At 36.5% G+C, this 72,089-nt stretch overlaps 1 protein-coding gene across 1 annotated transcript; it reads left to right on the forward strand.

Moving 5' to 3' along the window:
* Window positions 1-44,100: 44,100 nt before the first annotated feature.
* On the forward strand, window positions 44,101-49,924 carry LOC149228289 (CASP-like protein 1U1). The gene is made up of 3 exons (XM_089375665.1): window positions 44,101-44,605; window positions 49,314-49,440; window positions 49,565-49,924. Exons 1-3 carry the CDS (start codon window positions 44,397-44,399, stop codon window positions 49,784-49,786), a joined length of 558 nt encoding a protein of 185 aa, XP_089231791.1. The 5' UTR covers window positions 44,101-44,396; the 3' UTR covers window positions 49,787-49,924.
* Window positions 49,925-72,089: the final 22,165 nt, after the last annotated feature.

Raw genomic sequence — 72,089 nt, forward strand, 5'->3', positions numbered from 1 at the left:
TGTAAGTGCTCCATTATATTTTATGTTTTATTATTCCACGCATATATAAACCTCCATATTGTTTCATAACATATGCGTACAAGTGAGGAAGTGACACTTAGCCATTTTTTGTGTATTCTTAACGTCGCTTTTATCGTCGCATATTGTCGCAGCTCGTCGCACCAACGTCGCAGACCCGTCGCACTTTTGCCCGCCTGCGCGCCCGTGCGCCCGCCCGTGCCCTCGTGCACGATCGCCCACCCGGCGCCCGTCGCACCGCAGCTCAGAGGCCTTACAATGGTGATGTGACCGGTGAATGAAACAACCCAACCCAACTTGGATGCGGAGTGAAAGTGTCATGTTCAAGAGCGACTTGCTACCAACAAAGTTTCTTCAAGTTTTCTTCCCAAATTTTCCCCAGTCATTGCTGACCAGTACCTCTTTATTTTTTTCAAGCTTGAGGAGGATAACATATGCTTGTTCTATAATTTTCCCTTCGGGCAAACCCATCGCTATGTTTTAACGAGCCTAGCGATAGTGAAACTCGTTCTTGTCTGCTATGGACAAGTTTGTCGCTATTAGGTTTTAATGAGTTTAACGACAAAGATAACTCGGTCCTTTTCAATTTTAGAGAGTCTGAAAAGGGATGTAAAGGAAACTCCAAAAAATCATTTTTCGTCATCTAATCCCTTAAGTCCGAAAAAGTATAAAACAATACAGAAGAGATGAATTTTCGATACTTTTAACGAGCCGAAAAAAACAAGCGCTCGATCTTTTTGTGTAATAATCCCTCAGGTCCAAAAAGATTAAAATCTAAAGGAGGGATAGCACTTCCGGTCCCTTTAACGAGCTGGAGAGGCCAATATCTCGGCAATCTTTTCATATTTTACGAGTCAGTTGAAAAGAGCTTAAAGGAGACTCGTTTTTTGAGGAAAGAGTGATAAATTTGGGTAGCAGCTGATTCCAGGTAAGGTTTGGAATTTCCTAATCACGGTAGCGTTACAAGGATGGCTAATAGAATCACTCTTCGCAGCTGTTCCTCAAAAGGGGTAAACAATCAAGTGGAGGTGAATGATCGGCCAATACAAAGTGGAGGTGATGATGAGAACACGACCAAGGCTTTAAACGCTGAAGTACTACATTCACGATGGTTATTTACCGGGAATTAGTTCATTTTTTAAAGCTTAAACGCGGGGAGAAACATTTGCTCATGACTTATGTTTATTTTTTAACGAGCTTGAACCCTGCGGTAACACTGCTCGTGATAAGTTTGCATACCCCTAGCATAATAACGCAAATCAAGGTGCATGCCCCCCAAGCTTCATTGCATTCAACTTGGTGGTTGGAATGAAGGTTTACCTTTGAGATTTGGAAAGGGATTTGTTTCATTTTTTAATGAGGTTGACACAGTAAAAGAACTATCCTCATGACTCCTTGTTTCATTTTTTAACGAGGTCGACACAAGATAAGAACCATCCTCGAAATCCACCGTATTTACAGTATTTGATTGAAAATAAAAAACTGAAGGATGATTAAGGTCATTGGAATACTCTTCGTTGTAATCCAGGAGATGGGAATGATGGTGGTAATCTTCCCATGGTGCCTCTCCTAATATCATTGACTGAATGATTCCTTTGTCTGTAGAATGTACATGCGACCAAGGATCTGAAGAGGTACCATATTCTTTAGACCTATCTATCCAAACACTTGATAAGCATTGATTTGGGTTTGCTCCCCAGGCCAAGAAAATTGATTGCTACAATATTTCTAAAATGGCGATGATCCATGCTGACAAAATGTTTAGGAATCTTCTGAATCCATTAGATATAGAAGATTTCATATTGCAGGTTTCCACTGTGGCCACTTTCGCTAGATTACTCGGAGGCGATAGGGAAAAAGTACCCATTAAGGCAGGGTCTTTTAGGATACCTACTCTGATATTTTGAAGCGAATGATTTCTTCCATGGATCATTGGAATGCTTCCTGTAACTTGTGAACTGTTGGGGAGAAATGTTTGTTGGTCGACGATTGTAATTCCTCCTTGGAAGGGAAATGCAATCTTCCTGAAGTAGGTCAACACAATTGCGGCCATGGCATATATCCAGGGCCTTCCCAGTAAGATGTTGTAATCGAGGTTTCTGTTGATTACTTCAACATCAATTTCTACTGTTTTTCCCCCTAGCTCAACTTGCAAGTTACTTAAAATCCCGTATGGAGTGTATGATCATCCATCAAATGCTTTTAACATTGTTGATGATCGCGACAAGGGTGGTGAGCCTAAATTTTTCCAGCAACTCATCGACATAATACATGTAGATGCCCCCTCATCAATAATTGTTCGATGAACAGTTTTGTTGAGGGCTTTCACTTGAATAAGGAAAGCTAGTTGAGCTGGTAACTGAGGGTCATATCCTTTGTGATTAAAGGATACAAGATTGGAATCCGTTGGGTCAATCCCACCTATTACTGATAATAGATCCTGCTTTTGGGAGAGGCAATTTTGCGGTACCTCAAGTGTCGACATAGCGGACGGCGATTGGGCCAGGTCCTCTACTATATTATAATTCTATGCTACTCTGGCACAAGGATTAAATGTCGATTTGTGTACTACTCCCTTTGGCGGCTTTATCGTTAGCTCAGGAATGATGGGCGACACAACTTCTGTCGAAGTTGTTGTCGAACTACTAGGTTGATCTTTATCCTTGTTGTTCGACAGCTGTGGATTCCCGTAATCTTTTTTCCTTGTCGATATCAAAGGATCATTTTGCTGCTTTGAGGTAGACAACATAAGCACTTGGGATCGGGAAGCATTTTGATTAGCAACCAGTTTGGTTCCCGGGTTTGGAAACAGATCAGTCAATACTACTGAGGTTTTTGAACTCTTAAAGAGTTTCCTAACTTCAGCTTTATGTGGACAATCTCTCGTCCGATGATCCTCATTGCATATCTGACACCCCGCAGGGGGTTTCCATTTCCCAGAAGGGTTTGCAGAAGGTTTTTCAGGAGATGACTCATCCTGCTTCCTTTTTCTCCCTTTCTTTTTCTTCTTGCCCCTTGGTTGCTTCAGTTGTTTGCCCTTGTCGGTCGACATGACATTCACCTCCAAGGCAAGAAATTCTTCATTTGCATTTTGATCAGAAATCTTACGGGCTTTCTTAGATGTAGCCTTTGTCAATTTCATGCTTTTCGTACCTATCACGCCATCGCCGGCATGAGAGTCTTTGTTTGATTTAGGAGGGGGAGGAACGGAAAATTCCGGTCTAGGAGCATCAGGTATTTTATCGTAGAGCGTGCCAGACTGAGTATAGATCAAGTCTAGATATTGTGCACGAGCAATAACTTGCTCTTCAGTGACGACTCCTCCCTTTGCCACATCTTCTGTAATGGAAGGTAATAATGACTTAATAAACCATTCAGCTAAAATCTGATCAGGAACATACGTTTTTACCATTCTACGACGACATCGCCACTCATGAATATGATCGGATATGTGAGTGGCCGTCGTTTGTTTGAAATTGGTAAGGAGTTCTGTTCTCGTTTCGTACCTTATGGGTAACTGAAAATGGGTTAAAAAGGTTGTGGCTAGGGTACTGAAGTTATCAAATGAAGCTCTAGGTAATTCGATATACCATTTTGCTGCCGAACCAGTTAACGTTCTCTGAAAAAGGCGAAGCCTAATCGAATCATCATTTAGGGTGTTTGATGAACACCATAGATGAAATGTCATCACATGATTCGACGGGTCTTCACCCGAATTTCCATTAAATTTAGGAATATCTGACGGAAGTTTATGTGGAATCACTGGCCACCAAGGGGCATAAGCAATTGGATCATTCGTCAGCCGGTTTAGATCTGGTAATTCTAGAGTTGCTACAAAGGGCAACTGTTGATTCAGGTTAGGCGAAGCATACCCAGGATAAGATGGAATTGCCTGAGCAGTGGATCTTTGCATACCAGCATAATGTATTTGATGCTGGTAACTTTGATAACCGCTTTGGAAATGCGGTTGCCCATTACTTACAAAGACTTGTTGCTCAGGTCCTTGATATGATTGCTGGAATGGTGGTTGTTGAGATTGAACCAGCCATGGTTGTTGGACCATTTGCTGTTGCCCAATATTGGATGATTGACCAAGATGAGAAGTCATAGTACTTGTTTGAGCCTGAGTCACTCCAGATAAGGAGGCACTAACCTGAGGTTGTGATTGAGTCATTGAGACAAGAGGCTGTTGTATTGCAACCTGAGAAACTTGGGGTTGACATACAACAGGTAGCGCTTGTACTTGCGACGCAGTCACCATAGCGGGTATAGTGGGAATATTCGACACAGGGGGGACTGGTTGCATTGAATATACAACCCTTGGTTGCTGAGGCAATATTGGTACCCAACTGCTGGATGTAATTCCAGTTTGACCTGAACTTTGTTGTAAACTCCCATATGGTTGTTCTCTGGGAGGGAACAATGAAAAGGCATACTGCCCTCCATATGGTGGCAATCCAGTACTTAAAGGGTAGATTGGCCTTTGAAGACACATTGGATCAATTTGTTGAGTTTAAACATAAGAAATACCAGATGATAATCCAGATGAAGAAATAGGAACTAACCATGTCATCGAAACAGTCCTTGATTGGACTCCAGCTTGTTGTTGATAACTTGCCGGGATAGATGGTATACCGGCGAACATCGTTGGAGTAGCAGCAGGAGGCTCTGCCGCTGCTACATCAGATGACACAGTCCTGGATGTCGACGGTTGTTCAGACATATCTAGTCTATCCAAAAGATTTCCTAGCAATTCTACAAGAACTTGCGATGAAGGGAGACTAACTTCTAAGACCAACGAGGGAACAGTGGCGTTATTCCGATTAAAATAAATTTTAGACGCTTTGACACAACTTGTTTTCTCAATTTTTAAGAGTAAAAAAAAAACAAAGATGACTCTAGTCGCCTTCGATTTTTAATGAGCCTGAAGTGACAAGTGCTCAGATGGACCTTTTCCGTTAAGGAGTCTGAAAAGGAACGAAAGGGACTGCTTTGGAAGTCTAGACAGAGGGATTACCAAACCAATCGCAAAACTGCAGAATACTTTTTACGGTACGGCAGTCAATCTTCCTGAATGATGTGTTCAGTGCATTGCGATCGATAGGGCGGCAGACACGGCTTCCTATGGATAAAGGATTAAGCCTATTGTGGTCTCCCAAAATATACTCGACGGTACGTGGGAGCACAAGTCCGTACTGGCACTTATCGTCTCAAAGTGGAGGAATCACCCAACCAACAGTGAAAGCAACAGTTACCAGGCTTTACGACGCCGAAATACGTCTCTAGCCTAGACCTCTAGATGTTGTGCGTTAGGTTCCAAAGCGTTTTTAGATTCATTAAATTTATTTTATAGTTGATCTTGCTTAAGAAATTTGCCTTTCAGGTTCACCGCGTGATGTAGATGTACAATTCCTAAAATGCAATCTAAGATGATAAACAATCGTTTTATCTTCTTTATGCAATGAAAATCCTAGCTACTAAGGAAAGAGAGATGGTGTTCTTTCAGCAAAGAGCATAGAGCACACACTATATGCACTGTCCTAAATCAAACCAATCAAACAGTCTAAATGCAAATGCACATGCATGTATTTGTTTTCAGCCTTCTTAATATGTGAATGATAAAAATAAAGCTAATGCGCAAATCTGAACTATTTTTCAAAGCGACAATTACTAACAAGTTTCTTTTCAAAATCAAAATGATGACAATGACAACACTTTGCGATTTGGAAATGAAAACTTGCTTTCGACACTAGAAAAACTACTAATTCAAACCAAATACAATAGTAACAGGGTAATCAACTATCAAGAGCAATCAGACTCTCTTCTATGACTGAAAACGACACTTGCGACACTTTCAAATCAAGAAACAATAGTACGATTATGGTACTTCTTTGTAATGGAGAACTGAAAATGACTCAACAAATACATAAAAACATTTACAGTTCTTTACACAATGGAGGCGGAATAATCAGCAAGGAAAGGGGTTTCAAACAGAGGTATACTGATTACAGGCAGCAAAATTCATGAATAGAACTGAAAAGAATGAACAAAGAAACCAAAATTCAGGAACAACGCCTAGTCTGATCAGCGCACCTGTAAAACAGTGAACTTGAAATGCAGCGCACCTACTACACTCGGGAAGTGCGTTGAATTTCAGATTCACAAAACAAAGAGTGCGTTGGGCTAGAGACGAGACTTTTCTTGGGTTCCGGGTCACAGTTTGCAGTTCAGTTCAGGGATTTTGGCCGAGCAAGTGGCAATCAGTAAATCAACAACAGGGGTAGATCTAAGGAGGTTACTAGAGCCACCACAAGGGCAATTAGGGAGTTTGTAAATCAGTTGTTTAATTCATAAACAAAACCTGGAGATTGACTGAAGCAATATTTATCTACTTTGCATTTGCATAGCAAATGCAGTTCGAAAGCTACCTGGCTCAACTTCAGGCTCTGTCTGTAAGTTTATAAAGTAAACAAAAAGGTAGATAAACAAACAACCTAGTCGCTCCCCAGCGGAGTCGCCATTTTGTTACAGGGAAAAGTGTCTATACAGAACTGCTAATCCCACTAAGGCTAGTGGCTACCTTAGAAACAAACAAAGTAAAGACTACTTTCGTTTTCCTTTATGAGAGATAGATGGGAGAAGAATAAAGGAGACCAACCTCTGTCTTGCGCTTGTCTCCTTGCTCGATTCCTCTCTCTTCTCATAGTCCTTTGCTACTTGCTTCCTTGTATACCCAGCTTCACAGAGTACCTGTAGAATCAAAGCAGCACAATACTATACGAGAACATGGATCTATTATCATAAACAATCTAGGGTCAGATGTAAATTGACCATACAAATGCATAAAATATAAATCACACAAGAGTATGGAGGAAAACTTGAATAGCTTTATTGATAATCAAGAAAGAGCCAAGAGAGTTACAACCAGTTGTTCTGACCCAGCATCATCCTCTTAGCAAGAAGAAGCCCTTCTTCACCTCATGACAAGCTTAGATCACCCAACACTATGATCTCACACCAATAAACCAACAACAATTCCTTACAAGATGCAAAATTCCAGCCTCCAACCTCTGGATCTCTGGGATGAGAGATCTATATATAGATATTTGCAGAGGTGTGAGTAAGCTCTGGGTTTTTGATTAGTGTCTTCTCTCTGATAGTTCTTGATTCCACTTGGAGATCTCATTGATCTCTTACTCATCCTTGGGCGCTTTTGAGAGGCAAGTGTCCCAGGAGAAGTTTCTGGAAGATTCCAAGATCATCCACTTAGAAAACTGCTTCCGCCATTTGTCTACTCTCGTCCATCACACCCCATAGAAGGGGTTTTTGAGATGCATCACACTTCCCGTGTGTACAAGGTGTGATGCATCGCACCCTGGCCATGGCGCAAGTGAGATGATCTAGTTTTGACCAGTTCTGAGTAGTTTTTCATGGAGAACTTATGGGAGATGATGTAATCAGTTGACCTTGTTCCTTTAGGGTATGAAACAACACTTTTAGGGGCTTAGGAGCCCTTGTTTTATGGACATTTATGATTGGGGTTGCAGTGCCCAAAAATGTCTATAACACCCCCTAAGCTAAAAATAGATGTAAAATTGCCTTGTAAAATGTTGTAATTTCGTAGTCAAACTGGTCCATGCATTAGGTAGAGATCTGATGGTAGAAGTTATGTTTAATTTAGGGTTTTTTTCCCTAGAAGGCAACTCCTCGCTATATATGAGGGAATTGTATTGCGTCTATGTTGACCTGTATTTTGAGTGAGAAAAAGAGAGGAGATTGAGCGAGAGAGAAGAGGGAATTACATCGGATCTATTGTAGGTAGTATCTCTTTAGTTTGCTGGATAATATAAAAGGAAGGACTGGCTATTTCTCCTTGGATGTAGCCAAATTGGGTGAACCACATATATCTGTGTCTCTCTTGTTTTATGTGTTTATATTTTTGCAATATATTTTATGTGTTCCATTGCTATGTAATATATAATTTTCTAACAATTACCATTGCATCAAATCATAAACTAGAATTCAAGAAACAATTCAAGAAATGCAAAAGGATGATTTTAGTTGTGATTCATAATTTGATAGAAAGAGAATTTAACTTAAATCCTTGGTTGTCCTTTCGTATGAAAATTATATTTTAAGCCAAAATCATCCAAAAACATACAAAAATCATAACACATCTAGGTAACTGAATCATAAAACTGAAACAAGAAATACTGAATCAAAACTATGCCAATTTATACAAAATTTAACCAAAGTGTACTTAGCTTGGTATGGGGCCCCTCCAACCTTGCCTTGTACACATGAAGAGCTCTTCAGCTACAACTAACTTAATAAAGCATCCACAACATGAACAACAAATAGAATAGTATAAATGATTCTTCAAATTATTCCAAAAGTCTCCAATAATCTTAATACAAAATTACACACCCCTTTTAAATGGTCCATAAACTCCGTTTAATTAAGAAAATCATAAACACACTTTGATATAATGGATCTAACATCCTTATCAATCCTAATCCATTCATACAGGTCGAACTCATCAAGTCTGGTTCACAAAATCAGGAAAAATCCCACAAAATAATAAATCTGCTCCTTTTTACTAGGAATTCCCGAATGACAGGTCAAGTTTGACCAGTGTTGACAGGGCCTATTTTTGCTCAGTTTGACTGAACCAATAGGTGTTTCTTCACTCATGGTTCCCAAGCTTTCCAAATTTGCACTAAGATATCTCTATGGTATGCTGCACATATAACTTTAATGAAGTTATTACGAGAATTTTTAATGTAGTCCAAATTTACTCTTAAAACCCAATTTTTACAAAAAATTCCAAAAATTGAAAAACTTAGTTTATTTACCTTAATATGAAAAATAGGACTAAAACGAGGCATATATAGGTGAAATAATATGGAATATGGTGGTAAATAAATGGATTTAGGATAGGCAAAAATGACCAAAATTGAGGGCCAATAAGGTGGAATCACTGTTTGATGGGTTGAGGTGGCTGACCTCTAGAGGCCCAAGATGGTTTTTGATTGATATGTTTTATTTTGGGTTTAACCCCGTACAGAAATTACCTGCATATGAATTCTAAAACACAGAAAATAAACAATAGCGAGAGCATAACACATAAAACAAATATACACAGAGATTTTCCCCTGGATCCCAAAACCAGGAATACCAAATTGATTTTTCATTATGTTCCTTTCAATGTTACAATACATATATATACATGTTGAAGAATCCAATACCATGGACCGAAAACAATCGCACCCAAAATCATGTGCAAAAACCATGCACAAAACCATAGGTAGGTTCACCCCACCTATAGATTCCCACATTCATGCTTGGAATATGGCATGGGGGTGACTGGCTGAAGAGAGTTTTGGCTCAGCCATGTCTACGGTCGGGTGGTTCATGGAAGTCCCACAACTGGTTGGCCTTTGCATCAATAATATGAGGTTATTTCTCCTTGTTATTTTATGAGTATTATACTGGTTATATGTGGATCATATGGTTGTGATTTCCTTGGTATTTCTGTTGCTATTATGTTGGTTATGTATGTGTTTTATGACAGTAGCTATGTATGGCTCTCATTATGTTTTTACTTGTAAATGAATGAACAATGTATCTATGACCTAATGGATGAAATGGAAGCTAATATGTTGAGGCATCAATGCTTCTTAGCGATTCTCATATGAGTATGAGACCCCTATGCTTAGATCTGTTAGTTACACACTTGTAGATTACATATGAGTGATATGTTTGATGAAGTGCCTGTCATGGGTCTAGTCAAAGTATCATTCAAGTAATTTCATTTGTATTTCCATTTCCTTGTTATCTCATTGTTCTGAGAGTTTCATTCAATTCTGGGCAGTGAACTGGGCTATGGGCCTAGAAAATTGGCTCAAATCCCAGGGTTGTTGGCCCAACACTATGTAATTTAGTCCCTGGATGTTGGAATGCGTATTCATGAGAGCATCCAAAGCCTCTTAGATGCTATCATGCCTATATCATGGGAGCGTCCGGGGGTCAAGTGGTCTAAAATCTCAATGGGACCCAGGGGATGATTGGAAGAAAGAATGGGATGGTTCTTGAGGGTCCTAACGCCGTTGTTGAAGGTCTGTATGGTGTGTTTCCATCAGTTTCACTTCCTTAAGGTGACTTAGGAGGTTGAATCATATCATAGCGGCCTCTCGTCACATGTTTACCTTGGTTGGCCGGTTACTTGGGTAGATGTGGGAGGAGGGTGTTACATTTAGGTTGGGGAACATGTGTACTTGTGCATCAAGCCCAAGAAGATCTCCTTGAGGATTGGTTCATGTGCGAAGCTAACACCTCAGTATTGTGGGCCTTTCAAGATCCTTGAGAGGATTGGACCAGTGGCCTATAGACTTGCACTACCTCCTATAGTGAAAGTCCATGATGTTTTCCATGTTTCATTTCTAAAATATATGTGAAATATTTTGATCATGTAATTGATGGGTCTGTATTGCAGGTGGAGCTAGAAGGAGAATTCCAGCTGAAATCTTAGTGCATTTTGCAGATAAAGGTGAACCGAGCAATCGAGCAGGTTAAAATGTAGTGGAATCACTTTGGGTGAGATGAAGCTATATGGGAGATGGATGATCAGATGCGGGCTATGTATCATTCCTTGTTTGCTAATTGAGGCAAAGCAATTTTGGTATATTTATATATGTATATGGATGTAAATACCGCCATGAGATGTGTTATAAATATCTAATAATCGGTATGGTTGTCATATTGGTTTGCTTTCAGCTGGTTGTTCATTGTAGATACAACATTGAGCTAAGTTATAAAGCTTTGTGGGCGTTTGGTTTTTAGCGGTCTTGCTAGTTGTAGGTGTCATTGAACACCGAAGATGTTGTTCCCTTAAGGTGGAGGGGTTTGTAACAACCCTATATTAAAAATCCATGTAATAAAGTTAATAATGGAAAAAAAGACCAAGGTTATGGAACACATATTCCAAGCTAAATGTTGGGAAAGACATCTTAGTGGGTGTTCATTTGGTTTATTAGGGAAAAGGGAAATTGGAAAAAGAAATGACAAAGGTAAAGTGGCATTAATTGGCATTTTATTTATGAAAATAAAGGAAAATAGGAGAAAATGAAGGTGAAAGGTCACATGTTTCATGTGAGGAGGAAACTGAAAGAAAATAATGGAAATTGAACAAAATAGAGGCCTCATTGATAAAAAGGCTTATGAGGATCACTTCACAACTTTTGTTAGTTTAGTTTTGGATCCCTCTTTATTCTCTCTACTCTCTCATACTCTTGTACACTTAGAGAATTCTTGGAGAACTCTAGCATTGGAGAAAGGAAAGCAAAGGAAGGACAATGAAGCAAAAGAGAATAAAATATCGAGCAAGGAAGAGTTGGATCAAGCAACTACAACAAGATTACTTACATGTATCGAGTTGCATGTATGATTTCCTTGCTAGTTTTGGCATGCATGTTATATGCATGTGTGTATTTGGTTCTCTTGCTGTTATTGGCATGGGTTTTTCCAGGTGTGACAGTAGTTTCAACATTATCTTTCCATTTTAGGATAGCCATGGTGTGATGGGGTTCTTTTACTTGGTTGAGTTGGATTGTCGAATGGTTTCTAAATTGGGTGGGGTGGTCTCAGGAAACTTCCCAAAGGCCTAGGAATCCCTTGACTGATAATGATGGGATACATAGTAAAGCTTGAGGGTGGAGACGAGAAAATTCCTCACGGTTTAGGTGGAGAGATATGGAGGCATCCATGCTTGTTTAGTGCCTAATGATCCCTTGACCGGTATATGGTGGGATTACGGTAAATCTTAGTAATGTATGTTTATTGTTTGGCCTAGGAATCCCTTGACGGTAATGGTGGGATACACGATAAATCCTGGTTGTATAGATGAGGGTTTTGGGCCTAGGAATCCCTTGACTGGTAAGCCTGAGGAAGCCTTGGATGGTTTTGTTGTGAGTCCCACATTCATGCTTAGAATATGGCACAAGGGTGATTGGCTGAAAGAAAGGTTTGGTTCAAACCAATCTATGCTCGGGTGGTATGTGGAAGCCCCCGTCTTGGTTGGCTTTTGTATATGTTAATGTAAGATCTTTTCCTCTTGAGTATTATGAGCAAATGTGCTTGGTTATTATGTGATTTTAATGATTGTTCTATCACTGTTAATCTATTGTTTATATGCTGGTTATAAGCATGGTTTTATGTAAGATCTTAGTCATGGCTCTCATCATGTATTGATTAGTAAATGAATGAATAATGAATGTATGACCTAATAGACGATGATACAGATATTATGAGATGGCATAAGTGATTCTTTACGATTCACAAATAAGTATGAAGGCCCTATGTTCAGATGTGTATTTATGACCTGTACATTACATATTCATGATGAGTTTGATGAAATGTATGTCATGGATAGGCCTTGTTAGGTAATGTTCTTGTCTAAGTTTTGTATGGAAGGCCTTTTCCCTGTGTCATTTATAATCTATGAGAGTTTCATTAAGCTTTGGGAAGAGGTCTAGATCCTAGCCCTGAAAAAGTTGCTTAGATCTCGTGGTCGTTGGCACAGAACTGGGAAAAAAAGACTGCAGTCTCTCCCTTGTAGGATTGTGCATGTGACTGGAGGCCTACAGTCTCTCTCTTGAAGGATTATGCATGCGGCTGGGGATTCAAATGAGTGATAAAGTAGGTTAACTAAGGGTTTAGACACCTAGAAGGGTGGGTTAGCCCTTGGGGATCCTGTAGTGCCCGAGGGAGGTCAATAAGGTTTGGTTATGTCGATTCCACTTCCTTAAGGTGATCTATGAGGTTGAGTCATATCATAGTAACTCTTCATCACATATTTACCCGATGGACCTGTAATATTGGGTAAGTGTGGGAGGAGGCTATTATAGATCTGCAAGGGGGATGGGTATTGTCCTCTTCACCACTGCCCCAATAAAATCTCATAATTTTATGAAATCTAGTTTCTCTCCCCTAGTTGTATCTCATAAATCAACTTTTAGGAAGTGGCTCCACTGACCTAGAACTGGTGGCTCGTTAACTTCAATCATAATGTGCAAAGCTAGTTTGTGGCCTTTTGAAGCAAGAAAGCAAGTTTCCTCATACATTGGGATCCATAAGGTTGTTCCCTCTTTCAATTGACAATCATGAAATTTAAATATTTTTTCATACACAATGTATCAGGCAGTGGTGGCTCCTCTTCCCAGACTGGCATTACGGTATTGTTTTTGTTTTTAATTGTAAAACATGGATAAATGGGGGAATATTACAAGTATTAAACCACTCTTTGAATAAAAACAACTAGAATGGAGCTACTCTCTATAAATCTATGAGCACCTCTAACTAACCATGGATTTGGATGGCTCTTATCATCCCCACCAAACTACCTACTACTTCCCTCAACCTGAAAACATGGATCTTAGGTTGCTAATATTTGTTATATTTTGTTATTAATAAGGGAATCATATCCATATTTTAGCCACTAAAGGAAAACCTATTGCTTTTCGTCACCTTAGTTCCAAATTATCTAAAATATGACCACCTTACCCCACTATGGTCTAGGTCATTTGAGAGATTGAAAATCCTAACCACTATCTACAATTAATCCTTCCCTAAGACCCTAACTAGGATTTGGCAGTTGCCTTGGAATTCCAACATCTCTACCATAAAAAACCTACACATCCACACAATTGGAAAAATCAAGAGGCTCTTCACTCACTCCATGGGCAATACATAAACATGTAATAATGTCCAAAATTGCTAATTTATGTTGAAAATAGCAACAAGAAATGCTAAATATAGAACTGCTAAATTTAGCATTGCTATAAATATCATTTCGGGATACCTTCCTATTTTAGTTAGTCCCTAAACTAAAATAGAGAAGTAAAAATTCGAATTTGATCTTAGTAGCTGTTTGTAAAATAATTAATTAATTCATCTTGAGTTAATTAGTTGAAGAAAATCAAACATGAAGTCTATGTGGGGACATGCAACAATTTCTCCATTGATTGAGGAATTTATCCATCAGTTAAAGAGATAAGGATGAGTTGTAATTAGTTGGCTTAGTTAACTGAGTCAAGTCCAGTTAGATTAGTTCAAATAGTTTGTTGAATTAATTGTGAGTTCAATTAGTTAATGCATGCATGCATGTAACTGCCGCACTTCAGATAACTGAATATTCTCTCATAAATAACTCATGCATGGTAGTTCAGACAGAGGCCCAGTTGAGATTAGATGGAGGGACAGTGTACTATCAGTTGCAGGAATATTCCATTGTGAATATCTCTTGCATGCAGAAGGAATTCATTCCTTGGAGATTGTGCAGTTACTTCTTCAGTTTAGTGAGTGTGTGATGAGGCCAATCACATAGGTGGCATCATTGGACCCCAAGAAAAATAGTGCAAGGAAATAGGAGGCTTGGAGGGCTGAGGAAAGGCATATCTTGTGTCTACTCAGTCTGTGAGCTATATTGTTTTGATTGCAGAGAGAGCAGGATAGCTTGTGAGCTGATTCTTTTTGTAATACTGAACATATTTCCACTTGTATGATAATACAAAAATTGTGGTTTTAGGCTGAGGTTTTCCCTGGGTTATTCTTCTGTGTTCATGTGTGATTGATTTCTCATTCTTAGTTATATGTGTTCTATTTGATATTGCTCATATTCGATTAAGCTTCCACAAAGTTTGTTGTAGAAGTAGATCTTGTATTTTGCTCTAGTATATTGCATAATTTGTTGATCTACAGTGGGAATTTCTACATGGTATCAGAGAAAAGGTGATCAAAGTGAAGAACAGTATACAATAAGGGAGAAGTTTGAAGTTTGAGGTTCCTGAATATAGAAATCAAGTTCTTATCACATCTCAAATTCACCAATGGCGTTCAACGGTTTAAGAATCGAATATGCCCTTGATGGCAGCTCGAATTAGATAGCCTGGAAGGATCGCATGGAAGCAGTATTAAAGGATAATGGTCTAAAGGACTTCATTGATCAAGAAGTCCCCAAGTCGACTAATGCTACAAAATTGGCGGAATGGAAGAAATGTGTGGCTAGAGCAAGGATAATCTTCCTGGAGGGAGTTCGAGACCACATTGTCTCGAGCCTCCATGGGAAGGAGACATCATTTTCGATGTGGAAAACATTGAAAGATCTCTATCAGAACAACAACGATCGGAAGAAGCTGGCGCTGAAAGACAAGCTTCAGAAAATAAAGTGTGAAAAGGGCGACACGATCTCTACATATCTGAACAAGCTCACCACCTACAGGGATGAGCTTGGAAGTGTAGGGATCACAACAGCCGATGATGACATGGTGAGTCTTGCACTCCTCAGTCGTCCTAAGAGCTGGAATAGCTACCAAGACTCAGTTAATGGAAGAGAAAAACTGCCAAATTGGGAATGACTTTGGTCGGATTTGATGCAGGAGGAGATAAGAAGAAGCACTAGAGATGGATCCTCATCAAAGCAAGATGATGAAGAAAATCTAGCCTTAGTGAGTAAGGTGAGGAAGGGGAAAGGGAAGGTGTCCCATTCCAAATCCAGTTCTTCCCATGGTGGGAAGAAGTTTGACAAATCGAAAGTGCGATGCTTTCATTGTCATGAAGTGGGCCATTATGCTACAAATTGTCCACAGAAGAAATCCAAGAAAGGTTCCTCGAAGGGATCTGATGGTGAGGCACTGGCCTCACAGTTTGAGTTGGATTTCTCTCTCATCGCATGCATGGTTTCATCCATGGTGGGATGTGTGTGGTACCTGGACAGTGGAGCTTCATTCCACATGTCAGGTGACAAGAATCTTTTCATTACTTTGGAGGAGAAGGATCTCCAGATGTGGATCGAGATGGGCGATAATGGAAAGTACCGTGTTTCAGGTGAAGGTATGGTTGTGTTTCAGAGGGAGCATGGAGCTCCCCTCACCCTAACTGATGTAAAGTATGTAACAGGTCTGAAGAAGAATCTTGTGTCTGTCACTATGCTAGAAGATAAAGGCTATGATGTAGTCTTTAGTAAAGGAAAGGTATTCCTGAGGCATATCAGTACTGGACAAACCAAGCAAATCGGGATTCGAGTAAAGAATATCTACAAGATAGAGGTATATGACTGTGATGCATTGAGTTCCAAAGATGAGATGCTGCAGAGCCAAGATGTTGGTGAGCTATGGTATAGAATACTAGGCCACTTGCGCCATGGAGCCCTGAAGATCATGTAGCAGATTTCTACCGGACTTCCCAAGGGAAAACTGGAGCAGACGAATACATGCAAAGGTTGTACCTTGGGTAAGTATGTGAAATATTCCTTTTCGGATAGAGACAGTAGAACTGGAGCAATCCTGGAGCGAGTTCACTCAAATGTTTGTGGACCTTTCTCTACAGCCTCCACCACTAAACAAAGGTACTATGTTGTTTTTATTAATGATTTTTCTCGTAGATGCTAGATCTACTTTATGCAAAAGAAGGGTCAGACATTTTTAAGGTTTTGTGAGTTTAAGCCTTGGTAGAGAAAGAATCTAGAAAGAAAATAAAAGCCTTGCGTAGCAACAATGGTGGAGTGTATGTCTCCCAACAGTTTAAGGACTTCTACGCTACGGAAGGAATTAAATGGGAGTTGATGACACCCCATAACCCATAGCAGAATGGGGTGGCAAAAAGGAAGAACAGATCGATTGTGGGAGTAGCTTGAGCGATGTTGCATGACCAAAGCCTACCACTGCATTTGTGGGATGAGGCATGCAATACAACATTATACTTGCAGAACAAAAGCCCACACCGTATACTAGGAATGAAGACACCTATGGAGGCCTTTTCCGAGAAGCGACCAAATGTGAGTCACTTTCGAATCTTTGGATCATTAGTTTATTGTCATGTGACCAAAGATGCCTGGAAGAATCTAGATCCAACAACTGAGTTGGGAATACTTGTGGGGTACACAGATACACCCCAAAACTATCGTGTGTACTTGCCTACCAGTAAGAGGATAGTGGTACGCAGGGATTTGAAGTTCGACGAGCAAAAATCCATGTGAGTATCACTTGAGAGGGAGCTAAAGTTGCATGCAGAGGAGGAACTTTCAGTTCCTAAGGAGCAGGAGCCTCAGATTGATGCGGAGCAGCCACATGTAGAGGATCCGGGAGTGGAGACATCCACTCATGCTTAGACTTCCAGAGATGGGCAGAAACACTCAAGGGAAGTTGACAGGTTGATGTTGGATGCACAGGAGAATGTGGGACAACCATCTTCTCAGCGCAGATAGAGGAGGTCGCTCGAGCGGTACACTGGGTACATGGCCCTCGTTGGAGAGTGTGTAGATACCAAACCTTCTTCATTCGAGGAGGTAGTGTAGCAACCAGTTTGGGTTGATGCAATGGTAGAGGAGTACAACTCTATCATTTGGAACAGTGTGTGGGATGTTGTCCCAAGACCTCAGGGCAAGTCAGTGGTGAGTTCCAGATGGCTTTACAAGGTAAAGCAAGTAGCTGATGGCAGTGTTGAGAAACATAAGGCAAGGTTTGTTGCCCAAGGTTTCTCACAGGTTGAGGGGATCGACTACGATGAGACCTTTGCTCCTGTAGCAAGGTACTCATCTACCAGAATGATGTTGGCACTATCAGCTCAGATGGGTTGGAAGATCCATCAGATGGACGTGAAGACAACATTCCTCAATGGGAAGATTGAGGAGGAGGTTTACATTGAGCATCCAGAGGGTTTCGAGACCTTCGATCATGAGTCGCATGTGTGCCAACTCAAGAGGGCTTTGTGTGGGCTGAAGCAAGCACCTCGTGCTTGGTACACTAGGATCGACAACTATTTCACCGGGTTGGGCTTCACCAAGAGTGAAGCAGATGAGAACCTTCACCACACCATGGTAGAAGGTAAGACATTGATCATTGTTCTTTATGTCAATGATCTGATTTTGATAGGTGATGATCAACTGATCCAGTATTGCAAGGAGGACCTTGCAAGAGAGTTCGAAATGAAAGACATGGGTCTTATGCACTACTTTGTAGGCATGGAGGTTTCACAGAAAGATGGTGAAGTATTTGTGTCTCAAACCAAGTATGCCAATGAGATACTCAGGCACTTTCACATCGAGAAGTGCAAGCCCATGCTGACTCCTCTAGCTGGGAACTAGAGGAAGGAGGATGCTACTTCAGGTGAGGTAGTAGCTGCTACTGTTTATCAGCAGCTGGTGGGTTCACTTATGTATCTGGTGAACACATGACTCGACTTATGCTTTGTGGTGAACCAGCCGAGTCAAGCTATGGTTCAACCGACCAAGTTGTTTTGGAAGGAAGCGAAGCATGTGCTAAGATACCTCGGAGGCACATCTCAGTTCAGATTGTGGTACAAACGGACAGAGGGAGTGAAGCTTCAGGGCTTCATAGATGTGGATTGGGCAAGGATTCCATTAGACTGAAAGAGAACTTCTGGAGGAATCTTCAACCTTGGTTCAGCTGCAGTTTCTTGGTACAACATGAAACAGAGATCAGTTGCACTTAGCTCAGCAGAGGCTAAATACATGGTTGCTAGTTAGGCTGCATGTGAGGCCATTTGGATGCGGAAGATTCTAGTGGGATTGTTTGGTTAGAGGATGGATCCAACCATTACCTACTGTGATAATCAGAGTTGTATGAAACTCTTTGAGAATCCAGTTTTTCATGACAGGTCCAAGCACATTGATATCTGGTATCACCAGCTTCGAGACTGTGTGGTCAAGAGGATCATGTTGTTGCTATATGTTTCGACCGAGGAACAGGATGCAGATATTTGATGAAGGCATTGTCAAAATGCAAGTTCGAGTTCCACAGAGACAGGATTGGGGTTATTGATAATCCCTTTCTTGTTGAGAGGGAATGCTGAAAATAGCAACAAGAAATGCTAAATATAGAAGTGCTAAGTTTGGCACTGCTATAAATAGCATTTTGGGATACCTTCCTATTTTAGTTAGTCCCTGAACTAAAATAGAGAAGTAAAAATTCGAATTTGATCTTAGTGGCTATTTGTAAAATAATTAATTAATTCATCTTGAGTTAATTAGTTGAAGAAAATCAAACATGAAGTCTATGTGGGGACATGCAACAATTTCTCCATTGATTGAGGAATTTATCCATCAGTTAAAGAGATAAGGATGAGTTGTAATTAATTGGATCAGTTAACTGAGTGATCCAAGTATCTCTAGAAAGACACATAAGACAAAGGGTTTATGAACACTTGAAAATCAAAGTGTTCAGAATGATGTCGACCTAGGGCCAGAGTGTAGATCTTGTTGTCCTGATCGCGGAGGTGTGAATGGTTCGTCAATCTGAGTCTAGATGATGAAGTTATCATGAAAAGAGTTGCCTTGGTTCCTTTGAAAAGATGAGGCTTTTTCTCATAAAAATGGCTCTAAAAGCCTTATAAGGAAAATCACATTAGAAGGAGCCCAAAGGGTAGACTTAAGGCCTGGATTTTAGAACGCCCGATTAGCGATCTCCGATTAATCGGAGTCGGGGGCATGCGATGTGCGATATCGGGCCTTTATAACCCCCAATCGACGATCTCTGATATATCAGGTTGGAGGAAGATAGGCGCGCGATATCGAGACCCGGGCAGCGCCGATTTGCGATTGCAATATTGGCGATTGGAGGAGCGATCGGATCGACATCGATGATCAGTGAAGAACCTCGGGCTGTAGTGATAGCAATATGCGATGCGATCTCAGCCGTCAGATCAGAAATCAATCAACAGCCAGGATTAAATTGGCGGTCGGGAGATCAACAATCCCAGATACCAAGGGGCGATGCGATAGCAACAATGATGCAATCTGGACCGTTTGATCAAGGAACAGATCAGTAGTCCAAATCTAATCGGTACATCGACGTATAGGTGATCCCTCGATATACAGGGCCATTGACATCAGCGATATGTGATTGCGATATAGCGTGGACCCGATGGGTTTATGGACTCGATTTGATGAAATTTGAAGTTCGGCTTTATAGCTTTTTTCGGGTTTTTCAATGTTTTTTGTGTATTGTCTGTTTTAACAGAAAAAGGCTATTCCGATGTTTTTGTTGCACCCTCCAAACCTTCCGTTCAAATGGCTTCTATTCCTAAACAACAGACCTTCTATTTTTAAGGGGCTTGTCCCAAACGTGTTATAAAACACGATGAGTGACAGAGAGCTGAAGAGAGGGCGAGAGAGCCATAATGCCAGAAAGCCAATGAGGAGGCGAGAGAGCCTGAACACCAGAGAGCCAATGAGGAGGCTGTGCCTAATGGAGAGCCGCAACATGAGAGGGTCAGAAAGCTAGAGATAGCTGGGTAGATCGCGAGTCACTCAGAGAAGCAGAAAGCGAGAGCGCCACAGGGCCGCAGAGCCATAGATCGTGATCAAGGTAGCGCAAGAAGACAGGCCAAAGAACCAGAGGGTCAGATAGAGCCACACAGTTGTAGCCAGATCGCTACTAAGCCAGATAGCTAGAGTGCTACAAAGCTAGAGTAGTCTTCTTCTTGATTATCCAGAGATGTCTGGTTAGCGAACTATAGTGACATAGTCCAGAGTAGTCTTCTTCTTGATTAGCCAGAGATGTCTGATTAGAGAACTGCATCGACATAGTCCAGAGCAGTCTTCTTCTTGCAATCGATGCTATGAGATTGATGTTTCAGTAAGCTTCAACGCTTTGACAATTCTATTTCAGATGCCCTGATGGTGATAAGCCAGGAAAACTATCGATGCTAGGGGAGCCAAATTCCAGATTGGTAATGGGTTGTGCCTGTGCATCGACAATGTGAACAACGTTAGTCACCGTGGATTATTTTTGTTAAAGATATGAACATCCACTTCTTCAGATGGTCCGTGGTGTGAGGTATATGATTTATTCATATATTTCTTCGTTATACATTATCCTACACGGTTCCTTGATTGATATTGATGCAGGATCTTGTTTATTATATGTTGTCATGATTCCTTGATTGATTTGATGCGGAATCTTTCTATGTGATGTACTTGCCATCATAAATCTTCATGTTATGTTTTGAGATCCCTCGTTGTATGTTGTTGGGATACTCTTGTTGTCATCATGCATGTTCTTTATTGAAATCCCTTTTATGCCATGTCGGCAGGATGTTCATCATGCATGTTTTTGTGTCATACTAATAGGAGTTTTTGATTGAGAATTCTGGTTGTAGAATATCTCTTAGAGCCACTCCTGCGTGAGGGCATTTTTCCTTGTATGATCACGACATCATCTCTTGTGTACATCACCATTATTGACAACACTTAATGCAACAGCCTACACCATCTTGACACCGTGGCCGAGAGATGTAGTCCCTCCTGGACGAACTCCGTTATCAACACTTATGTTTTCATATGCTAATGATTGTTATGTTCCTCTTCTTTTTCGCATGCAGATGAATTCATTAATGTTATTTTACAATGAAATTTAACACATCATGAAAGTAAAAGGTCTTGGGAAGGTCCTTCGTCACACCTGGACCTGGATCAAGTGGTATCAGAGTGGTCTTTGCGTTGATGTGAATTGCAGTGTGAGCAATGACAGAGGATGAAAGAGCGATGTACGAGACCATGCTTAACATTTCCAAGAAAGTGGAAATCGTGTATGAAACTCTACAGAAAGAGAATGGGGTATGAAGGAAAAGGCTTGGACGTTAATGGCCAAGGCATTGTCAACCCCATCAAAGTAGAGGAATTACCCCGTCAGGCAGGACTTGGGTATGTCAGGAAAGAAGTTGGGGAATGCACCGAGACAACGAGTGAACCACCAACAACGGATGATGAGAAACCCTCATCATTTCTTTCCAAATCGAAAGAGGAGGTAAAAGATGTTGATTTCCTTTCGATTTCATCTTCTCATAGTATGATGTCTGTTGGAGATTTGGAGATCCTGATTACAGGGACAAACATGAGGCTCCTTACAAGGATGAGGCACGAGGAGAAAGAAGAACTTGGTGTTAATAACCAAGGCATAACTCAACCTTTGGAGGTTGTGCACGAACATCCATTTGCAGGCTCGAGATACACTAAAGGAGAGTGCTTGAAGGTGTCAGAGTCATCCGAGACATCAATGAAATCGTCGAGGAAAGAGAATGATGGGAACACCTCCCCATCATCCCACGACAGTTTCCATTGCAGGGAGAGAGTTGCGGCAAGCTCTCATCGCCATACTAACATTAGAAACAACAAAGGAAGGTATAACCATTTTCGATCTTTGAATATTCGTTTTGATTATGATCATGTTGTTAATAATGAACAAAGATCAAGGCATCGAAAAACATGTACCTTTTGTGGTTTACCTAACCATACCTTTTCTAAGTGTTGGAAAAGAATGGCAGCACTCATGAGGCATGAAAGACCCTCTCAACAACATGAAAAGAAACAGGTTAAGCAGATATGGAGGAAGAAAACCTACTGTAATCATTGCGACAGAAATGGCCATGAAAGAGCCACTTGTTGGAGGCTCCATCCAGAGCAGCGCCTTAAAGACAAAGCGTAGGTGCGTGACCTAGGAGGAGCAGTTGTTCAACAAGAAAAACCACCTCAAGGAGGTGACCCATTCACCATGATAAGTGAAAAATGGTTTCTAGACATGTTGTCGTTTCATGGTCATTCTTTTGTAAATTGTTTGTTGCATTTTAAAGTGTAAAAGTGATGTTGTGTTTCCATCACTTGGTCAACAACAATGATGTCTGGTCATGTTTTGAGTCATATTTTGGGTTGCATGTTAAAAATCTGAAAGTGATGTTATGTTTCCATCACTTGTCGAAACAATAGGGTTTGGCCTTATGTATGTAAGTCATGTGTTGCAATGATGATGAGTTTTCCATCACTTTTTGAAGAAACAATGATAGGTTGGCCTTGTTGTCATAGCTGGGATATTATGTCCATCTTGTTGTAAACTTGACCACTGAGTATGTGTTATAAACTTGTGGCAAGTATGGGACGTTTGGGTCATTAGTTGGTCATGTCATTCAAAGCATGTAATTTGCAAAACAATGTAATACAGGTTGTATAGGTAGCAGGTGTCGGCTCGTCGCTTAAGGCTTCGACGAACAAAGGTGAAGGAGATGGAAGTGAGACCTTTTCAGGGTGCTTGTGATGCAGACAAGGTACAGAGAAAGTTACTGATTAATTTTCATGCTTTTGGAGGACCAAAAGATCCTTAGTGGGGAGGATTTATCCAGGTGGCTCCAGAAAGACACACAGGACAAAGGGTTTATGAACACTCTAAAATAAAAGTGTTCAGAATGATGTTGACCTAGGACCAAAGTGTAGATCTCGTTGTCCTGATCGCATAGGTGTGAACGGTTCATCAATCCAAGTCCAAATGATGAAGTTATTGTGAAAAGAGTTGCCTTGGTTCCTTTGAAAAAAGGAGGTTTTTTCTCATAAAAATGGCTCTAAAAGCCTTATAAGGCAAATCGCATCAGAAGGAGTCCAAAGGGCAGACTTAAGGCTGGGCTTTTAGAACCCCCAATCAACGATCTCTAATTAATCAGAGTCGAGGGCATGCGATGTGCGACATCGGGCCTTTAGAATCCTCGATTGGTGATCTCAGATATATCGGGTTGGAGGAAGATAGGTGCGCGATATCAGGACCCGGGCAGCGCCGTTTTGTGATTGTGATATTGGCAATCGATATCAGTGATCGGAGGAGAGATCAGATTGGCATCGGTGAAGAACACTGAGCCATAGCGATAGCGATATGTGATGCGATCTTAGCCGTCGGATCGGAAACTGATCAATGGCCAGGATTAAATCAACAGTTGGGAGATCGGCGATCCCAGATACCAAGGGGCAATGCGATAGTGACAACGATGCAATCTGGACCATCCGATCAAGGAACATATCAACGGTCCAGATCTAATTGGCACATCGACGATCAATGATCCCTCGATATAGAAGGCCATTGACATCAGCGATATGCGATTGCGATATAGAGCGGACCCGATGGGTTTATGGACCCAATTTGATGAAATTTGAAGTCCGGCTTTATATATATTTTTTTGAGGTTTTCAATGTTTTCTGTGTATTGTTTGTTTTAATAGAAAAAGGTTATTCCTAGGTTTTTGTTGCGCCTGCTGAACCTCCCGTTCAAATGGCTTCTATTCCTAAACAACAGACCTTCGATTTTTAAGCGGCCTTCTCCCAAACGTCTTATAAAACATGATGAGTGACAAAGAGCCGAAGAGAGGGTGAGAGAGCTAGAATGCTAGAAAGCTAATGAGGAGGTCAGAGATCCTGAATACCAGAGAGTGAGGAGGCTGCGCCCGATGGAGAGCCGCAACACGAGAGGGCTAGAAAGCCATAGATAGTTGGGTAGACCATGAGTCACTCAAAGAAGTAGAAAGCGAGAGCACCGTAGGGCCACAGAGCCACAGAGCGTGATCAAGGCAATGCGAGAAGACAAGCCAAAGAACCAGAGGGTTAGGCAGAGCCGCACAGTTGCAGCCAAAGCGCTACAAAGCCAGATAGCCAGAGCGCTACAAAGCTAGAGCAGCCTTCTTCTTGATTAGCCAGAGATGTCTGATTAGCGAACTACAACAACATAGTCCATAGCAGTCTTCTTCTTGATTAGCCAGAGATGTCTGATTAGCAAACTGCAACTACATAGTCCAGAGGAGTCTTCTTCTTGCAATCGATGTTGTGAGATCGATGTTTCAGCAAGATTCAACACTTTGATAGTTCTATTTCAAATGCCCTGATGGTGATAAACTAGGAAAACTATCGATGCAAGGGAAGGCGAAGCCCAGATTGGTAACGAGCTGTGACTGCACATCGACAATGTGAACAACGTTATTCATCGTGGATTGTTTTTGTTAAAGATATGAAAATCCACTTCTTCAGATGGCCCGTGGTGTGAGGTATATGATTTATTCATATATTTATTCATTATACATTATGCTACATGGATCTTTGATTGATATTGATGCAGGATCTTGTTTATTATATGTTGTCATGATTCCTTGCTTGATTTGATGCGAAATCTTTCTATGTGATGTACTTGCCGTCATAACTCTTCATGTTATGTTTTTAGATCCCTTGTTGTATTTTTTTGGGATACTCTTGTTTTCATCATGCATGTTTTGTTTTTGAAATCCCTTTTATGCCATGTTGGAGGGATGTTCATCATGCATGTTTTTCTGTCATACTGATAGGAGTTTTTGAATGAGAATTTCAGCTGTGGAATATCTCTTAGAGCCACTCCTGCGTGAGGGAATTTTTCCTTGTATGATCATGCCATCATCTCTTGTGTACACCACCATTATTGGTAGTACTTAATGCAGTGACCTACACCATCTTGACACCGGGGCCAGGAGACATAGTCCCTCATGGACGAACTCCGTTATCAACGCTTATGTTTTCATATGCTGATGATTGTTATGTTCGTCTTCTTTTTTGCATGAAGATGAATTCATTAATGTTCTTTTAAAATGAAATTTAACACATCACGGAAGTAAAAGGTCTTGGAAGGGTCCTTCGTCACACCCAGACCTGGATCACTGAGTCAAGTCTAGTTAGATTAGTTCAAACAATTTGTTGAATTAATTGTGAGTTTAGTTAGTTAATGCATGCATGCATGTAACTGTTGCACTTCAGATAACTGAATATTCTCTGATAAATAACTCATGCATGTCAATTCAGACAAAGACCCAGTTGAGATTAGATGGAGGGACAATGTACTATCAGTTGCAGGAATATTCCATTGTGAATATCTCTTGCATGCAGAAGGAATTCTTTCCTTGGAGATTGCGCAGTTGCTTCTTCAGTTTAGTGAGTGTGTGATGAGGCCAATCACACAGGTGGCATCATTGGACCCTAAGAAAAACTGCGCAAGGAAATAGGAGGCTTGGAGGGCTGAGGAAAGGCATATCTTGTGTCTACTCAGTCTGTGAGCTGTATTGTTTTGAATGCAGAGAGAGCAGGATAGATTGTGAGCTGATTATTTTTGTAATACTGAACATATTTCCCCTTGTATGATAATATAGAGATTGGGGTTTTAAGCTGAGGCTTTCCTCGGGTTATTCTTCTGTGTTCATGTGTGATTGATTTCTCGTTCTCAGTTATATGTGTTCTATTTGATCTTGCTCATATTCGATTAAGCTTCTGCAAAGTTTTTTGTAGAAGTAGATATTGTATTTTGCTTTAGTATATTGCATAATCTGTTAATCTATAGTGGGAATTTCTATAGTTTATCCCTTTGCACATGATGAAATCTTGAAAATACTCTAGTCACATCTTGCACCTAACCCCCATCCTTTCAAGCAATGTAACTCATCCAATCATAGGATGATTTAAATGCACATTAATAATAGACCTATCCTCAACTATATACTGAATCATAACACACAACAAAGCCATTTTTCCTCTCATTACTATAGTCATGCATAATGTTTTTTTGGGGATCTTGGTGGCTTGATAACCTTGTTAGCTAGGGATTACCCACCAATTTATTTTGCAACTTAATAGAGGCCTAGATCTATTTTCCTTATAATGGGTTTGTTGTCCACCAAGTTAAATATACATCACACCTTATTTCTCTTTGGGTTTCCAAACTCAAGTCCCACCAATTAATTATTGTCTTCTCGAATAAAGAGCTTTGAATGTACTTTGAATTCTATTTCTCATAATATTTTGTTTGAAATTAGCAATTTATTTTTCAAGTTAGGGACTAAGAAAAAATGGTGAAAGCTGAAATGTTAACTATTATTAAGGGAAAATGTCGGAAAAAGTGTTAAGTATTATTAAGGACGAAACTAGGATAAAGTGTTAAGTTCTAGGGGTCAAGGGTATATCATAAAGTGCTAGGGCTCAAGGAAAAAGCATGAAGGATTTGAGTTAAAGTAATAATGGCTAGGGGTTAAGGTTAAAATGTTGAGCATTGGGAGTCAATAACTATTAATGTTGGGGTTAAAAGTAAAGCATCAGGCATTGGGGGTCAATGGTTACAAGGTTAAGCACTGGAAATTAAAGGTAAAGTGTTAAGTGTTAAGGGTCAAGGGTAAATTGTTAAGAGATAGGGGTTAAGGGTATGAAATCACTAAGAAACATTAGTTCTCAAAGTGATAATTAATATTGAGGGTTATTGGTAAACTATTAATAATTTGGTATAAATGATAAAATATAAGCATTAAAGTGTAGCTGTTATAAGGGATAAGTAAATGGTAAGTGTCAGAAATCAAGGCTAATGTTATTAGGTTTGGATCACAAAGATAAAATTTTAAGTGTTAGGGTCAGTGTTAAACCATGAAGAATTGAGGATCAAAGGTAATGTACCAAGGGTTGTGGGTCAAGGCTATCATTATAAGTGTTATGAATCAATATTACTGGTAAAGTGTCAAATGTTAGGGCCAAATGGTGAAGTGTTGAGCATTAATAGGTATGGGTAGAACTCTTAAGAATTTGAGGGTAAGGCTAAAGTGTTATGGAGTCTATGTCATGGTTAATTAATAAGAATTAGGTGTCAAGGGGTTACTTTATTATATAAATAATCATAATAATTTGACAAAAAAAATTCTTATATAATTATAAATTAAATTAAAAGTATTGTTTTGTGAATTTAAATTGTATTGCCTCAATATTTCTTCATACACTAGTAAAAAATATCACTGTTCATGCTATGTCTAGTCTCAATCTGCATAAAGGGAAATCAAATCTTTTTACCAATGATAGGAGTTTAGATAATAAAAAACTATACCAACTAACGCTGAGAAATTTATAACAACTACCATAGACTAGACTATAGAAAGTAAAAAAGGAATTTCCAAGTGGCGAAGCATAATATCAAGAGTCAGATGAAGTAGTTGGGGCTGGGTCTTGAGTGCTTGTCCCAGATAGTGCAGAAGGCTTTAGTTCACACTGTAGATGGATTTCAAGGTGAGCAACACGAGCATCCAAACTAGTAATACAAGAGAGCTCATAATTTTGAACCTGCTTGATTTCATTCAAAGAAGAGATTATATCATTGTGATATTCATGTTTCTCCTTTAGGTGTTGGCTCCATCTTCCCCTGGTGTGTCTAGGGTCAGGAACCCAATTAGCCATTTCAACTTGAATTTATGAATCAGAGTAAGCTTGTCGGTCATATTGGAAATCAGGAGGCATGTATATTAATTTAGATTTCCTTTTTTTGATATCTTCTTGTGAAATCTGTTAACTTCTATTCATTTAATTATGCTCTTCCTCATCAAACAATTATCAAAACGTAAACATGAATTTCACAAGAAAACATAAAACACAAGATATAGGTGTAATACCCTAACTGGAATTATATTTCTCAGTATATGTATGTTATTATAAATTCATCTCTAACAGAATATAATTATAAATTAATTTCTAGTAGAGTATACCTCTTCAAATTAATAACTAAACATTCCAATTTAAACATATGTACATACCTGGTTTTTCCAGAAAACCTGGTTTTTTCCCCAGGTGGTGTTGATCCCTGGACGATGTTGTTCCGGGATGAATCCAAGTCCCACTCTTCCGATATAAAACCTATCAAATTCCTCCATTCCTGTTTGGGATCAGTCTCTCAAGATCCCAGACCCAAAATACTTCAAAAGCGAAGCCTTTTGGCCCCCGTTCCCAAAGCTCCAAGAATAATTAAGGCTTAATCTTCAATCTTCCTCTTTGTCTTCCTCTTTATCCGTGTTTTTCTCCATATTTCTCGTATGTCCTTGAAAGACAAAAAATACTTCCCCTGAAAAAGAATTCCCATTTTTCTGCTCCCCTTGCCACTGTCTTGCAATGGATTTTTAAGGTGCTCTCAAGAGGTCACTGATTCCCCCGCCTTTGATATTCATAGACCTGGCATTAGCAATGACAACCATGTTTGTAGAGGTAATTACATGTATTCAAGGGATTAGCTTGAACTATTATAATCCATTATTTGTTAATATTTTTGTGATTTGTTTACATCAATGCCTTTTTATTGTATATCATATGTTATAAATCCTTTTAGTTTGTATATTATATGTATATTATCATTTCCCACTTTGTTTGTTTAATAATTATTATATATTATAATTCTTTTATTTTTAATTTGTATAATAATTAATATATATTATAATTGTTTGTACTTCCCTTGCTATTTGTATAACACATTTCCTTTATCCTTTATGTTGTATAGTTATATATATTATGATAGTGGTACATGCATTAAGTACCTTACTGAATGTATTCAACATATATATTTTGAGTTAGGTATTCACTTAGAATTTTAAATAATTAATTCGATCGTCCTTTCCTTGACATTTTTTTTATAATAGGTTAGTATATATACTATTCCAGTGCATGCGATGCATGCATATGTAGTTATCATATGCATGGTAATATTCCTATGCTCCCTATAACTTGAGATGGGTCATTACAATAGGCTCCAAGCCAAGACACAACCTATGCAAGGGGAAAATCCATAAACTTATATTCTTATAGAATCAGATCAAATGAGATATCCAGGACCCATAACCACAAAAAATTCCACCTCTAGATGAAAATTCAAACCTTCCTTCTTTCCAACAGATTCATCAACAAGAGATCAACAACAAGAGATGTACCAAGGAAGATCTTCCACAAACTATAGCTCAAGAAGAAATTCTCTTTTTTAGACTTCTTCCCTCCACTTCTTCTCTGCCCTCTCTATGATATTTAAGACCGAAATCCATGAAGTGTGTGTGTCCAAATGAGATACATCTTCCATCTATTTATATAGTTCAAAGGGGTGCAAATAGACATGTCTATTGGGGCATGGTCGACTTGACATGTAGGTTGACTTGGCACCTAGAGGAGTTTCTAATATGAAATTACAAATTACAAATTTAAAAATTATTTTTCCTTTTTCTTTACAATAGGTCCAAATAGGAATTTGATTCTTTGACTCAAAAATGTAGAAGCATGAAGAACATGCTTGTCTAGAAAAATGGTAATAATTTTTATTTTTATTTTTATTTTACATAAAATGCATAATGGTACAAATTATGAAGACTAAACTTAGTTACATTCTCCAATAGGTCATCGGTGGTCAAGGCTTCAAGTTGGCAGATTTCCTCTTAAATTTTAGGGGGAGTGGCAAAGTGGAAAATGGCTACAACATTTTGGACTTGGGTTTGGGCTCAGGATTGTAGTTGGCCCTGAGGATCCCTATCCTCAGATCCCCAGTGGAAACACATTTACTATCAGGGGATATTGCATTGAATGGAAAATGGCCAAGAGAGAGTTCTTTCCCACAACACCGAGAAACCTAAGGGATTGGAAAAGAGAAGACCAAATAAAAGTAAAACCAAGAGAACTCTAGGAAGCCAAAGAGATATGTGATAACTTCCAAAGGAAAATAAATGATGAGGGAGGGTAGATAATAGACTCCTATCAGGGTTCAACAACCACAGAGAGTCAACAACATTCAATCCACAACACATGCTCGTTGAGCTCAAAAAATTATAGGTAAACACTCACCAAATAAAAGCGAAACGAGAGAAGGAATTAAAAAAACCAAAGGAACCAAATATATATATAATTACCAAATGCTAACCAACCCACTAGACTTGAACCTTCTTAGTCCTGAGAGCTAATTAATGGTTTCCCACTCTCTCTCTTGTAATGCCGAGCTCGGTGGTTTCCGTTACAACCCAAGTGATGTGTCCTTTGCTTTCCCCAGGCTTTTCCCCTTGCTATTGCTCAACAACCAATGCATGAGCTGAAGAATTTCAATCCTTAAAACCAAGTCACCTAAAATTTCAGTGCATGTCAATTCATGGCCATGGAAAAAACCCATATCTCAAACCAGAGAGGACGCCCACCGTGCCACCCCCCTCTTAAATGAGATGGGAGGTAGTGGGGTGTCGGGCTTCCCCCATCCTCCTCCAACGTCTTGACTTCCAATACCCTGATCTGGGAACATTAAAAATAAATTTAAATATAAAAAAAATAAAAAAAAATCCAACTTAAACGTTGATTTTTCACATGATTCCAAGGAAAAAATTGTAGGGAACTCAATGGATGCTTGAGCTTGGCACAATGGGATGTTATCCTTTTCACTTGATTTCAAATCCCATGGGTTGACATCTTTTGTCCATTGTGATAAGGCTCAAGGAGTAGGCTCCCCCAATCTCGTGGATTTTCAACTCTTGCTAAGTCATAAATTACTAGTATATCTGGCTTACGGGCTATTGGATATACTCTTGGTGTTATAATATCGAGCCTTACCCAAATTACTCCAACAAATTACTGACTCACCATGGTGTATATGTGTATATATATATATATATATATATACATTTGTTGACATACAAACTATCATTTCAATCACTAATTTTTCATATTTACTCACATCTAAACAAAAATATTATTTCTTAGATAACCACATCATTCACTTTTGATAATAACATTAATTCATGAACATTGTTGCATCATTGTAACATCTTTATCATTGGTGAATGACAAAAACTAATCATTAACTGATGTCACTTTTCAATTTTATATTCCAATGTTTAAAATGTTGAAAAGTGACACAAAAATACTAGCTTAAATGTCATTTCCTATACTGTTAACATCCCAAACTAAAATGTTTTAATTTCTAGACATTAACATTGGTGGAATTTGAGGGATAAATATAGTGACAATTATTGTTCATGACTGGAGAGTGATGATACAATAAGTGTAGTTCCATGGGACAAACTAACTTGTGAAAATTCATTATTGTTGATCGATTTACTGTAATATATATGTTTGTGGCCATTTATTAATTCTCATCAATTTGTTGTGTTGCTTGAGTAATATAATTCTTTAATTCTTTGTGACAATTATGCTTGTTGTATTGTGAAAAATTTGTGGCAAACAACCTAAACATATCAAATACAGGTGATAAGATGTGCACTCTAAATTTCCTTGATAATTATTTTTTTTTGTAATTTTTTTTTCAACATGTAGAAATTATTTAGCTTCTAATCTAGTTTGGGTTGGTTTTGTAACTAGGTTTAGTCTTCATAACTGTTACTGTATCAATATGTATTTTATAAAAGAAGAAAAAATATTATTATTATTTTCAAGCATGTTCTTCATACTTTGTATTAGTCAAAAGAAAAATTTAAAAGAGCTTGTTTTTCGTGACACTTATGAAAAGAAGTAAAATTGAATTTTTGTAAGTGTCATTTATCCCTCCAATTTTCCAAGTCGGCCCTCTAAGGAAAAAGTCGTCTCAACCCCTTTTTTCCACCCATCCGGCCTCTTTGATGACTATATAATAGAGACATTCGTTCTCCCTCATGAACCCTTGATTATACATCCAATAAGTTATGTATCTCTGTAATCTATGAAGAATACAAGAAGGATGAAGACCGAAGCAAAAAAGGATAAGATATGGTTTGTATACCCCTGCTCATGTAAGATTAGAAGGTTGAAGGAGAAGTTAGAATCATTGTAATGTTATTCTTGAGGAATGCAAACTATTTGAAGCAATATATCTTTGTGGAATGCGAACTCTATGAGACTATACACTTATGAGGAATGCAAATTTTCTAAGGAACTCTTTCTTTGTGGGACGTGACATCTAAGCACAGAAAAATGACATCTTGTGACCTGACTTATTAACAAAGTTGTGATAGATTTTGGAGGGCTGACTTGGCATTTGGATCACTGGTTAGTTTGACTTGGATTTTTATTGATGAAAAAGATTATATAAGGAAAGGATTGATGGGTTTTCCCCTTGTGGGTTTTACCGTGGCCTCTGGCCTAACTTCTGGTGTCTCTTGTCTCTTGTGTACTATAATCTATATTTAAATGGTTAAACTGTTAATGTGTAATTTCTTGATGACATAACTGAATGAAGTAAATGCTAAGAGAAAATATACATATCAGTCACAAGTAATTATCATGATTAAAAATTCTTTACAAACACATTTCCAACAGTTTGAAGGCCTATGATTAAAGGGCATTAGAAATGTCACAATCCTTTACATGTTTGACTATCATTTATATTGTGTTTAGAGGTTTGTAAATAATTTATTTTAAATTATAGATATCGCTTAACTTTTAATTTAATTCAAAGACCTATGATTAAAGGACACTGAAAGTGTCACAAAGATGTTTGACCATCATTTATATTGTGGTTAGAGGTTTGTGAATAACTTCTTTTGACTTGTAGATATCACTTAACTCTTAATATAGTTTAAAGGCCTACGATTAAAGGGCATTGGAAGTGTCACAACCCTTTACTTGTTTGCGGGTTTATATTTACTTTTTCCTTACTATACTTTTGGGTAATTTTATTTGAAATTATTTTGATTGAAAGAATGGTTTATTTTTAATCAAATTTTTATAAAAGAATGTTGATTTTATTTTGTTATTTATTTAAAAAAATGAAATGATTTATATAATAATGTTATTAGTAAGATAAATAAAAATGTCTAAATTGATATGAATTTGAAAAGAATGGATCATTATTATTATTATTTTGGTTTTTGAATTTGAAAAGAATTAGTCATTATCATTATTATTATATTTTTGGTTTTTGGGACAAGCCCCAAATCCATGTGAGTGGGGGGTTTTATTTATACAATGCAATATGTACTACATGATTGTTGAGGCATGCTTCCTTTTTGACCCCCTATATCCATGCATTCTTCTTTTTTCCTCACACAATATAGGAGTTTAGTTGAGTTAACATTACTAATGTAATGATAGATTTTAATGTATTGGGTTTTAGTGTAAAGGCACATGTCCTTCTTACGTTTGGGTGACGAGCTTCATGCAACCTCATTGAGGATCAACTAAGTGATATTTTCACTCAATTAGAAGAATTATCCATTGTCTAAGTCATGAGAACCTCTAAGGGTTAAAGCCATCAATTTAGGTTTTCTATTTTCAATATATATAAGAAAAAGTCTAGAATGCATTTAAATGTATTCAATATAGATGATGGAACATTTGTAAATTATCTCTATCTTAGTTGATGTCTACTCATGAAAAATCACAAGAGAAGTTGCATATATATATGAGTTGGTGGATGTCCATGGAAACTCATGGGAGTTCATATCTTATCTATGTTAGTTATTGGTCACAACATGAAATATGACCATGTGAAATATAGTGACATCTCTCAAAATAGAGAGATGATGTCCTCCTTTGTAGCATTAAAATATTCTCCCTTTAATAGGGATAATTGAGACAATTCTCTCTCTTTTAAAGGAGCCCTCTTATGTTCTCAAATATCATTGAAAATTAATAAGTATGTTAGTGGTTCAATTCTCAATAATTCTTTGAGGTTGTTTAGAATGATTTTTTTCCCAAACTTTGACGTGGATAAGGCATTCATAAACATAGTTTTGAATCTTTGATCTTATAGAATTAAAGTGAAATAGGACAATCATTTGAATTGTGGGATGATTTTTGTATTTAATGTCTTATGGCCATTGTAAAAACCTTTGCATACTAATCACAAAACCCTAGAATGATTTCCTATATGAATAAGTTTTCATCCATTTAAATGCCAAATAACATTTTATTTTGGAATTTTCCACTGAGGAAAATTATGCTCATTTTGGACTTTTTCACTGAGGCAAATTGTGCTCAAGTAGTTGATAAAGGAACCTGATTTATGGAGAAAGTTAGCTTATTTATGAAGCAATGGAATCCATGTTTCAATCCACACTTAGAGACATTGTCAAAGATCACAATTTGGGTAAGAATAATGTCACTATAAAATACTAGTCTTTTGAGTTTCTTCTAGAAATTAAAAATTTCTTACAATGTTCATTTCCTTAGGGTTAGATAAAAACAATAGCTTTCCTCAATAGATGTCAAATATGCATTCACATAAATTTAAGAAAATGAATTTTGAACCAAATTCAGAAAATGAGAAAATCTATTTAAATGCAACTATTAAATTATAAACAAACCTCTTGTAAATGAATGAAAGTACTATTTTGAGAAAAGGCATGCTATGGCTTTGTGCCCAAAATAAAATACAAACATGCTAAAACATCAAAGAATATCAAATACATATGGTGAAAATACCTATTTACAAATCCCTTATTGGTGGCACCAGAGACGAATGTAGAGGCACTTAGGATCCATTCTTACGGTGAATGACCTTGCCAATACGAGAGATGCGAAGTTGAAATAAAATCTTATATAAATGAGGATTCTCCACCTAAATGACCTTCCAAGGGCGTTAAGAGTGAGATGAATTAAGAATTAAGCCTTTTTTCAACCTAAACAAGCAAGGTAATTAATAATATTTATGTTTTCATTAGCCTTAAACCAATCGATAAAATACATACCAATTAGAAGAAAAAATGTGAAAGAAAAACATTTCTAACTCGCAAGATCCCTAACTAAGGAATTAAGAGAAGGTTGCATGTCAAAGTAAATAGCTTGGAAGGGTGCAAATTTTGTAATTAGATATTTCAACTTAGACAAAGGGTTAAAGTTTCAGTAGTTAAAATTTAAATATATAAGCTTGTAAGAGTATGTATTATGAACTGTTAGCCAAAAAGTATGTATGGAATAATGATAGTGACATTATTACCATGCAATTTTAAGATGGGACAAATTTTAATATAAAGTTTAGATTGAAATGTATCATTTGCTTGATATATAGGTTAAATGTAATTTTGTTTTATCTAGATAGAATTATGATTTATTTAATTTTTTTTTTTAAACCAATTTTTTTATTTATTTTTTATTAGGATTTATTAGGATTATATATATAGTTGCATCTAAAGAAATGAGACGCTTGCAATGCTGGCCATATGTGTAATACTTATAAATATAAAATATAGTAAAATTTAATATAGTATATGTAATTTTCTGTGATTATATATTTTTATTTAACAATATATGTTTATTATATATCAATATATTTATTATATTGATATATATGCAGTGTTTTTTTTGGGTAATATGTTATTATATATTTCTATTTATGTTGTGGTTTAGGGACACTCTGGTCAACGGGTGGCGCTACATCCATGGAAAAATCTGGGCTGATCGACCCCGAATTTTTATTTAACAATATATGTTTATTATATATCAATATATTTATTATATTTATTATATTGATATATATGCAGTTTTTTTTTGGGTAATATGTTATTATATATTTCTATTTATGTTGTGGTTTAGGGACACTAATATGTTATTATATATTTGTATTTATGTTGTGGTTTAGGGACACTCTGGTCAACCGGTGGCGCTACATCCATGGAAAAATATATATGTTTATTATATATCAATATATTTATTATATTGATATATATGCAGTGTTTTTTTTGGGTAATATGTTATTATATATTTCTATTTATGTTGTGGTTTAGGGACACTAATATGTTATTATATATTTCTATTTATGTTGTGGTTTAGGGACACTCTGGTCAACGGGTGGCGCTACATCCATGGAAAAATCTGGGCTGATCGACCCCGAAGGGAATCTAGCCCCGCGGCCCACTTGCAAGGCCTAACCCCCAAGGGCTTCGGGGAGAATGGACCCTATGACCTCCCGATGGCAAGGCACTAATTTTGACCAACTGAGCTAACCCCCCTTGGGGCCATATTTCTATCAAATTATATATGTTTATTATATTAATATATACGTGTTATTTTTATTTGAGATTTATTTTGTATTATTTTATATTAATATATATTGTAATTCACTTCCATTTTTAATATATTTATATTGATATATATATTTTTTAAATAATTATTTAAATATATTTAATTTATTTATTTAAAAGTGAGTTATTACTTGAATTTATTCGTTAAATCATTAAAAATTAATTATATATATATATATTTTGAATATGGAAAAAATTACTAATTTCTTTTATATTTAGCAAAAATCATATATATATATATATATAATCGTAATCTTTATTAAGATATAAAAAATTACATAAGCACATGCCTAAAACATTACAACTAATCCACAAGATCAAAATATAGTTATGTCAAGTGTTGATCTGACTAACAACCTCTAATAGACGAGAGTAGTATCACCATGCTAATCTATATAAAAAACATATACCATAAAAGTATTCCAGTCCACAGTTCAAGTATTCAAAAATTAAAAAACATTTAACAAAAAATTATATATCAATGAAAGACTAACGCTGATAAATTTGAACTGTCCCTTCTATGAGCTCACTGATGTGCCATATGCCTTTATCCTATCGAACATCTTCTTTAGATAGTATGTTTGCATCTGCGTTCTGTTCCATGTATATATGGTAGCCATGGAAAATTTTAGGGGCTAATGTTCGCCCAGTGGGCTAATTTTCCATGATTTTTCCAAAAAATGATTCGCCAATTTCCAATTTTTATAAAAGATGATTCGCCCAAATTTTAGAATATAAAATTATTTTATCTTAAAAATCGCCAACATTATATAGAGACTATATATAAAATCATTATAAAATTGAATAATTTTGCAAATATATCATTAAAAAATTTATAGTTTGCATATTAGGGATTAGTGAGATTCGCCAATGTTTCTAAACTTCAAGAAAATTTTCCATCCTTAAAATTTTCCTTGGTAGCAAGAAACAAAGTCAAACTATAGTATGTTTGCATCTGCGTTCTGTTCCATGTATATATGGTAGCAAGAAACAAAGTCAAACTATAATTTTAATTGGTGAATCTCTTTTAGAATAGGCAATGAAGTATGGTTGCATCCATCTCTGGAAAAAAATGAACCAATTTATCACGTTTAAAGAGTCCCTGAATATTTGGAGAGAGTGGCACCTCAATTCCAATGCCCAACATAAAAGAAGTTTCAAGGAAAGAAGCTTTGCGAAGTTGTTTGTCCCTTTACCGAGACTATTTTTTTATTTTAAACAATGTTGACTATTGAGATGTAGGATTAGACCTCCTCCACAAATCCCATGCTCGTTAGATGCTCCATCGAAATAAGGCCGCAAAATTTGTTGATTAGTTTTCTCCACAACTACAACACGGGGAACACAGAGTAACTCTTTTGAGGACATAAGAGCATACATCATTGCAATTTCAGAGGTAATGAGAGGAAGAGTGAAAGCTCAGTCTCTGAAGATTGATTTGTTCCTGGCAATCCAGACTTCCCAAGAGAAAAGGGGAGGAATGTTCTTGTGCAGAATCTCATCACAATTTCCATACCTCCCCAAATGACTGTCCTTTCCACTCTAAATTGCTTCCTAGATTCTGTTTTATGAGCTCCAAAATACTGACAGAGAATGAACAATTCAAAAACATATGGCTAACATATTCTTCTACAATTTTACATAGAATGCACCAACCATGACCTTCTTTGTTTTTTTTTGGTAGATTATCCCATGTCAGTATTTTTTATTTTATTTTTATTTATTATTATTATTATTTATTTATTTTTATTTTTATTTATTTTCTTCTAATGACACACAAGAGAAAAAATCTAGAATTTGTCGGACAAGTTAGCTTCCATAGCTTAGTCCACCCCCATTCTAGTTCAATTTGAAGCTATGACTCAATTGGGAAGTGATAATCAAATTTTGGAGAGTAAGAACTAGAAGACGAATGAACCCATCCGAGCATATCTTCCCGGTCTCTTATTCTAATACGTGACCTTCTCAAAGTAGCTATGTACTCTTTCAAATAGCCTTCAAACGCTCCATTCAAATGAAGTTTCCCTACACTCGCCCATCCTTGGGACCAAAATGAGGATCTTCTATTGTCCACAGTCTGGCTTAAATATATTATCCTGCTCATTCAAGGGTTCCACCATTTCTGGAGGAAGACCAAAGTTTTTCTGGCCCACCTACTAGGGGATCAAGGCCTATTATGAATTTCTCTCCATTTCCAACATGCCAAGCTAGACCCACACCAATCGCATTAAAAGAATCAACTGTTGCTTTCTAGATGGATGCCAAGTTTGGGATCCTTTTGGCTGGTTTCCTAACCCATTCATCTAGTGAAAGGGGAAGAATATACTTCCTAGACATCATCGTTGTCTAGAGGTTATCTGCTGATAGAATTCTCTAGCTTGACTTTGCCAATAGGGACTTTGCAAACAAGGAGAGATCTTTTCGGCCCCAACAACCCCAATTTTAATTATAATTTAATAGGATATTCACCATCATCTACACACACACACACACACACACACACACACACACACACACAGAATGAGTATTTTGTATTTATATGCGAGTTTGTACCTCGATCGTAGCAAATTCATGAGGTAGTACATAATTATGTCTTCAAATTTTTTTCCTAAGCCCTCTTATCTCGCAAAACTACAAATTTCTCCAAAGGGACTCCAAATTAGACAACAAAAAACAGGGTTTTGTAGGTATATACCTCGCAAAAATGACCCACCAAAAAACAAAATTGACATGTCATGCTACAACTAATTGCCCTTAACTGTGTAATGGCAACCCATTTAGCTCTAAGGAATAGGATAGGGCCTCATTTTGACATTGATTTTTAAATCTCCCAGTCTTAATTTACACCCTTCATTAGCTCTTAAGTATGCATCTTTATTTAGATCACAGGCACCATGGAAATATGTGAATGAAAAGAACCCTTCCGTTGCTTTCCTAATTTTTTTCAGAAGGATTTGATTCGTAGACTGTTGTGGATATTCTATTGGATAGTTCGTCACATCAAATCTGATAAAATTATATTTAAAATATGAAATTTTACGCTATTACATTTTTATTTCTTTTTAGATTTATGATTTATAAATTATTGTTAATAGTGTATGCATGTGAATTAAAATTATGCAGAAAATAGATAACAACGAAATAAAATCTCACAAACACATTTGACACATTATATGACCTAGGAAACCCTTCGAAAGAAAAACCCACTCGATGGTGAGCCTGCTCCACTCTCTTTCTCTAAAGAGAAATATGGGTGCGAGTACAAAGAAGTATGGCTTGTGCCCGTGGGTAGCTACAATGCACAAATACTCTTTGTGTGCTCTACTTCTATTCCTCTTGTCTATTTTTGCTCAACTATGGAACAAATGCATTCGAAAGAATGAAACCCCTTTTCCTCTTAGTGGCCTGGTTATAACACAACCATATAGCCTACTAGTGGTTAGGTTTGACTACCTCAACTCTTAACCAAAGTCACAATATAGAGTCTTTTAGAGTATTCTTCATCATAATCACGTGGCTAAACCATTTTCCACGAATAATGGGGGCTGACATGACATCCTCTCAAATTATGGTGGTGAAAATAGGAAAGTCAATTTCTGAGTGACATAACTTTTGCATATAGACTCCAATTGACACGATTCTTGTAGTGTTGGAAAGGTCTCTACATGTAGAATAGGAGGGAAGGGTGTGATGCTAAAGCATCAAAGCTTTACCCCCAAAAAACGTCGTTTGATTCCTCAAAACCCTCCTGAAAGGTTTCATTCCCCAATTTGCCAAACTAGGTCCCGCTGGTAAAAAGGGTCCTGTGATTCGATTTCTCTAGTTTTTCCACTCTAAAAGCATCGAGATGGATGACAAACAATATAATGATCCAATCCGGTTTAGACTTTCTAATGTTTTGTCCCTTGGAAAGGAGCCCTTCACCAAATGCTAAATAAGGAGGAGGGAGTCTCCCAAAACAATGAGAGAGGTTACTTGTTTTTCTTTGGCTAATTAAATTCCCTAGTAGAGGGCATAAACTTTAACTTGATTGTTTGTCATGCATCCTAAGTCCCGTGAATACTTTGCAACTTTAACTTGGGGCCATAAAGCACTCGTCACCCCCTTGCAACTACTATCATCTTATATAATAATCTATAATATTGATATTGAAATATTTTAGTTATAATCGATACCGAAATGCCTTTTTGGTTAATAATAATTAAGTAGTCTCTATTTTGGAATAAGGCTTTCAAAATTTTAATTTAATTATTAATAATTATTCCATTGAATATCCTAAAATATTTTTAACAATAGTCCCAAATCAAAAATTGATATTTATTTTAGAAGTACTTATGTCTTTCTAATTAAATTGATTATTAAAACAAAGTTCACATAAACATGAATTATATTTTTTTTTAATATATGGTATTAATAAATCATGGTATTCACTTATGATATTGTAACAAAACCTATTTATAAATTAAAAATGTCTACCATAAAATAAGAGTGAATATTTATAATTAAAAATCTTGTTACATATGTTTTTAAATATATAAATATTTAACTAATATATTAATTCTTTTCATAATTAATAATAATAATAAAATTACACTTTTATAATGTAATATATAATTAAATGTGTTTTGATATTTACTAACAGATATACATTTATAGTTTTTAAATTTAAATGCCTGACTTAAAAAATATTAAAATTTAAAAAACTAAATAATTTTTTGAAAACCTCTGGCAACATTTTTTTCTGAAGTATAAATTGTGTTCAATATTTAATAGTAAGTGTAATAACGTGAAATGAAATACAAGTTCTGGCAAACCGTTCTTGAAGCATGTTCCTCATCTGTCACACATAAATATGAATAATAAGAGAAGGAGATCTGTTGCAGGGTCTCTGAGAAATTGAAGCGCTGCCCATGTATATTAATCGATATGATCGCGCAAATATTTTGACATTGATTTTTAAATCTCCTAGTCTTAATTTACACCCTTCATTAGCTCTTAAGTATGCATCTTTATTTAGATCACATGCACCATGGAAATATGTGAATGAAAAGAACCCTTCCGTTGCTTTCCTAATTTTTTTCAGAAGGATTTGATTCGTAGACTGTTGTGGATATTCTATTGGATAGTTCGTCACATCAAATCTGATAAAATTATATTTAAAATATGAAATTTTACACTATTACATTTTTATTTCTTTTTAGATTTATGATTTATAAATTATTGTTAATAGTGTATGCATGTGAATTAAAATTATGCAGAAAATAGATAACAACGAAATAAAATCTCACAAACACATTTGACACATTATATGACCTAGGAAACCCTTCGAAAGAAAAACCCACTCGATGGTGAGCCTGCTCCACTCTCTTTCTCTAAAGAGAAATATGGGTGCGAGTACAAAGAAGTATGGCTTGTGCCCGTGGGTAGCTACAATGCACAAATACTCTTTGTGTGCTCTACTTCTATTCCTCTTGTCTATTTTTGCTCAACTATGGAACAAATGCATTCGAAAGAATGAAACCCCTTTTCCTCTTAGTGGCCTGGTTATAACACAACCATATAGCCTACTAGTGGTTAGGTTTGACTACCTCAACTCTTAACCAAAGTCACAATATAGAGTCTTTTAGAGTATTCTTCATCATAATCACGTGGCTAAACCATTTTCCACGAATAATGGGGGCTGACATGACATCCTCTCAAATTATGGTGGTGAAAATAGGAAAGTCAATTTCTGAGTGACATAACTTTTGCATATAGACTCCAATTGACACGATTCTTGTAGTGTTGGAAAGGTCTCTACATGTAGAATAGGAGGGAAGGGTGTGATGCTAAAGCATCAAAGCTTTACCCCCAAAAAACGTCGTTTGATTCCTCAAAACCCTCCTGAAAGGTTTCATTCCCCAATTTGCCAAACTAGGTCCCGCTGGTAAAAAGGGTCCTGTGATTCGATTTCTCTAGTTTTTCCACTCTAAAAGCATCGAGATGGATGACAAACAATATAATAACACATATTTCATTATATTTGGAATTTTTCTATTACAATGACATCAATAGAATTAAGGTTTTTGGTTATTTTTAAATTCTAGATTCATCATTTAATTCCAAATTTAATGAAATATTTGTTTAATGATCCAATCCAGTTTAGACTTTCTAATGTTTTGTCCCTTGGAGAGGAGCCCTTCACCAAATGCTAAATAAGGAGGAGGGAGTCTCCCAAAACAATGAGAGAGGTTACTTGTTTTTCTTTGGCTAATTAAATTCCCTAGTAGAGGGCATAAACTTTAACTTGATTGTTTGTCATGCATCCTAAGTCCCATGAATACTTTGCAACTTTAACTTGGGGCCATAAAGCACTCGTCACCCCCTTGCAACTACTATCATCCTATATAATAATCTATAATATTGATATTGAAATATTTTAGTTATAATCGATACCGAAATGCCTTTTTGGTTAATAATAATTAAGTAGTCTCTATTTTGGAATAAGGCTTTCAAAATTTTAATTTAATTATTAATAATTATTCCATTGAATATCCTAAAATATTTTAAACAATAGTCCCAAATCAAAAATTGATAGTTATTTTAGAAGTACTTATGTCTTTCTAATTAAATTGATTATTAAAACAAAGGTCACATAAACATGAATTATAATTTTTTTTAATATATGGTATTAATAAGTCATGGTATTCACTTATAATATTGTAACAAAACCTATTTATAAATTAAAAATCTCTACCATAAAATAAGAGTGAATATTTATAATTAAAAATCTTGTTACATATGTTTTTAAATATATAAATATTTAACTAATATATTAATTCTTTTCATAATTAATAATAATAATAAAATTACACTTTTATAATGTAATATATAATTAAATGTGTTTTGATATTTACTAACAGATACATTTATAGTTTTTAAATTTAAATGCCTGACTTAAAAAATATTAAAATTTAAAAAACTAAATAATTTTTTGAAAACCTCTGGCAACATTTTTTTCTGAAGTATAAATTGTGTTCAATATTTAATAGTAAGTGTAATAACGTGAAATGAAATACAAGTTCTGGCAAACCGTTCTTGAAGCATGTTCCTCATCTGTCACACATAAATATGAATAATAAGAGAAGGAGATCTGTTGCAGGGTCTCTGAGAAATTGAAGCGCTGCCCATGTATATTAATCGATATGATCGCGCAAATGAGATCCAACTTACTAGCAAACAACAAATTCTGCATGGGAATTAAAAAAAAATTGAGGTGCAGAGCAGCGGAGCATGGCATGTGGATGGATATAAAGGCATTGCTGCGAGGAACGTAATGACAAACGCGTTTAATATTATGTATGGGGTGGCATCCTATTGTACAACCAGATGGCGCACACAATCCAGATATAGTATATTCCATTTACAGATGTGTTGGTGGGAGATAACAGGCGTGGATTCGGCAATGAAAGCGGAGGTCCGGGAGACTTTGTTGTTGCTGCCACCATTATTGATCTGCAACTAATACAGCTAACACCTCCTCATGTCTGTACCACGCTGTTCTTATGTTTACGTGTTGAATTCCATGGTTCCCATGTGGCGTTGTCATTCCCACCCAGACATCTGGAGGTCTCCAAACCTTATCTCCTGAATTCAGCATCTCTATTTAAGTTGTGTGATTATTCACTGGTTTTGGACTAAAGTACTCTTCCATTATAACATCCTTCCCTGTGCCATTTATTATCACTATTCTTTCTTCTGTGTGAGTTGCAGCACAAGTGGTTACAATGACGAATGCCATGGAGGCCGGGCAAGTTAAAGATGTGCCCGTGCAGCACCATCGGTCTGTGTTAGACGTCTCGGAATTTCTGTTGAGGGTGCTCGCCGTAGCTGCCACTCTCTCCGCAGCCGTCGTGATGGGAAGAAACGAGCAGAGAGTCACGTTAATTGGCAGCTCTACTATGGATGCCAAATACAGCTTCTCACCTGCTTTCAGGCAAGTAATCATATTCCTATGCTATCCACATATTAGATTCACATGAGTTTCAGACTATTTAATGATGGTAGACCTATATTTATCTAATGAGGATAGACCTATATTTATTTTATTAAGATCTTTATTTGTTTTGTTTACATGGTTTGAGATTTCTGGAAGAGCAGCACTGTGTGATGGTATAGGATTCCTCTGACGTTTTAGATGGTTACTTCATTCATTATTGGGATTAAAGCGGTAGGTAATGTGAGTATATTAGTAACTATCTTTGATGATGGATGGATGGAGTAACATGAAGATGATGGATGGATGTAGTAACATGGGAAAAGTTACATGGTTCGAGATTTCTGGAAGAGAGAATTGGCAAAAGTTACATGGTTGGAGAGTTTTGGAAAAGAGAATTGTCTAATGTTAGAGATTTAGATGGTTACGATTTCTCTTCCTGAAATCTCCGACAATATGAGTAATGGAATAGGAATTTCTTAAAATCTCTAACAAATTCATATGAATAATGGTATAGGATGTGAGTATATAAGTAACCATCATATGAATAATGGTATAGGATGTGAGTATATAAGTAACCATCATAAACATGAAGATGATGCATGGATGGAGTAATAGAAGGAGTAACATGGGAAAAGTTACAGGTTTGGTTTGGAGTAATAGAAGGAGTAACATGGGAAAAGTTACAGGTTTGGTTTGGAGATTTCTGGAAAAGAATTGTGTGATGGATGTGATGTTGGAGATTTAGATAGTTATCATTTCTCTTCCTAGGATCTCCAACAATATGAATAATGGTATACGATTAGTCCAACATGGTTATTATCTCTCTTCCTAAAATCGTCAACGTTTTAGATGGTTATCATCTCTCTTCCTAGATGGTTATCATCTCTCTTCCTAAAATCATTTCCTAGATGGTTATCATCTCTCTTCCTAAAATCATCCAAATCATCCAACGTTTTAGATGGTTATCATTTCTCTTGAAATTCTCTTCCTAAAGTCTCCAACAATGGTTATCATCTCTCTTCTTAAAATCTCCAACAAGATGGTTATCATCTCTCTTCCTAAAATCTCCGACAATATGAATAATGATATAAGTCTCCATCAAAATCTCCAACAAGATGGTTATCATCTCTGTTCCTAAAATCTCCAACAATATGAATAATGGTATAGGAATTGTCCAACATTTTAGATGGTTATCATCTCTCTTCCTAAAATTATCTCTCTTCCTAAAATCTCCAACAATATGAATAATGGTATAGGAATTGTCCAACATTTTAGATGGTTATCATCTCTCTTCCGTGAATTATCTCTCTTCCTAAAATCTCCAACAATATGAATAATGGTATAGGATCCGTCCAATCTTTTAGATGGTTATCATCTCTCTTCCTAAAATCATCCAACTTTTTAGATGGTTATCATCTCTCTTCCTAAAATCTCCAACAATATGAATAATGGTATAGGACTCTTCCATCGTTTTAGATGGTTATCATCTCTCTTCCTAAAATCATCCAACGTTTTAGATGGTTATCATCTCTCTTCCTAAAATCTCCAACAATATGAATAATGGTATAGGACTCTTCCATCATCTAAAATCTCCAACAATATGAATAATGGTATAGGACTCTTCCATCGTTTTAGATGGTTATCATCTCTCTTCTTAAAATCCTCCAAAGTTTTAGATGGTTATCCTCTCTTCCTAAAATCGTCCAAGTTTTTAGATGGTTATCCTCTCTTCCTAAAATCTCCCAAGGTAAGTTTTAGATGGTTATCCTCTCTTCCTAAAATCGTCCAAGTTTTTAGATGGTTATCCTCTCTTCCTAAAATCTCCCAAGTTTTTAGATGGTTATCATCTCTCTTCCTAAAATCTCCAACAATATGAATAATATCTCCAACAATCCTAAAATCGTCCAAGGTTTTAGATGGTTATCATCTCTCTTCCTAAAATCTCCAACAATATGAACAATATCTCCAACAATCCTAAAATCATCCATCTCTCTTCCTAAAATCTCCAACAATATTTCCAACAATATAAACAATATCTCCAACAATCCTAAAATCGCCCTCTCTTTCTAAAATCTCCAACAATCCTAAAATCGCCCTCTTTTTCTAAAATCTCCAACAATATGAATAATCTTAAAATCCTCCCACATTTTAGATGGTCATCATCTCTCTTCCTAAAATCTCCTAACAATATAAATAAATCGCCCTCTCTTTCTAAAATCTCCAACAATATGAATAATCCTAAAATCCTCCCACGTTTTAGATGCTCATCATCTCTCTTCCTAAAATCTCCTAACAATATAAATAATGGTTGAAGCCTTCAATCACTTAAAATTTTTGTTTACAAAAGCTTATATTTTCATTTTTTCTTATATTTTTTATAATTTTTTTTTAATATTTCCAAAAATAAATAAATAAACAAATAAAAAACATGGTTTTTATATTTTCATTTTTTCTTATATTTTTTATAAATTTTTTTTAATATTTCCAAAAATAAATAAATAAACAATATTTCCAAAAATAAATAAATAAACAAATAAAAAACATGGTTTTTATTAACATCTTTGGAAAAAAAACTTATATTTCATTTTTCTTATATTTCCAAAAATAAATAAATAAACAAATAAAAAGCATGGATAAATAAATAAACAAATAAAAAGCATGGTTTTTACTGACCTTTCTTCAAAAATATATTTCATTTTTCTTATATTTCCAAAAATAAATAAACAAATAAAAAGCATGGTTTTTACTAACATTTCTCCATGTGTAAAATGTGTAAATGAATAAATAAATAGAAAACATTTTTTTACTAACATCTCCAAAAATCTGTATCTCCAAAGATGCATCTGTATAGCTGAGCAAACCCAGACCAACCAATATGTAGAATGTCCTATATTTATTTACTTAAATCAATATCAAATGATTATTACTTAAATCTTAAATCCATTTTTGTTATAATCTTAGGTTTTATAACAACCCAAACCTAAACGAGATACACTGTAGAATGCGATTTTGGTATAAATATCGGCCCAGCCCCAGATTAACTGTAGGGTTTTGTATAAAAATTTAAAAACATAAACTAGTAAGTTATATTATTATTAAACTACTTTATTATTATTTAGACGGTTAAGTGAACTTAATATAGATTATTGCTCATTTTGTAAGATTAATTTTAAATTATTAATTAATGTTGAGCTAAATTTTTTAGTATTTTTTAATTTAATTAAATATAATCTTTTATTAGCAAGTTGTCTAGATAATACACAGTATAAGTCTTTTGTTTTTTATTTCTAAATTGTCGAATTTAGTAAAAAAAAATTAATCTTAATCGTTGTTTATTTATTTTTTAATTTATTATAATTATAATTAAATTTAATTATTTAATTTAATCTCATTGTTCGATATTTTTAATTTATTATAATTTTACATTATATTATAATTATTAATTTTTTAATTATTTTTTTCTAATATATTTTATTTAGTTAGTCAATTTAGTTCAAAATTTCATAGTGGTGATTTTGGAATTGTAACTTCATATACAAGTTTTAACATTTTCTGGCATCTGTTTGGTCCATTTTGTTTAAATAAATTTCAATTAATAAATATGAATTGTGAAACAATTTTAGAGTGGTGATTTGGAATGGTAAGTTTATATAATTTCGTTTAAATAGTAAATTTGAATTGTTTAGATAATAGTATGGAATCCTAATGTGTTAGCGCTTTCAAGTACTACTATTTATATAAATAAATCTCAGATTTATTTATATTTTGTTTTTATGTCAACCCAACCCAAACCAATTACCAATTGTATTTTAACCAGAGTCAAATGGATCTTAAGCTTTAACTCCAAACGGAGAATACCATGTAACAGTAAAACTCATTCTAATTAATAAGAATTATTTATAATTTGTTTCTAGGCCATTGCATAATATACATAGTAGTATACAATCTTAATAAGATTTATTTATATTTTGTTTTTATTCTAATTAATAAGAATTATTTATAATTTGTTTCTAGGTCATTGCATAATATACATAGTAGTATACAATCTTAATAAGATTTATTTATATTTTGTTTTTATGTTTGCTTCGAGTGTTTTTAACTATTATATTATTTATAAATTTAAAAATTATTTATAAAAACATGGTATAATATACACAATAGTATACAATCTTAATCCTTTCTTTTCTAAATACATGGTATAATATACACAATGGTATACAATCTTAATCTTTTTTTTTTTTTTTTTTTCAGTGTTTTTAACTATTTATTTCTTCTGATTTTTTATTTCTCAGACCAAATCTTAACTATGTAATTAAAAACACTATTTATTTCTTCTGATTTTTGGATTTCTAAGACCAAATCTTAACTATGTAACTATGTGATTAATATGTAAGACTTTCTTCTATATTATACTCTTTATAAATTCAAAAACTCAAATTTAAAAAATTTCCATTTTAATTTTAGGTCAATTCTGTCCGTGACTTTATCCTGGGTAGTTGGGATGGTTCATTAATGACCTCCCCACCCAGGTTCCAATCGTCATTGAGTTTCTTCTCAGAGATTCCTGCCCTTTAAACAAAATATAATTAATATATAAATGCAAAATAAAAATATTTGCATGGAGTTTTCTTTTAAATTCTTTTAGATAATAGAAAAATACTGTACTTGAAAGAATATGAGTGAATAGAAAAATACTGTAGTGCAGGTTCTTCGTGGTGGCGAACGCAGTGGCTTGCGCGTACGCGCTTCTATCGTTAGTCATATCGTTGTTGAAGAGTAGGAAGACCAGGTCTCGGTGGGGCACCAAGTTCTTCCTCTTCGTCTTCGATTTGGTACGACATATATATATACATATGTATATATATACATCTTTTTCCTTCACATATGTATATATACATCTTTTTCCCTCTTCGATATATATTCACATATTCTAAAGCTTGGTGTTTGGGAGTGCAGTTGACGTTGGTGGTGTTGGCGGCGGGGGCTTCAGCAGCAACTGCAATCGCAGATGTGGGTGAAAATGGGAATAAACACTCGGCGTGGATGCCCATCTGCCATCAATTCAACATTTTCTGTCACCACGTTGGCGGTTCACTCGTCGCTTCATTTCTGGGACTCATTTTCTTCGTGCTCCTCACCATATCAACTACCTACACATTCTATAAGCACTGCTATTGAAACCACCCACCACCTTTTTCACTTTCTCCATCTCTCCCATTTACTGCTTTCTGAATCACTTATACTGCTCGCTTGTTTAACGTTATGTCATATTTATTTTAAAGTTTAACGATTCTGTTGAGAACTCTCCAAACAGAATGAATGAATCGACTTACCTGTGAAATTTGAAACAAATGGTGCAGTGTGGAAATTATTTAGGGTTGTCTGATCGAGCGATATTTTTTCAGTCACATACTTTAATAATTACAAAATGTGATTTATCTTAGACGTTCAAAATGGTTATTTTACATTTTTAATTATAAAGGGTGGTTTATTTAAATTTAAATATATTTTTAATTATGAAATGTGGTGTATTTTATTTTAAATACTTAATTTTTTTTTTAAATATTCAAAAATAAATATAATTATTTTTATTTTAAATATTCAAAGTAGATATTTTGATTTGAACTTTGGGTATCATGGTACACAATACTTAAAAATATTTTGAAGAATTTTCACTATTATAATACACAATATTTTATAACATGGTAAACTTTGAATATCACGGTACACAATACTTCATACTTCATAACATGGTGACTGATTTGAATTTTGACTGTCATGATACACAATATTTTATAACATGTAATATTTTATAACATGGTGAACTTTGAATATTATGATACACAATACTTCATAACATGGTCACTGATTTGAACTTTGAATACACAATATTTTATAATATAGTAATTTGTTACTGATTTGAACTTTGAATATCATGATACACAATATTTCATAATATAGTAATTTGTTACTGATTTGAACTTTGAATATCATGATACACAATATTTCATAACATAATAATTAACCATCAAATCTCATGTTCCAAGATTTAAATGAGAAATATCTTCTTAATACATAGATTCACCAACATAAATTTACCAATTATTCGATATTGTTATTTTAAAAACCAAAATAAATTTTCATTCCATAAAAATATTAAAATCTAATAAATTAATTTGTTTAACATTTTTATCTTCTATTATTTTAATGTTTTTTTGAGTGGATATGTTTTTTTAAATTTTCATCTAATAAAAATATTAAAATCTAATAAATTAATTTGTTTAACATTTTATTTTCTGTTATTTTAATGTTTTTTGAGTGGATATGTTTTTTTCATCTTTTAAAAATATTAAAATCTAATAAATTAATTTGTTTAATATTTTCATTTTTTATTAATATTTTTATTTTTTATTATTTTAATAGTCTTTTTTAGTGGATATGTTTTTTTCCCTTAAAAATTCGTTTACATTTAAATCTACAGAAATAAAATACATACTTTATAGCTAAAAATATCTACTTCTTAGATTCGCTATATGAACTCTATTCCTTTATTTCATATATAAAATGATCTTATATACTATCTTAATATTAAGTCTTAGCCTTAAAATTATATCTTTAAACCAGTTACACTTCCTTTAAAAAAAAGTTTACTCTTCCTTTATCTTTTCCTCTAGTAAGAGGTGTATCTTTATCCAACTTGTTTTGAATTTCGACAAACTTTTATGTATGAGGCAATGATAAAAAGTTTTTTGTTTTTTTTGAAATATTTATATTATTATTATAAGAAGATTACAATCATTATTTACTTTCATAAAAGGACACTAGGTCCTAGAGATGGGTATGTTTATTTACTCAAAAATGTTATTCGAAGTGAAATGTTATTCGATCTTGTATGTCAACCCTCATGGGGAAGAAAACCTAGTAAACTTTTTCGAGATACTATGAGGTTGGTATTAATTTAGTTTTATCCGCTTTAATATAGTTTGGGAATTTGGTCAATTAAAAAGGATGGATCGGACCTACATGATTAGTTGATTGAGTGATTAACCACTCAATTGTGATCAAAGGCCTTGTCTTCATTTGTCGGTTTGTGGTGTATCCCTCTCGGAAGACTAATCAGTTGAGTGTCTTCAATAGTTAATCAAATGGAGATCATGGTTGTCTGGATGCATTGTAGAAAAACTTGTAGATTCACACGCTCATGTAATCTACTAAAACAAGAGACACGAATCTACTTCTACTCTTTACAACGGAAGCCCATAAACATTGAGAAAACAATAATCAATAGAGGAAGAGAATTAAAGGCACATTACACAATAAATATCCAGGGAAAGCCACGACTCAAAACCCCACTATCTGTTTTGTATTAATCTAGAAAATCAAGATGAAATTACAATGCTTGTTCTCTCTAGAACAATCCCTAGCACTCAACAAATTCACTCTCCAACTCATAAGCAAGCTCAAGGCCGAATCTAAGCCAATTCACAAGATCTCCAAGTCTCTATTCCAATGTGTAGTTCCTATGAAGGATAACTTGTATTTAAAGGGAAATAAAGCCTCTAAAAATAGCACAATCCCTCAAGGATCAGTTCTTGAATGCATGCACTATCAGTGCAACTCAGAAAAATCTAAAACAAATAGTATACTGTCCCCGCACTCTAGTCTTAACTAGGTCTTTCTCAGAATTAACATGCATGAGCTTCTGATGGCGGAATCTTCAGTTAACTAGAGTAGCACTAATTAGGTCACTAGTGTCCCAACTGATTGTTTACTCACTATTAGTTCCTGAAACTGATTAGAACTAATTTAACTGGACTTAAATCAATAAACTGAGTTAACTAATTACAACTCATTCATAACTCATCCTTAACTCCTATAAGTTAGGGAGAACATATAAATGTCTTTTAAAAGATTTCTAATTCGAATTTCCTAAACTAATTAAGTTAATTAAAATTAATTAATTATTTTAAAATTGTTGTGAGAAAAGAATTCTCTTTTAATTCACAGTTTAATTCAAGGACAGATTAAACTGGAATTTCTTGTTGTCATTTCTTAACACTCCCTCTCAACAAGAAAGGGATTATCCACTACCCTAATCCTATCTCCATGAAACTCGAATTTACATCTTGGCAATGCCTTTGTCAAGATGTCCGCATCTTGTTTCTCCGTGGGAATGTAATCTAACAACATGATCTGCCTCAATACATAATCTCTAAGATGATGATACCAAATATCTATATGCTTGGACCGATCATGAAAAACTGGATTTTCAGAGAGTTTGATACAACTCTGATTATCATAATAAATCACTCTCGGATCCATCTGCTGACCAAACAAACCAACCAGGATCTTCCTCATCCAGATAGCCTCACATGCTGCTTGACTTGCAACCATGTACTCTGCCTCTATCGAATTGAGTGCAACTGATCTCTGTTTCCTACTGTACCAAGAAACCATAGATGACCCAATACTAAAGATCCCTCCTGATGTGCTCTTCTTGTCATATGGACTCCCCGCCCAATCTACTTCGGTGAAGCCTTGAAGCTTCACTTCCTCTGTCTGTCTGTACCATAACCCAAACTGAGTAGTGCCTCTGAGGTATCTCAATACATGCTTTTCCACCTTCCAATACAGCTTAGTAGGCCTAACCATCGCTTGAATAAGCTGGTTAAATTCATAACACATATCTAGTCGTGTGTTCACCAAATACACGAGTGAACCCACAACCTGCCTATAAACAATAGCTTCCACTACTTCTCCTGAAGTAACATCCTCCTACCTCCAGTTATCAGCTAGAAGAGTCTCCATGGTTTTACTGCTCTCCATGTGGAATCTCCTGAGTATCTCATTGGCATACTTGCCTTGAGAAATAAACAACTCCCCATCTCCCTGCCATACCACCATGCAAGAAAGTAATGCATAAGCCCCATGTCCTTCATCTCAAACTCTCTTGCAAGGTCCTCCTTGCAATATATCACTTGTCAGTATGAGATCACCTACATAAAGTACAATGATCAAAAGCTTACCTTCCACCACTATGTGATATAGGTTTGCATTCTCTTCACTCTTTGTGAAGCGCAACCTAGTGAAGTAGCTATCTATCCTAGTGTACCAAGCACGGGGTACTTGCTTCAGCCCATACAACGCTCTCTTGAGTCGGCACACATGCGACTCACGGTCCAAGGTTTCAAAACCTTCTCGCTACTCTATGTACACCTCTTCCTTAATCATGCCATTGAGGAAGGCAATCTTCACATCCATCTGATGGATACTCCAACCCATTTGTGCATATAGTGCCAAAATAGATCTAATAGATGAGTACCTTGCAACAAGAGAAAAGGTCTCATCATAGTCAATCCCCTCTACCTGTGAAAAGCCATGGGCCACAAATCTGGCCTTATGCTTCTCCACACTACCATATGTAGCTTGCTTTACCTTGTAAAGCCAATAGGAGCTCACAATTAACTTGTCCTCCGGTCTCGGGACCACATCCCAAACACTGTTTCAAACTATGGAGTCATACTCCTCCACTATCGCATCAACCCAAACTAGCAGCTGCACTGCTTCTTGAAAGCAAGATGGCTCTGTCACAACACATGCACCCATAAGTGCCATGTATCTAGTGTACCTCTCTGGTGACCTCCTCTGTCTGCGCTGAGAATAGGGTGCTCCCAAATTCTCCCGTGCGTTATCCAACAATTTGTCAGCCTCTCTAGTGTGCTTTCTTCCCTCTCTAGAAGACTCTGCCTGAGTGGATGTCTCCACTCCCAGAACCTCTACATGTGGATGCTCCACATAAATATGAGGCTCCTCAACCTTAGGAACTAAAAGTTCTTCCTCTGCATGTAGCTCAAGCTCCCTCTCAAGGGATACTTGTGTGGCCTTCTCCTCATCAAACTTGACATCCTTGTGAACCACTGTTATACGACTAGTTTGCATGTACACCCGATAGTTGTGGGGAGTATTAGTGTACCCCATAAATATCCCCAACTTTGCTGTTGGCTCAAGCTCCTTCCATGCATCTTTGGTCACATGGCAATAAACTGATGACCCAAAAATCCTGAAGTGACCAACATCTGGCCTCTTACCGGAATAAGCTCCCTCTAGTGTTTTACTCTCAAGTATCCGATGTGACTACGATTTCGAACATAAATCATTTTGTTGCATGCCTCAACCCACAAGTGTAGTTGTAGGCCCTGATCATGTAACATCACCCTTGCTACCCCTACTATGCTCCTGTTCTTCCTCTGGGCAACCCCATTTTGTTGAGGGTTATGAGGTGTTGTCAACTCTCATTTAATCCCTTCCGTTGCATAGAAGTTCTTAAACTCATTGGAGACATATTCTCCACCATTATCACTCCGTAGATCTTTAACCTTCTTTCCTGACTCTTTCTTAACCAATTCTTTGAATTCACAAAACTTTGTGAATGTATGATCCTTCCTCCGCATGAAAAATATCCAGCATTTACGAGAATAGTCATCTACAAATATAACATAATACCTATGTTTGGCAGTGGATACTGTCGAGAATGGTCCACACACATCTGAATGGAATCTCTCCAGAATAGACTCTGCTCGACTGTCTCTATCTCCAAAGGAATACTTGGTGTATTTTCCCAAAGTACAACCATTACATGTATCAAATTGCTCAAGCGTAACTTTGGGAAGACCAGTAGAGATTTGTTGCAATATCTTCAAAGCCCCATGATGCAAGTGGCGCAATCACCTATGCCACAAGTTGTCGACATCTTGGCTCAACATCTTTTCCTCTTTTGAACTCAAAGCATCACAATCCTCTACCTCTATCTTATAGAGATTCTGAACTCGAATCCCTATCTTCTTTACTTGACCCGTGGCTATGTGTCGAAGGAACACCTTTCCTTTCGAAAATGTCACATCATAGCCTCTATCCTCAAGCATCGCAACGAATACCAAGTTCTTCATCAGTCCAGGTACATGCATAACATTCTTCAAGGTGAGTGGAGCCGTATTCTCCCTCTGAAAAGTAATAGTGCCCACACCAGTAACACTATACTTACTGTCATCACCCATCTCGATATGCATCTTGAGATTTTTCTCCTCGGGTTCACTGAATAACTCTTTGACACCAATCATGTGGAAAGAAGCTCCACTATCTAAGTACCAGACACTTCTCATCATTGAAGACACCATGCATGCAATGAGGGAAAAGTCCACTTTGAATTGGGAAGCTAAAGCCTCACTTGCAACTCCTCTTGAGGACTTCTCCTTGGACTTCTTCAATGGAAAATTTGTAGCAAAGTGACCCATCTTGTGGCAATGAAAGCATTTAACTTTCGTCATGTCCTTCTTCTGACCTCCATGATAAGAATCTGATTTGGAATGAGAAATTTTACCTTTCCCCTTCCTTGCCTTAATCGCTAAGGTACAATTCTCTTCATCATCAGTCTTTGATGAAGAGCCATCCCTGGTGTTCCTCCTGATCTCATCCTGCATCAAATCTGACCATAGTCGTTCCCAATCTGGTAGCTTCTCCCGACCATTGACAGAGTCCTGATAACTATGCTAACCCTTTAGGAGTCCAAGAAGAGAAAGGCTCACTATATCGTCTTCGGAAACTGTGATTCCAACACTTCCAAGTTCATCCTGACATTGAGTGAACTTGGTCAAGTACTTTGGAATCATCTCACCTTTCTCCATCTTGATTTTACGAAGTTTATCCTTTAGTGCCAACTTCCTTTGATCACTGCTATTCTGATACAAGTCCGTCAATGTTTTCCACATAGCATGCAGATTTTTCTTGCCATGGAGACTTGAGAGAATGTGGTCTCGAATTCCCTCAAGGATTATATGCCTTTCCTTCGCCACACACTTCTTCCATCCGGCCAAGTTTTGTGCATCCGTAGCTACTGGCTTGGGGACTTCTTGATCAATAAATTCCTTCAAGCCATCATCTTCTAGCACAACCTCCATCCTGTCCCTCCAGGCTATAAAATTTGAGCTTCCTTTCAAGGAATACTCAAGCCTCAACCCATGGAACACCATCTTCCAATCTTGAAGTATGTATGAAAATTTGACTTTTACCTGTAACCCACAAACTCAAAACTTCGAAATCTCCTCTAGAGAGATGATTTTAAATCAACGATATCTCCCTCATCCGAACTCTGATTTGGCCGATTTTTTTTTTTTTTAATTTGGGTATCTTTTCCCAAGGAATCCAAATATGCAATTTTTTTATGAAATTTTTTCACATAAATTCTCTGCAAACGCTCAACCCAAAAAACAATCTTGCTCTGATACGATGTGGAATAACCTGTAGATTCACAAGCTCATGTAATCTACTAAAACAAGGGACAAGAATCTACTTCTACTCTTTACAATGGAAGCCCATAAACATCGAAAAAAATAATCAATACAAGAAGACAATCAAAGGAACATAACACAATAAATATCAGGGGAAAGCCACAGCTCAAAACCCCGCTATCTGTTTTATATTAATCCAGAAAATCAAGATGAAATTAAAATGCTTGTTATCTCTAGAACAATCCCAACACTCAGCAAATTCAATCTCCAACTCATAAGAAATCTCAAGGCCAAATCTTAGCCAATTCACAAGCTCTCCAATTCTCTATTCCAATGTGTAATTCCTATGAAGGATAGCTTATATTTAAAGGGAAATAAAGCCTCTAAAAATGCACAATCCCTCAAGGATCAGTTCCTGAATGCATGAACTATCAGTGCAACTCAGAAAAATCTAAAACAAATAGTACATTGTCTCTGCACTCTAGTCTCAACTGGGTCTTTCTCAAAATCAACATGCATGCATTTCTAATGGTGGAACCTTCAATTAACTAGAGTAGCACTAATTAGGTCGCTAGTGTCCCAACTGACTGTTTACTCACTATTAGTTCCTGAAACTAATTGGAACTAATTCAACTATACTTAACTTAATAAAATGAGTTGACTAATTACAACTCATTCATAACTCATCCTTAACTCCTATAAGTTAGGGAGAACATATACATGTCTTCTAAAAGACTTCCAATTCAAATTTCCTAAATTAATTAAGTTAATAAAACTTAATTAATTATTTTCAAATTGCTATGAGAAAAGAATTCTATTTTAATTCACAGTTTAATTCAAGGACAAATTAAACTGGAATTTCTTGTTGCCATTTGTCAACATGCATTAAGTGCTTCGACTTATTTGAGGAGTTGAGGGGGCCTTGGGGCCCTCCTTTATATCACATGGGACTAGTTGTGTGCTGATTTTACTAACAAATTTGATGTGTCTTTCAGGATTGAAACACATTATGTTTGTGTTTGATTGGCTCTTACCTAAATGCGGACTAGATCATTTTTTTGGCAACTTATTGATCAACGATGGAAGAGAAGGTCTTCTTTCACTTCTCCCCCTAAGAGTAAATGGGGTGGGTAAGCCTTAGTTTCTCCCGACTACTTTTGTTGTTCCCAAAAATAATTCTCTCATAAATCACTCCTCATCGCTCATACCTCATGCAATTCACTTCATTGTGTAACTCAATCTCCTACAAGTAGGATAGTATAATGTAGAATTGAAATATAATTTGAAATTATAAAACACATTTAAATATATAAGGTAGGATAAAACAAAAAATAGATTGGATGTTGTAACATACTTGACTCACTGCCAATTTGGGAGGTTTAATTTTGTGTTGGTTACCCTTGGAAACTTTTTTTTCTGGAAAATTTCCCTTTATTTTGGGACACTATGGCCCTGTCTGGAAATTTTGCCTTATTTTGGGATGTTATGGCATCATGCACTGCAAATTCTAAACACATGAAAAAATTAAAAACATAGGCACATGCATATTCTTAACATAATTATGCTTCTTAAATTATAGTTCAGAACACACAATTCAGAAATATATTGCATCAAGAAAAAAGAAAGAAAGATAAATACTCATCTTTTGATTATGTGTAATTAGCTGTAGGCCTTCAACGTTCCACCCAACCATAAACCACATTTTCTCATTTTCTTTCAACAATGGGTCACCCCTGAGCTAGGGATTTGACTCCATGGGTATTAGTCACCCATCTTGGTACATGCTCCATACCATACAACTGACCAAGATACTAAATTTGGAAGACTCCAAAAAATAGGGTTATAGGCCCCATCAACCCATATCTCAGTTAGCCAGGGATTTTCTAGAATCTTGCAGCTTCTAGGAGTTTCACTTCATGGGTCTTTCAAGTACTGTTATAGGCCCTCACACAGCCAAGGTACCAAAGAAGGTAGCCTCCAATTAGCAGGCTCACATCCCCCATCAGCCCCTATCTTCTTTGACCAAGGATGTGTCAGAGTCTCGCAACTTCCAAGAGTTCCACTGCTGTCACAGGTATTCCAAGTACCCTTATATATGTTCATTTGGTCACTGTCACCATGCTTCCATGGCTATTGACTGAATCCATGAACATGAATTTGTCATTATGCAAGAATCCTCTATAATGATCCCCCTTCATAGTGACAACACACCTCTTTTATTTTTTATGCTTATTTTATGGCACTTGGCGTTTCCTCAAGCCACTTCATGGCCTTAGTTACATGCATGATCACTTTTTAATATTATTAAATCATATGTGCCTCTCCTTAATCTTCCATGGAGTCTCAACCCCCCATACTCATTTTGTATTTTTGGTCTACAACCATTTATTTTATTAATATGCATGTGTTACATAATTGCATTACTAGGCTTTCTAGCCTTAAAATATAAAACATGTGTACATGGGCATACTAACCCCAAAACACAATACTCATGTCTCGGGCACAACAATCCCATAACACATACACACATGCACATGGGTGCCATGACTGTCAACAAATGTCCTTCGCAATTCTCATGGCCACGGGCACAACAATCCCATAACACATACACACATGCACATGGGCACCACGACCCTCAACAAATGTCCTTGGCTCGCCAACCTACTTGGTACGTTTTGAATCAATATAATAGTTTTGCATATACATGCTAATTACATTCTAGGGGCTGAGAAGCGGTGTTACATCCCCCTCCCCCTTATTTAGGCATTATCCTCAGTGCAATGTATATATACATATATAAAATAACTCATTCAAAATATCAGGGTATTCATACCTCATCACATCTTCATGCTCCCATATAGCATCTTCGGGACCGAAATGGGTCCACTGCACCTTTACCAAAGCGATGGATTGATTCTAGAGCACTTTGACTTTCTCGTCCAAAATCCACACTAGTTAGACTCGAAAGTTTCCCTCTTGCTCCACCTAAATCATGTTTCAATCAATCACATGGTTAGCATCATGATCATACTTTTTAAGCAATGAAACATGAAATACATTATGAATGTGCAATGATTCTAGTAATGAAATCCTATATGCAACTGGGCCAATCCTCTCTAGGATTTAAAATGGCACATAATATATGGCTCCCAATTTTGCACAACTGCCGAATTTCAAGGAGTTTTTGCTTGACTTCACTAGAAATAAGACATGGTCATCTATGAATTCCCTATCTGACATGTTCTTATATGCATAATTTTTTTCTATGTCATGGGAAACTTTCAAATTTGTTTAATCTATGTTATTTTCTCTTCCATTTATAGACAATCTGGACCAACAATGGCCTTGTCAACTAGACTATCTTAACTCATTGGAGTGTTGCATTTCCTGCCATACAAGGCTTCAAATGGGATCATATTCAAATATGTTTGGTAACCATTATTATAAGCAAACTTCACCAAGTGCAAATATTCTTCCCATTTTGATGGTTTGTCCATCACATACATAGTCAACATGTTTTCAATGACCTAATTAACTCTTTCCATTTAACCTCCTGATTCTGGATGGTAGGTTGTACTAAGATTTAAATTAGTCCCAAATATTTTAAATAATCCTATCTAAAAATAAGACGTAAACTTGGGATCTTTCTCTGAAATAATTTCCTTGGGCACACCATGTAGCTTAGCAATTTCTCTCATGTAAATGTCAACAACATTGGCTTCCTTGTGTGTTGAATTCATTGGAATGAAGTGGGAAACCTCGGTAAGTTTATCCACCACCACCATGATGGAACCAAGTTACTTCACTATTATGGGTAGGTTTATAATGAAAGCCAATGAAACAATTTCTCATTTCCACTTAGGAATCGGTATTGGCTGTAGTAACCTCGTTGGGTGTCTATGTTTAGATTTTGGTGAGCAAGGGTGACCCAGGTTTCAAGTTTAAGCAAAATAAACCCCCTTAAAGCCTGGCATTTCAACACTTGTGAACAAGAGAGGTCTCACCCAAGGTATGCTAATGAGTTTGTAAAAACCTTTGAAGGTTATTCAAGGGAAAAGGGGAAATAGAGATGACTTTGGTTTTCAATGACTCACCTCAAACCAAGGTATTTTCCATATGCCGCAAATATACACCCGTAAAACATATTTACACTCAAACACCTTTACAACATGAGTTGAAACATTCCCAGTAAACTATGACATACATCCGTCAAATGATAATACATTTTCTAACCAACAATGTAACTATTCAGCGTGAATTCATTATATGAGGGTGAAACAAATAAAAATTCATACATACACAGACAATGACATTGAAATTATGTTTCAACTACAAACTATCAACCCAAAACATTTACGAAAACCATTGGTACAAAATGTGTATACCACAAAACTGTGAGAAACTGGCACAAAACTTCCAAATACTTTCTTGTCCCACCACTTGCTTTCAATTGGTGTTCCTGGAGGGGTCGATTGAGTAGTCTTATTTTCCAACCTCTTTTCCCCCTTATTCTTAGGGAAATCATGTCAACTTAGAACTAGTTTCTACCCTTTATACCACTCGTTCCTCTAGGAAAAGCTTCCTTTGTGTCCTCGTCATGCTTGTTAAAAACTAAAAGGCACCAAATGTCCTATTATCTCTTTTTTGAGATCATTAAACCTGAATGAAAAAGGAACTATTGAGTGTACTTGTCTTCTCTTTCATAAAGGAGACTAAAAAGAGAAAAAAGGGATGGGAATTTACTTGAGTTATTAGTCAAAATGGCAGTGTCAGTCTCACCCTTGAACACAGAACCTATTTGAGTCATTTTCTCACAGCTGGGTTTTAGCTTTCTTAAGAGCCATACCATACATATGAGTTTGTCTACTCCTCTCATTGGTTACTCTTCCAGTCACTATGGAGCATGCTTCAATGGATCCTATGTTATTGCACGATATCATGTGGTGCTCATTAGTCAATGTTGCCAAGTCACTTTTGCATTGTGTTGTTATGTTTTTAAGGGAAGTTTCAGCCTGAGCCGACCATCTATATTTCTTGTTGACCTTTTTGTGTTAGTCATCCCAATGTTAGCTCTACCTTACAACTTCATGAGTTCATCTATCTCACACAATCTTTCAGTATATTCCGTGTCGATTGATGGGGGATACATCAAGGCCCTCCTTCCATAGATCTTCTCTTGTTGACTTCAACTCATTATCTAGGAGCTTGATCTAGGAACTAGTAGTACCATGGAGCTTGAAAACCTCAGTGGCAAGCTTCCTCACGATTAACAATAGGTTTACCTAATTTAATCTTGATTGGCCGAGTCTGCGAGTGTTCAATGTCAACTTATGTATTCACACTTAGTGGATTGTGCTAGGTACCTTGGGGTCCATTTTCATCACTGGTGGGTCCCCTGATGTCTGTTAATAGTAAAACCCATTGACCGATAATCATATGGTTTCTACCATGCTTGACATCATCACATTTATTCACATGCTATAGATTCGTACCATCGACGTTGTGTAGAAGACCTTGGTTTAGGGACATTTTACTTTTATATGGCACCCTTACTAGATTGCGTTGGAGTTATGTATCATTTATGTACTTTGAGGAATACTATGGGGCACCTCTCTTCTATGTTTCCATAGTCCTACTTATGTATACTATGGCATAGATCCATAAGTGTTTTATTTGTTGGTGGCTATGATATTTCTGATTTGTCACATTGATCCACTATGTATTCTTCATGGCCATGGTATAGCATTTCATGTCATGGATCCACAATGTATATTTGACGACCATGTTCAATTTTTCTTTATGACCGAGCATGGGTATGCCCGACTCAGGGATGTTATCAATAGGTTTGAGACTTTGGCATTTGAGTTCCTCCAATTTATATTCGCATTCCTGGCTCCTTACTCCCATTTTGAGCTCTAAGTTTTGTTGTAATGCATTTCATCCATTTGTTTCTCTTCCAACCTCATGCATTAGGGGCGTTGACACCTAATCATAGGGATTGGGTGAACAACTGTAATTAGTGTAAATAAATAATAGAGGAAATGGAGAGTCATCGGGAGATGAACTGAACAGTCACTCCCTCTTGTATATAATAATAAACAACCTGAATGAATAATACGATTACATTTGAGGAGTTACCTCCTGGTCTGACATGGTATCAGAGCCAGCGCCATTTTTGGCTTCCCTCTCTGCTTTGTAACTCTCTTTTTCCTATTCTACCTATTTTGCAGAATTGATCTCTTGCAATCACTTCACAGGTGTGCCTCTGTCAAGAATTTGATAACCGTTCTATAGGTTTTCCCCTCTCCGACAACTGCTATAGAATTTTAGCTGGTTATGTGAGGCAAATGCTCCATGGTATTGGCCCTCCGCCTTCCCTAAAAAAATTCATGGGTACTTGCTTTGACACGGAGTTTTAGACTGTGACTCTCAGATTGACCCTGAAGAAAACCTGTAGATTACATGCCTTATTATCTATTCTAATATGTTTTTAAGTGGGTTGTACTGGTGAATTTTGAAAGAGGCATTTTATTTAGTCCTGTATAGGATATTTTTAAGTGGGCTATACTGGTGAATTTTGAAAGAGACATTTTATTTTGTAAAAAATGTGCTTGTTTTCATCAGAGATACAGGTCTGGAATGTGTGCTTTGTTGATAGTTAGACATTGAGGTTCAATTTTTGTGTGGACCATCTCTAAATTTGACCTTCTAAAGTGGAAGCCTTACATCTATGCTCACCTGTTGGGTTTTGTGAGCATGTCCATACCTATGTTATATACATTAAAATTGTAGTTTTTTTTACAAGCAGAAGTGAAATTTCTTACAGCTTATTGGCAACAGAAGTATATTTAAAAAAAAATGCACTCATTAATATCTATTGTGGGAGTGGTCCTCAATGGGAAGGAAAATTATCCTGAGTGGTCTTGGAAAATAAAAAACACTCTCATTTTTAATGAGTTGTGGAAAGGAGTGTGTGTTGGAAATAGATATAAAGAGCCAGAACAACCTACATCATACAAGGAATTCGCCATTTGGGAAAATAAGAACAACAAGGCTTATGCATTGATTGTAGCATCATTAAATGAAGAGGTGGGTCACCATATTTCGCCATTTTCAAATGCTTTCTAAGCCTTAACAAAACTGAAGGAACTCTACCACTCACACTCTGCACTTGAAGTTGTTCAACTCATGATTAAATTGTTCACCCTTGAATTACAAGATGATGATCCTCTTGCTCTTGCATCAGAAGTAAAATCTATTATGCATGATATTGAAGTCACTAATGTTGAATTGGACATTCCTCTGATAGCTTTTCTCAAGCACTTTATCCCACTTACTCAAATTATCTTGAGTCATTGCAAGCAAATGGAAACCTCAAAGATATTACCTTTGACTCCCTTGTGAAAAAAATTGCTGAAAGAGAGAAAGCTTTTGGGAAGAATATAGCTCCTCGGTCTTCTGAAGAGGCTGTGTGCCTTGCACATAGAGAGAAGAATCTTGCTCAAGATTCTTCCAGAGGAAGAGGTGGTCGAAGAGGAAGAGGAATAAATTTTAGAGGTAGGGGGGAAGACACTCTCAAGGAGAAAAGTCAGATTTTCACTGCATACGCTGCAAAAGAGATGGATCACATGATGCATCCACATGCAAGTTGCCTTGGGACAGAATTGAGCATGAAAGAAACCAACCCAAAGGTAAAAATAATGACAAAGAGAAAGGTAAAGCACCTGAATTTCCTCACTATGTTGTGGCACACTATAATATTGGAGTAAATGAAGACTTATTTAATGCTTCACTTGCTTCTTGGAAAAATGATTGGTTGCTTGATTTAGGAGCAACTTGCCACATGAATTTTAGAAGAGATTGTTTTGAAGAATTTACTGACAATGTTGATGGATCAGTATACTTTGCAGACAAATCAAAACTCAAGCCATCAGGGCTTGGTACAATCAGGCTTAAATTGCTTGGTCTTTCAGACTTTCTTCTGCATCATGTTTTATATCTCCCACAACTGAGGAGAAACTTGTTTTCCTTGGTCCACATCCGCCAATAAGGACACTCCATTCATATGTTTGATGGAAAGCTTGAGGTGAGAAAAGCATCAGACCACTCACTTGTCATGACGATGATAGAAGAAGAAAGGCTTCTCAAGTTGCAGGGTACCTCTGCTCGTGCACAAAATTTCTCATATGAAGAAGATACATTTCCATCAAGTTTATTATGGCATGCTAGATTTGGACACTTGAACTATGACAACCTCCACTTGTTGAAGAAAAATGGTGTTACTAGTTTGCCTACAATTCCTAGGAAACTTAAGCAATGCAATGCTTGCATTCTAGGAAAGCATAGAAAACAATCTTTTCATGATTCACATTCCAGAGCACATAGAAACTTGAACTCATTCATTTAGATTTATGTGGTCCAATGCCTGTTCCTTCTGCAAATGGAAATAAATATATGATGACATTTATTGATGAATACACCAGAATGTGTTGGGTTTATTTATTAAAGAACAAATCTGATGCTTGTCAAACATTCAAGAACTTTCGTACATGGATTGAAAATGATGCACAATCTCATATTGGCTCTATTCACACTGATAATGGAAAAGAATACACTTCAAATGAATTTGAAAACTATCTTCGCCAACATGGGATCAAACATCAAACAACTGTGCCTTATAATCCCCAACATAATAGAGTAGCTGAAAGAATGAATAGGACAATCTTAAATATGGTGCGCTCCATGATGTTTTTCAAAAATGTAAAATTGATGTTTTGGGCTGATGTAGTTCTATGTGCTGTATATGTAAAGAATATATGTCCATCTAATGCTATTAGAAACAAGACTCCTTATGAAATGTGGTATGGGCACATTCCTTCAGTAAAGCATCTCAGGGTCTTTGGTTCTACATGTCATGCCTTGATACCAAAGGTACATAGAAACAAAATTGGTGCAAGAAGTCGTAAGTGTATCTTCCTGGGGTATTCAAACACCTCCAAAGCATATTGTCTCTATGATGAAGTCAATAAAAAGTTTGTTGTATCTAGAGATGTAATCTTTCTTGAATCATCCAAAACTAACAATGTTGTTGAGCGACAACTTGATCATTTGATAGATTCACAAATGAAAAATCATTTCAAGAATTTGGTAATCATATTCCACATCTTGAAGGGGGGATTCTTATACTAGATCAACCTGTGGAATCTTCTTTTGAAGCACTCTCTCCCCCGCATGAAACTCCAACAATGGATGATCCTTTGAGTGATGTGATTGATAGAATTGGGAGACTCAGTCTTGATTCAGTCCCAACTCAATCAACGGAGTAGGTTGCACCATCTTAGAAAGGTCCCCCAAAGTGGTTGACAAAGACACTTGAAAGTGCTCATCCTGATGAGGTTGGAAAGATAGGAACTAGAAATTCAACCCAACAAAATGGAGGTGATGTAGATGACTCCGATTCACCTATTGATATGGATGTTTCTTATGATTGTGAATTGAATTTTTCTATATATTTTGAACCAACTTCCTTCAAAGAAGCTACTTCTCATGATGAATGGAAAGAAGCAATGCAAAAGGAATATGATGCCTTGATAAAGAATGACACTTGGAAGTTGGTTGATCCTCCATTGGAAACCAAACCAATTGGTTGGAAGTGGGTCTACAAGAACAAGTATAAAGTTGATGGCTCACTTGACAAGCACAAAGCCAAGCTTGTGGCAAAAGGTTTTGCACAGAAGGAAGGGGTCGGTTATGATGAGACTTTTTCCCCCACAACAAAATGGGCTACCATCCATACACTCTTTTCCCTAGCAGTTCAGAATGGTTGGAAAGCCCATCAAATGGATGTAAAAACCGCTTTCTTGAATGGAGATATAAAAGAGAATGTTTTTATGTCCCAGCCTAAAGGATTTGCTATAAAAGGACATGAACATAAAGTGTGCAAACTTGTGAAATCCTTGTACGGCCTCAAACAAGCGCCGCGAGCCTAGTATGAAAAACTAATTGAGCATCTTCTGAAACTCAATTTCAAACATTATGATCTTGATGATGCAACTTTGTTTATCAAGAAGTTTGGAAAAACAATTGTATATCTTGTTGTATATGTAGATGATCTTTTGATGACAGGGAACAATGAGAGCTACATTGCATCCATAAAGAAGGAATTGAGGAAAGGTTTTGAAATGATTGATTTGGGCTATGTTCATTACTATCTTGGTATTGAAGTAACTCAACATCCAAAGTCCATATTCCTTTCTCAAAAGAAGTACATTGGAGATCTGTTGAATAGATTTGGCATGACTGAATGCAATCCTCTGACTACTCTAAAGGAACAAAACTTAAAGCTCACATCCATTGAAGGAAAATAATTTGAGGATGCAACAAAGTATAGATAGCTTGTAGGAAGTATCAACTACCTAACTACTACCAGACCAAACATTTCGTTTGTTGTTGGAATCCTCTCCAGGTTTATGAAAAAGCCTTGTGAGGTACATTGGTCTGCTGCAAAAAGATTTCTAAAGTACTTGAAGGGAACTCAAGACTTTGGAATCAAGTATACACAGGTGGGCGACTTCAGCTTGATTGGATACTTTGATTCAGGCTTCAATGGAGACAAAGAAACTGGGGTATCTACTTTGGGTTATGCTATGAGTCTTGGATTAGGAGCTGTCTCATGGAGGTCACGCAAACAATCAATTCCAACAGATTCCATAATAGAGGCAGAATATGTGGCAGCAGCTGAGGCAACAAAAGAAATTGTGTGGCTCAGGAAAATTCTTGAATATTTGTAGGTAAAACAAGTACAATTGACTCCACTCATGATTGACAATACCTCAACAATAAAGTTGGCAAAGAACCCAAAGTTCCATGATCAAAAGAAGCACATCAATACAAAATATCATTTGATTCGACATCATGTTGAGGCCAAAACAATCCATCTTCTCCATTGTTCCACTAATGAGAAGATTGTAGACATCTTCACCAAAGTGCTTGGAAGAGAAAATCTTGAAAGATTCAGAACGATGCTTGGACTCACCAACAACCCTTCAGATTAAGGGGGGGAATGTTGACACCTAATCATAGGGATTGGGTGAATAACTGTAATTAGTGTGAATAAATAATAGAAGAAATGGAGAGTCATCGGGAGATGAACTAAACAGTCACTCCCTCTTGTATATAATAATAAACAACCTGAATGAATAATATGATTACATTTGAGGAGTTACCTCCTGGTCTGACAAGGGGACATTTGTTATCAACACATTTCCCCACATTGAGTCAGTTGCAGAAGCCTTTGGCTTGTTTACCTTGATGCATAGCCTATACCCTTTATTTTTTCCATTTTACAGTTGGACACTGTTTAAGCCATATCCATCCTTTGTTGTAACTCTCATTATCAATGTCTAACTAGAGTCATCAATGCATATTATCCCTTTCAAACCAACATCCAACTTGGGCCTTCTAGAGTTGCTCATTGCCGATGATACCAACTCGAATAATTAGCTTTATGAGTTGTCTAGGGGAAAATTATTGTAGAAGTTTCCTAACTTCTCTTCCCCTTAAGCATCCATATTCATTCTCCCAGGGAGCCCAAAAGGCCTATATAATTTTCATGTATTTGGGAAAGCTATATCTAGAGACTATACTATAGCGCAATAACTCTGTTATTTTTGTGAGGCCATCCTTTTAGGATGATCAAGTGCTAAAAAAAAGGATAAAAATTCAAAGTTATCGGATTAGTGTGGAACCTGAATGATCAGGTAGTACTCATCATCTTCTTAAATGTGCTTAAGGATTGAAAAAAATTTGACAGCCCAGTCAGTAGTCCGTACTGCTGACTTGGTGTTGTCTGTGTAGGTCTATGTGGAAGTTTTATTGGTCAACAAGCTCAATGAATCGTGTTGTGCCAAGTGGCACATTCTCATTGGTGCAATTTGGTGTATTATTATTGGTTGGATTGGTGGCTAACCACAGGCTGACACGTGGCCCAGCCAGAGGTCGCCCTGTGGTAGCCCGGGGGAAACCAAAATCATGGGTCGAGTCTGGGCAGCAGTAGCAAAGGTCGAACCCACGACCTCACAACACAAGTCCAAAGCCTCCACCAATACACCATAGCATTAGAACTTAACCTTATAAGTTCTTCGTGTATATTTAAATTTTATAAACGTGCCATTCAGGGGTAGGGCCAGCCCATGGGGGCTAGTCCATGGGGGCCAGCCCTTGGACATGCCACAACATGCGACCACCAACAAAGGGGGAGTAGGGGCTTGACCGATGGGGGAGGGTCATTGGCCTTAACCCCGAACACGTGGCCCCCATGTGCCCAAAATTTTTGGACTATAAGCGTTAGAGGACATTTAAAGTGTCCAACAATTTCGCCCAAAAATCAATGAAATTGTCTCTCCGTTAGCGCGTTTTGGGGCAAATTTGTAGGATGGTGCCGGATTTTGGGGAATTTGCGGTGCGATTAGCAAAAAAATTTGAAAGGCCATAACTTCTTCAGTTTTTGACCAAATCAGGAGCAGAAAGAGGCTACATAGACATTTTTGGGCATTCTAGAGCCATTGGAATAAGTTTTAGAGTCTTATGAGCATTGTAAACTGATGTATTCACATTTTTGAGAATAATAGAGAGGGCTAAGCCATTGGAAATTGGACCAAGGAGACGTAGCCCAAGAGGGGTGAAATACTTCATCATGTGTCGCTGTGATACTATTTATGATGATGTTTATGTCTATTATAAGCTTTTGTTCAGTCATTTTTTTATGTTAATTTGCACATAAAAATTACTTAAAATCACTTAAAAACTCATGTTTTAAACTTGCAAATAATCTCATGAATCCTTAAGCACATTTAACATATTATGAAAATAAATTTAGCACAACGAAACTAATTTTCCCAATTAGATCAAGTTTGGTATCAGAGCTCTTGGTTTTCTTTGTGTAAGAAGGATTTAACTATTTGCAATTGAATGTCATGCTTACAAGGTTGAATCTCAAGAGAGGAGAAGGGGAGCTAGTTGAAAGCCTTGAAGTTGAGTCAAGGATAAGGAGTGTAAGGTTGCCACAATATCCACCACCAGTTCTTCCTCAAGTTGCAGTTGAGACTTTAGTGAGCACGTCTCATGAAGGAGAGCCTACAAACATGATAGAGGATGCGAAGGTCTTTAGGAAGGATTTCTTTGATATGACAATGACGGCGAAGGCCCTCTATGAAGAGAGGAATACCAGACTGCAGGGTGAATGATCGAAGCCTCCAAAAGGAGAAGGTTATCCAGGAGGAGGAGGTAATGGAAATGGAGGTAAAACTCCACCCTCTCCACCATCTTCTTCATCTTCTTCTTCACTGACATCTTCACCCTCTCCCACTAATACAACCCTTACTCATACTCATCAACATACCTCAAAAGGAATTGGTAAATCATCCCTTTTAAATCTTGATGTTAAATTTGAACTACCCATGTATAATTGTGAAGTGAATGTAGAGAATCTTGACAATTGGGTTTGTCAGTAGGAGGTATATTGCAGAATTCAAAACCTTCAAGATGATGACATAAATATTTAGCTAGCTTCCTTGAGGATGGAGGGTGCAACACTAGTATGGTGGGAATCAAAGACACAAGAAGAGATAAAAAACATGGTAAGATCTCAATTTCTTGGTCTGATTTCATTGCTGCAATTAAAAGACAATTCTGCCCTCTAGCACATATGTAGAAAGCCATCATGAATTAGCAAAACTTTAGACAACTGAAAGGTAAAAATGTGCAAGATTACACCCAAGAATTCAGAAAAAAGTCTCTAAATTTAGGTGTAGATTTGTAATCACGAGACACGTTGCTGAAGTACATAGGGGGTTTACACAGTTACCTTAGGCATACTATCCTTATGTTTAATCCCAATAATCTAGATGAAGTGTGTGTGCAAGCCACTCATCTTGAGGTAAGAGGAAAAAATATTCTAAAAGAGGGCAGTAAAAAGCCATTCAATGGTAAAGGAAAAGAAAATGGTTTCAAAGGGAAGAGAAAGAAAAATGCATCCATTAAGAAGGAATGAGAGAAATTAACATGCAAGCATTGTTCCAAAGAGGGTCACGATGAAGCTCACTATTGGAATCTTCATCCCGAAATGAAACCAAAGAAATTCAACAAGGGAAAACAAAAGACAATTGAAACCACTCCACAGGATTTGGGATCCGATTTGGTTGATGAAACTAAAATTACAACCATGGGTATGAAAGGAAAAGAATCCATTGCTAGCACTAGTACTTCAAATTTACACAATGAAGCTCCAAATGAAAAGAAGAGGATAAAACTTTTTCACATAAGGGTAATCTCAAAACATAGCAAAATTGATACTCTTTTTTATAGTGGCTCTCAAGCCAATCTTATCTCTGAAAACATTGTCAAAAGTTTAAACTTGGAAACCATTCCACATCATAAACCATATCCATTAGGATGGGTGTGTGACAATGCACAATTGCAAGTAACTAGAAAGTGTAAACTGAAATTCACCATTACTACAAATTTCATAGATGAAGTGGAGCTTGATGTTGTGCCATTAGACATATGTGGTATAGTTTTGGGCAGCCTATATATCTATGACAGAAAAACTATCTTCCATAGACATGAAAACAAATGGTAATCAAAGATGGAGTAGAATATTGTGAGAGCCTATAGCAAGAAACTAACTCTTTCACTTGTTAATGCGTGGCAGATGAAAAGACTAGTGAATTCTAGCAAGACTTTTTTTCTTCTAATGATCACATCCAAGAATGATGTTGATAATGAAGCTTTTCAAGGTTGTGATTCAATATTTAAATCTGAATTGGTTGATTTTTTTAACCAATATGATTAGATGTTTCAGGAACCAAAAGGATTGCCTACCAAGAGAGGAATCCAACATAGTCCTCTTCCTAACATTGACATGTATAGGATGTCAGTGATTGAAAATGCAGAAATTAAAAAACAAAATCAAGAGTTGTTGGATAAAGGGGTCATCAGACCAAGTTCTTCGCCATGTGGTTCACCTATTGCTTTGGTGCCAAAGAAGGATGGAATATGGCACATGTGTGTGGACTTCCATGCATTGAACAAGATTATAGTAAAGAACTGTTACCCATTACCTAGAATAGATGATTTACTTGATCAATTGAAATATTAAAAGAATTTTCTAAGTTGGACTTAAGGAGTGGCTACCATCA

This window comes from Pinus tabuliformis, chromosome J (genome assembly GCF_031772625.1).
Source record: "Pinus tabuliformis cultivar Carrire ecotype Pingquan chromosome J, CPIR1, whole genome shotgun sequence".
Classification (NCBI taxonomy): Eukaryota; Viridiplantae; Streptophyta; class Pinopsida; order Pinales; family Pinaceae; genus Pinus; species Pinus tabuliformis.

Bases quoted from the DNA above. Each gene is read 5' to 3' on its own strand.
- LOC149228289 (XM_089375665.1), top strand. From the start codon at position 44,397: ATGACGAATGCCATGGAGGCCGGGCAAGTTAAAGATGTGCCCGTGCAG. The intron at 44,606-49,313 runs GCAAGTAATCAT...ACTGTAGTGCAG, and splicing joins AGCTTCTCACCTGCTTTCAG to GTTCTTCGTGGTGGCGAACG. The intron at 49,441-49,564 runs GTACGACATATA...TTGGGAGTGCAG, and splicing joins TCCTCTTCGTCTTCGATTTG to TTGACGTTGGTGGTGTTGGC.